Source organism: Gossypium raimondii, chromosome 1, assembly GCF_025698545.1.
Source record: "Gossypium raimondii isolate GPD5lz chromosome 1, ASM2569854v1, whole genome shotgun sequence".
NCBI classification, from domain to species: domain Eukaryota; kingdom Viridiplantae; phylum Streptophyta; class Magnoliopsida; order Malvales; family Malvaceae; genus Gossypium; species Gossypium raimondii.
The window spans coordinates 48408426-48472258 of NC_068565.1; the positions used below are offsets into that span (position 1 = coordinate 48408426).

Below are 63833 nucleotides of genomic sequence, written 5' to 3' on the forward strand. Positions count from 1 at the left end.
ATCAATTGTATAAGGTTGAAAGATAGCGGATTATCTCTCTAAATAAGGACCCAAAGACGTAGGGAAACTGAACTTTATAAGCAACTCACTTGTATTCTTCATTGTTTATCTCAATTACACTCACAATGCCCACTACTCTTATCAATGCCTACTTCTTCTTATTTTTGATATAAAGCCTAGAACTACCCATAACCCTTCTCCAACATTAAATAAGAGAATAAACACTGCTTACTTTGTTCTTACAATCATTGATTTATCTCTTCAAATGTATTAATATATTTTTATTTAAAATAAATACAATTTATAAATACATTAATTGTGTGTTAGTTAACAATAAACTAACTATTTTTCATAATAAATATTATTGGAAATATTAAAATTAATAAAACTTGTATTTTATTTGATGAGGTTGATTTTGATAATTATTATAGCATTCTTAATAAAATATTTATTGAACTAAACATATCAATTTAACTTGTTCAATATTTTAATTAGTACATTTTTATGTATGCCAAATATTATAATGTTATTGCTTATCATTCACGTCATTAAAATTATAAAAATATATATTTCATTAAAATTATAATTTGAAAAATTACTAATTAATATAGAGAGATGATAGATGATATATTGCATTAATTATTACATAAAAATTAGGTTTATGTGAGGGGACCAAATTATGATATTAATTAGCTACATTACTTAAATATATATAAGAAGAAAAATTGATATTGAATTATTAATTTCATTGAATTTTTACTACTTTAAAATTTATTTATTTCTTATTAGTTATACTTTCATGTCATACATGGTCCCTTATATGGTTATATACTTATATTTAATTATTTAGATAATTTGATAATCTTTGGTATAATAACTCTCAATACTCTCTTTGTTGTGACAATTTTTTATTTGGTCTAGATTGTTGTGATAATCTTTTATATACACACTTTCTTGGCTAAGCGAATTATAGTATATAAAAAATTACTAAAATTAATATCCAATAAATTTAAATTTGAATACTAGTATATGTATTTTTTTCTTAATCTTAGACCAGGTTTATCATTTTATACCAAAATATTAAAAGCAAGCACGAAATAAGTTGAAAACAACTGACAAGCCAACATGAAGTTAAATATGTGAAGTGTCATCTGTCGAGTAGTGGACTTGATCCCCAACAATCAAAGGTATTGTCCCAGTATCAAGATTTTGTCTCCCATGCTTTCCTAAGAGCCAACGTGCCGTGAGTGGCTATCTGGAGGGTTTGGTTCACAGGGTCGAGAGTGTCTCATTTAGTAGTTGCCGAGAGCCAGCATATCGTGAGCGGCTGCTCAAAGGGCTTAGTTCACAAAGCCGAGAGTGCCTTAGTTGGTTGTACCTGTAAGACTTAGGAGTGGTGTTAGTATTATGCATGAGAATAATTATGAAGTTACTTGAGAGCAGGACAACTTGAACCACCAACCTGAGGCTTATAGCCCACTTACCTACAACCATGGTATCACTTGGGCTACGTAACTTCATAGATGTTCTCATGCACAATGCTAACAACTCTCCCAACTCTTGCAAGTGCCACCAACCAAGGCACTCTCAACTCTGTGACCCAAGCTCTCTGGGTAGCTGCTCACGGCACGTGGTTCTCAGCAGAACACAAAAAATAAAATTCCAACATGGAAACAATACTTTTAATTATTGGGATTCAACCCATTACTTAATAAATAACAATTTAAAAACTTCTCTAAAAATTAAACCAAACTCATTCACCATGACACTTTGGAAGTATCTAATGATTGTAGTCAGTATATGCGATTGGCTACAAGCTTTTGGAGTTCCAAAATAATTGTGGAAAAAGTTATTTAAATCCTAAGGTCATTATACCATAGCTTTTTTCTTTAAAAAAAATCCTATGTTAGCATCATCTTTAAAAGTGGTCCATGAAGTCGAAACTGGTCCTCAATATCTATGTAATTTCATGATGATTCAAGATTTTTACCCTCTTAATATCCATCTAACATTATTTGATTTCTAGGATTCAAGTTTAAACAAACAATTTTTTAATAAATACCCAATCTAATATATAACTAGTAAAATTATCGCAATTGATGATGAGATTAACTATTTTCATCAATAAATTATTGGTTTAATTTGCGATTTAGCCTCAAAAGTCTCACGTTTGTATTTAAACTTTTGTTGTCTCAATTTGATACTTAAAGTATGTTTTTGTTATATTTTTAGCTAATTTTCTGCCAGACATTAAAAAAATTTACTGTCAATCACAAAGCGTCACTTACTATCTTTATGTAAAAAATAAATATTTTCTTTTAAATAAATGTATATACACATTAAAAATATAAAAATAGAAATAAATATATAAAATGTTCAAATATATATAAATAAAATCTAGAAAATATATATAATTTATTAAATAAAATTTGCAAAAAAAACACTATAATTGATAAGATATTAGCTGAAATTAAAATATTATTTCAGAAAATGTAAAAAATTGTTAAAATTTTAAAATAATTTAAAAATATTTTTTATAAAATTCTAAAATTGTATTTAGATTTCAATTTTTTGCAATTACTTGAAATTTAAATGCATTTTAATTTTTATATATTATTTTGACTTCTTAAAATTTATAATTATATATTTTATAATTTTATAATAAAAATATTTATTTTTAAACTTTTAAAAATTTATTTTATATATTATATATGATTTCTTTTATATTTTTAATCAATACAATATATAATACTAAAAATAAAAAGGTAATGCTCAGTCAACGACCGGTCAAAAGCTGGTCAAAGTCAAAAGTATTTTCTAATATTTAGGTATCAAATTGGGACAAAAAAATTTAAGTACCAAAGTGAAAAAATAGGTATACTTCAAAAGCTAAATCGTGAATTAGAGTTAAATTATAAAGTAAGAAGCAATTTAGTTTCTATCAAAATAAACAAGGCAATTGAAACTAAGTAAATAAAGGCAATTGATGTGACCATTACTAAATGTTAATGTGATTATATATTAAGGTTGTTTAAATAGAATCGGAGTGGCCCATCGAACTGATTGAACCAAAAATCGACTAGAGTATTTGTTTAAAGAAGGGTATTGAACTAGTTGACTTAGGAACTAGTATGGTCCGGTCAAAAAACCATTTGCATCAGGCAATTGAATTGGATTTTTAATTTTTTTTATAAATTTTTTAATGATTTATTTAATTGAGTTGATCTGGTTTTGAAAATTTTAATATATATATATATATATATATATATATATATATATAAAAGTAACTACTTGTAGAAGAACAAATGGTTGAATTATTTTAAAAAATAGCTAAAGTAAAGAAACCTTATAAAATATTCTACAAATTCAAAAATTCATAAAACAATTTTGAAATTTCAAAGTTTTGGAAAATGAAAATCTAAAGAAGTTCTTTAAATCATTATAAAAAGGGACAAATTTAAAACTATAAATTTAAAAATTATGTGTGAACTTTAATTTAATGTACAATATATAACACTAACTGATGGTTTGACTAATTTGACCATTGATTTGGTTTTGAAAATTTTGATATATATATATATATATATATATATATATATATATATATATATAGCTACTTGTAAAATAACAAATTGTTGAATTATTTAAAAATAACTGAAGTAAAGAAACCTTATAAAATGTTCTACAAATTCAAAAATTCATAAAACAAATTTGAAATTTCAAAGGTTTATAAAGAAGTTTCAAAGTTTTGGAAAAAAATCTAAAGTTCTTTAAATCATTATAAAAGGGATAAATTTAAAATTATCGTGAACTTTAGTTTAATTTGTAATGTGATACATGAATTTGATTTATGCAATTTTAGTTTGATTCAATTCTCTTATATTATCTGGCGCAATTATTTTCATGTTTAATACTCACGAAAGCAAAAACATGTTATTTTAGGTCATGGATTTAAAAGTTACTATTTAAGTTAAGACTAAAATTTTAAAATCCAAAAAGTATAGGGGCAATAAATGATCAAATTGGGGAACATGGACTAAAGTCACAACTTGTGGATTATACGAGACAAATAGCATAATTTGACCTAACATATTTAATTACTACCATTTTAATCATGTTTGAAATTTCAAAATTCAAAACGCGTAAGAAATAAAATTGACCAAATTAGAGCACACGAACTAAATCTACAACTTATTTATATAAACTAATAGAAGAATTTCACCAATTTCAAATTGATATTTGGGTATTTGTTATACCAACCTATTTGGGTTTGAATAGTGTTAATATCTAAATTTATTTTAAAAAATATGAAAATGATAATTGAGAGTCTAAGAGAGTTCTCACTCCCTAGCTCATCAATGAAGATCATATCACTTGAGGAAATACATTTGGAAGATTGGACCAAATCACTTGAATTTTGAATTGAATTGGAACGTTATATTCTTAGATGTCAAGAGTCCATATTTACCTTGTACATTATTATCATATGGCTTAAATATAAGTTTGGCGTATGAACTTGTGCACTTCTCTCAGATTGACGCTGACAATTTTTATGTCTTAGGTTGGTATCTAATCTTCAACTAATTTGATACTTTTTTTAACAATATTAAATTTGGGACAAATGGCAATATTAGACAAATACACGTGTCATTAGTACCATCAAAATGATGTTTGAATATAAAAATTAAATAAAAATTATTGAAAAATTTAAAAGTATATATATAAATAATAATGAATACATAAATAAAAAAACATTACAAAATAAAAACATATAAAAAGTTGCTTCATCTCATCTTGGTTTGTTCATCTTCATCTCTTAATATTCTTCATTTTCAAAACTTCATTTCTTTCTTCAAAAACCCATAACTTAATCTTCAATTTTGCTTCGTCACCATTATCACTCCAAACAACTCAGAACCAAAATAAAAAGACATTTCAGATTCGGACTCAGAACTCAAAACTTTGCAAATTGGAACCCAAACCCAAAAAAGTCAAAATAATCTAGAACCCCAATATCAACTTTTTTTGGTAAAATACTCGGTCAAATCTACAAAATCCACACATAAATGTTTATACAAAATTCCACGGAACCATCAAGACAATCGCAAAAATCAAATTTGAGAATTAAAATTCGACTTTGATATACCTCAGTATATGGGATGCCCAGAAAATTGTAAGCACAAGACCAAGAGAGTATATTGTTTCTGTGATATGCATCCTTTGGCCCTTCAGCCCACTCCCAGTCCCACAAGCAGATTCCCTAGCCTGTGGCGGAGATCGAAGTTTTGAAAACCCAAGGATCAATCTTTGATTTTTTCGGCTTTGAAGAGATTTCCTTGGAAATACAAGGCAGGATTTGAGACGAGGTTGAAGAGAGAAATATTTTGGTGGTAGGATCGGCCGGAGAAGGCCATGGATGGCAGTGGTTAAGGTATGAAGAAAGAAGAGAAGGGAGAAGATGAAAGAGGAAAAGAAAAAAATAATAAGGAAAAAAAAAGTTAATGAAGTGAGAAAAAAAAAAGGTTTTTTTGTTATTTTGATTTAATTTTTGGTAACTTTGTTAGTTTATAACTTTTTTTTAAATTTTATTTAGTTTTTAATATTTATTGATTTTTTATAATTTTTATAATTTCTAATCTATTTTAGATTTTTTAAAACATTTTAAAATATTTTTAAAATGATTATATCATTCATTGGCATGTGGCATAATTTCATAAGGCCACATGTCTCAAACTTAACACCATTAAAAAAAGTATAGTGGACAAAATGAAAATTTGAGTACCAACTTAAAACAAAAGAAAACTTAAGTACCAATTTAGAAAAATTGGACAAATTTATGTACCAAATTTATATTTAAGCCTTTATTATATTTCATTCAGCATTTATAATGGTTGTTTTATAGGATTGATATAGATCTTCTTATGTTATCAAGTCTCGAAATATCCTATATAATTAAGAGAATGATATATGTTATTGTATTTAGAGATTGAGCACTTAATCTATTCTAGTAAGGAACTTTGCTTTGTCACTGTATTTTGATTGTAAAACCTTTTGTGGTGTGGTTTTACTTGCTTAATTTATAGGGGTGAATTTAGTTATGAGAGTATCATTCTTCAAGGTGCAAATGTGAACAAATTCTCACAGGTATGTGATAGATTTAGGATCATTTATTGTAAGTATTGAAGATTGTGAATATTTTTCACTAAGTTAGGCTCTACAAATATAAAGAAACCGAATTGCATAAACAAACTTTGTGTCCCCTATTTATTTTCTGGTTTACGGAAGTGCTCACTTTTTTAGCCACTCTTTCACTCAGCAATTGTTTTAAAGCTTAAGGATGATTTGATTATTCAAATTTAACATCTATTTATATCTTTATTTTTTATTAAAAATTTATTCAATAAATATGAGTATGTTATAAAATAAAAAGACAAAAAGTAAAGAACAAAGAAAATAGGAGAGCAAAAGAGAGAGCGTATTTTATTGATCAATAGGAATATTTCTATTGTAACATCCCAAAAAACGGGTTAGAAGAAATTGAGTAGTGAAACCAAGGGTGATTATGTCTTGAATTTGAGTTAAGGTTGCAAAATTATAATAAGTAAATTGATCTGGTTTAGTGATTAAGTGTTTTGGTTTTGTATGTGAGGTTCTAGGTTCGAATCTTGTTTCTTGAAAATTTTGTTATTTTTGCCTAAACCCTTTGAACAATTGGGTTATAAAATATTTTTGAATGAGCATGTTGGTTCAATGGTTAAGTATCTGTAAACTCTTTGGTTTTGTGTTTGAATATCTGTGCAAGCATTAAGATTTTTTTTTTTTTTGTTTCCTTTGAGAGTTAGTTTTATTTTTTTTAAACTAACTAAAATTCTTGATTTTAAAATATGTTATTTTCACGTTTAGTTCACCCCAACATTCTATTAATGTTTCTTTGTTTTGCTTCTTCGTTCTTTTTTTTCTTTTCGTTCTTCCGTTAGTCTGGTGTGGGATTGTCGAAGAATTGGATTGTTCTTGTTCGATTGAAAGGCTATAGCATAAGTTTCGTCGTTGTTTTCTTCTGTTACTGATTGATTTTGTCTATACCTTATCGAGGTTTAAGTTACTATTGTTTCATTCGGAACCCCCATTAAGTATTCGATTGATTTTGCTTTTAGGCAAAGAGGTTGTTAATCAAGATCCTCTAGCGTTTTAAGTTTTGTGTTGTTGATTTCATGCGAGGGTAAGTGTTAGTTTTTATTTCGAGATTTTGCGTCGAAGTCCTTCGACGTAGTTTCGATTTTGAGTGCTAGTTAGCGATTTGATTTGATGAGTTCTTTAATTGATCATTTGAACATCGCTTCTAGGTTCTGGTATCGTCATTGTTGATTCTACATCGAGATTGTATCAGGAGGGTAAACCGAAACCCAAATTTTTGTAATTTGCGAATGTCGAGAAACATGGCCTTCGATGCCATACGGGCGTGTGTCGGGTCGTATGGTAGATCGTGTAGGCACTATTTTGACCAACACGGCTAGGGACACGGATGTGTGTCTAGGTCGTGCTCGAGACTGTTTTGCATTAAGGACACATGGGCCAGGGACACGGGCATGTGTCCAGGCCGTGTGAGAGGATTTGGGGATTTAGTCACACGAACGTGTACTAGGCCGTGTGAGAGACCGTGTAACTCACTACTTTGGGTTACACGACCGTGTGTCAGGCTGTGTGTGATCATAAATAGGCCACACAGGCGTGTGCAAGGCCGAATGGACTACATGGGATAGCTAACCAGGGCGTGTGGGTCAAGATTCTAAAATTTTCCTTAGGACCATAATCATCGTTCAGACCAAACGTAAGCTTTCCACAAAGTCTATATGATTTGTATTAAGCTATAAACCTCAGTATTTGTTGATCCATTAGTGTATAATATGTTATCCGTATGTATGTCTATTCTGATATAAGTTAAGTAATGATGACTTGCTAATGTATAATGTGCCTCTGTTTAGATGCGTTAAAGTATGTGTCTTACCCAGGTACGTTTCATAATCTGTTAAGTTTGTTGGTGCACCTCTGCGTCACTCTGTTGATTAAGAATATGTGATATATGAATGTGTTAAATTGATTGATATTGATTCTGGTTCTGATTTATAACCATGCATGCGACTTCATGGAAAATATGATATGATTTGTTAAGGTTTAATAAGTATGTTTTACAAAACATGGAATCACATGTCTACTGATTCTATTATTGAATGATAGTATGACTTACATGCTCATCACTCTGATTTTGTATATGCATGCCATGACACATTGCATGGGATTTGGGTTGATGTGAAAGGAGGAAGTTTCTGACAGTTTAATGATCTGCATTATCTAGTGGTTCGGTTGCAATATAGTGATTTGACCACATATATCTAGTCTAGCAATTGTGGTTTGACCATAATCTCAAATATTTAAACCATATATCAAGTTGATTTAATATTTAAAGATGTAGTTTTTTTTTCTACGTTGAGTCTTGAAGATTTTATCAAGAAGTAAGTAAATTAAAATCCAGTAATAGACTTTGAATCCAATCAAAATCTATTAATAGCAAACTTTGAGAGTGAATCTTATTTTCCAAGTGTACAGGTACATAACCAATGACTTTTCATACATAAGTTTTCTCTCTTGCAAGTTCTCATCAATAATATTTTTCTACATAATCTTAATTGAAAACTTATTCTGAATACTATAGAGTTTTACTCACAGTTTAAAAAAAACTTGCAACTTTAGGTGCATCCAACCGTAACGAGTTTTATATAGAATTACAATATTTTATTGCTCATAAGTATATCTTTCACAGTCAAATATTTTGCTTTGAACCCCTTAATGGGGATGATGACAAAAAAAGATCACAAAGATAGTCACAATCAGTTCAATATAATAACAAGAGTAATCAATAACTTAATCGTCCCTCCTTTTTTTTCATTCTGTTAAAATAGATATTTATAACAATAATGATTCATATGAAATATAATCTTTTCTTCATTCACAATCTCAATATAAGATCCATTACAGTGAATATCTTTTAAAACTAATGGATTAACCATCACAAATTTTGTGTTTTTTAAATATTGATATATTAGCTCTTCTAGAGCTTTCAACTAATTTTGTTCTAACAAATATTGGAATAATATTTGTTAGTTTCAGACAAATAAGATAAATATTTTCTATCCGTAATGATAGAATTCATTAATGCGTTCTCATATCTTTCCTCAAAGAATATTAATAGAAACAAAATATTTGAGTATACGCCACATATGTGGCCAATAATCTTTCATATCACATTGATAACATAAGTTATCTTACTCTTAAATAGTTATCTTGAGAACTCTCATTGTTCTCTTATTTATTACTATGTTCCCACTTTTAGTGGTCCACGTTTATATCTTTTATTTTCTTTATATTTGCATTCACTTCGGGGAATGCAACAAATTTAGTAGGACAGACTTCTAAACACCTCCATTGATTCTTTTATTTTATAATTACCATAGCAAACATACGTGGATTTCAATTCAAAATCTATTTATTCATGTTGTCATGATTAGTGTCCAATTCTAATAAACATGATATAATAAATAAATCATAGTAAAATATACTTGAAGATTTTTAACATCATCGTCATCACGCACATAAGGATTATATAAATTTGTTAGGATAATGATTACCCATAATGTGCAATCCTCAATTGAAAACTGAAATTGCAATAGCTCTAGAAAGCAATCGACAACAACTTTATAGTAGTAGGTTTGGAGTGGTCGTATTATAAAATAAAATAGAATCGTGTTGATAACATATTATAAAATAAAAAGACAGAAAGTAAAGAACAAAAGAAAATAGGATAGCAAAAGAGAGAGCGTATTTTATTTATCAATGGGAATACTTCTACAATACTTCTCCAAAGTTTATATTTATAGACATAATAAGTATAAATGAAATAGAACTCTATTTCTAATGACTATTAGAATTTAAAGTGTATCAAAATTTATCTAGATTTTAATGGAAATTCACTTAATAATAAAATATTTATAACAAAATATAATTTTTTTCAAATAATATAATATTTCAATAGTAAACAAATAGTAGAGAAATAAAGATAATTCCAATAAATTAAACAAATTATTGATTGGAAAACGAAGTTTCTATATAATTGAGTGTATTTTGTCCTCAAGTATTTCCAAGTTTTTGAGATTTTTGTTCTACTTTTTAAAACAAAATTTCTAAAATTATTGCATGGTCCCTGCTGGTAATATACCAATCAGATGGTCCCCTAACCTTACTTAGTCTCCATCCCTTGTTTGTCCTATGCAGGGGGGAAATTTTGGGATAAAAGATTCTCTTCTTTCTTTAAGCATTGAAAACTTGGTTAAATATTCTTAAATAATATTGGTGGTAATTTATGTAGTTTATTCAGAGTTGATGGTTCTTTTAACACGTTTGATGTTGTTTTTAGAAAGGTTTTATCTTTCGATTTTGTGAAAATCTCAAATATTTAAAAAGGTAGATTGAAGAGGTTGTAAGTTTAATAGATTGAGAGTGTCTCATTGAATTCCTAATAAAGTGACCTGTACGAGTATACCATGGGTTTAAATTCTACCAAGTACAAATATTGAGATTTCATTGGGGTGACAATATGGGCCGTGTGGTTCATCTATCACACCTTATAAGACACTTCCACTCTATTGAACTCATTAATTCTTTAAGTTGTTTCTTCAAGCACTTAGTCTCTTCGTAGAATTGGGATACAAATCTTCACTAAAAATAATACTGGACATGCGAGCGGACGAAACTTTGCAGGCTTCTGAAATGAAAATCTCTTAACAAAAATTTAAATAAACAATAAAGTATAAAATTGTACTATGTTACACGTCATAAGAATAATAATTGTACTATGTTGCATGCTATAACAATAAAAAAAAATTTTAAATCCAGCATAAATGCATATGATATATTTGATGTATTAAAAATATACATATAAATTTATATATTTTCAATAAATTAGATAACATATGTATTATGACATAGAATATAAATTTAGTTGTTGAGTTTAGGGGCATAGTTAAGGCTCGCATGGCCTCTACTCTTTAAAATAGAAAATTTTTCATTTATGCTAGTAAAGATAAAATTTCACTTTGAAAAGTGATAAAATTTAATTTAATCATTTAAAAATTATAAAGATATAAGGTATTAAAATGGAAAAATTACATTTTATTATCGTAAAACTACAATTTACTTTTGACCCCTAAAAATTTTCTGGCTTCGCTCCTAGCTAAGGTTTATATAGTTAATGTCCTCAATAATTGTGTAAGTTATTTTTAAAAATAGTTGATAATGTGTCATTGTTTAATTTAGTTAGGTGGTATAAAATTATAACTTGTAAGTGTACTTGATCCAAAATTTATCAATCAAATAATAAGAATGTATATTCTTATTAAATGGAAACATATGGCCAAAAAACAAAAAAATGAGAGAAATTAAATTGCTCTATAAAAGGCATGTTAAAAGCCAAGCATTGACAAGCCACTCTCCAATTCACCATGGCATTGATTTCCATAGATGTTCAATATTACTTTCAATGTTTCATTTGGTTCATCACTGTTGTCCTACTCCACTCTTTCATGAAAAACATTTTGAAGCATCAAGACCCCGAGCCACCGAGCCCGTTTTCTCTCCCTTTCATTGGCCACCTCCACATGGTCACCTCTGTCCTTCCAAAATCTTTCCAAGCCCTAGCTAAACGCTATGGCCCTCTCATGAAAATCCGCCTCGGTGCATCATCTTGCGTTGTTGTATCCAACGCCATTGTTGCCAAAGAAATCTTTAAAACCCAAGAACTCAATTTTTGTTCTAGACCCGAATTTGGTTCCTCAGAATACTTCATTTATAGAGGCTCAAGGTTTGTTTTAGCTCAATACGGTGATTACTGGCGTTTCATGAAGAAACTTTGCATGACAAGGCTCTTAGCCGTCCCTCAGCTAGACAAGTTCGCTGATATCCGAGACCAAGAGAAGGTGAAGCTGGTGGAGTACGTGATGAAGCGTTGTAAAGAAGGAAAGCCCTGTGATTTGAGCAGCGAGTTGACTACCTTGACAAACAATACTATCTGTAGAATGGCAATGAGTACTCGTTGTTCAGGGAATGATAATGATGCTTCTGAGATTGAAGAGCTGATTAGGACATGTTTGAAGCTTTCAGGGAAGATTAGTATTGGAGATGTGTTGGGTCCTTTGAAGGTATTGGATTTCTCGGGGAATGGGAAGAAGCTTAAAGCGGCTTTGTTGAAGTATGATCGTTTGGTGGAAAGGATCATTCAAGAACATCAAGAGAAAGCAATTAAGGGTTATTATGATGAGAATCAAGAGCAAGATTTGTTGGATATTTTGTTGGAGGTTTATAGAGATCCTACTGCTGAAGTCAAGATTTCCATGAAGGATATCAAGTCTTTCTTGCTGGTAAGTTATTATTGCTTTTAAGGTAAACTATATACCAAGGTTACTAAACTATTAGTATTTTTATGGTTTGGTCATTTTTCTTCAATAAGTTGCAAAATGTCACTAAATTATTTAAAAAATTTTATTTAAGTTACTGGATTGTTAAAATTGTTACTGCATAGCCTTCTTTATTCACATTATCACTTGCACCAATCGTAAACCTCCTTTTCTTTCTTTTCTACAATTCAGTTTTCTTTTATGAAATAACTTTGAACGTAACGAATTTACGAATTAAAATTCAAACAGTTTTCTTCTACTTGTCGATAGATACTAATCCGCCATACCAATCCTCTCGCAAGCCGGACTTTTTTTCTTAAAAAACTAAATAGCCCAATGACTTAAATAAAAACTTTTGAATAGTTCAATGACCATTTGGTAACTTTTAAAAATTAAGTAACTAAAATATAGACTTACTAATAGTTTATTCAACTTGGTGGTGTACCCTAGCTTTTATTAGGTGCTTAATTAATTAAGCCGTGAAAGTGCTGCCTCTAACTTGATAATTAATGTGCAAAAAAAGGATATTTTCATGGCAGGTACTGATACATCATCGTCAGCCATGCAATGGGCAATGGGGGAGCTCATTAATAACCCAAAAGCCTTTCACAAGCTTAGAGATGAAATCAATACAATAGTAGGACCTAACAGGCTAATCAAAGAATCTGATATCCCAAATCTTCCATATCTTAGAGCTGTCATAAGAGAAACTCTAAGGCTTCATCCTTCAGCTCCCTTGATCATCAGGGAATGTGGTGAAGATTGTACTGTGAATGGGTTCATGGTGAAAGCTAAGACCCGAGTACTGGTCAACTGCTATGCTGTCATGAGAGACCCTGATTCATGGAAAAACCCTGATGAATTCGATCCTGAAAGGTTCTTAGACAGCTCTGATGAGAAAATCGGAGAGCATCAAATGGAATTCAAGGGTCAAAACTTTAGGTTCCTTCCATTCGGGAGTGGTCGAAGAGGATGCCCGGGAGCTTCACTTGCCATGTTGGTGATGCATGCAGCAGTAGGGTCGTTGGTTCAGTGCTTTGATTGGGAAGTGAAGGGTGGTGAGAAAGTTGATTTAAACCCAGGGCCAGGGTTCGCTTCAGAAATGGCTCAACCACTTGTGTGCTACCCTATACTACGTTTTAATCCCTTCTAAGCAACACCATATTTGTGCTTGAAATCTGTAGCTGCTGAGCAAATAAAATAAATGTAAAGCCTGTAGCTTACATCTTACCAATTCCAATCACACCAGCAGCACATCAATACTATTCTCAAACAAAAGTAAATTAATAAAATTATCACTTTTGTTTGCCTTAAGTTACATTTTAGTCACTTAAGTTATTGTTTTATTATAAAATGATCACTCTATTATTAAGAAATATTACCTCTCAAACTGCAATCTGATAACTAGGGCTTTAATTTTCTTTCTTTAATTAAAATATATAATTTCTAAAATATATAATTTCTAAAAATAAAAAAAAGTATAAAAAATATTTTAAAAGCTAGAAAATGATTTGACTGGCTTTGATCGTGATGACCAACATCGATTATCAATGCTGACCGACGATTAGAATTCGTTTTCAGTCAATGTCAGCCAGTATTAGTCAAAGATGGTCAAATTATTTTTTGAATTTTTATACTTTTTAGAGATTATGTATTTTTTTATACAATTTTAACCAAGATATATATTTTCTTCAACTTATAGTACTTTTAGAATATATATTTGAATTTTTATAATTTTAAACTACTTGCATTTTTATAATTTTCCTAATATTTTGTAACTTATTTTAAACTTTCTATTTTTTTTGTAATTTTCTACAATTTTAACCAAGATATTCTTTTTTAAAATTGTAATTTCTTCAAGTACTTTTTGATATTTGAATTTTTATAAAATTTAATTTTCTTGAATTTTATAATTTTTAATAAAAAATAATTTTTTTAAACTTTCCCTTTTCTTTTGAATTTTCTAAAATACGTGCAGGCTGTGGGGTTCGAACCCACGCGTACTTATGTACAGAAGATCTTAAGTCTTCCCCCTTAACCTCTCGGGCAAACCTGCTGTTGAGCTTAAAGGATCTGTAATCTTTATTTGTCTTTGCTTTAAAAAATAATGAGCCAATTATATCTGATGTGTCTTTTATCTAGTCGAAAGCAACAAGATGCCAAATAAAAAAGAAAATCATAATTTTGTAAGGTGTACCACCAAATGCTTGAATTTACTTTTTCTGAAATAATAACGGTAAATTCAGTTTTCAATTAAAAAATCATGTTAAATAGAATAAGTATAATTCTGAAAATATCATTTAAAATAAATTCTTTTTAAACAAAATATTTAAATTATTTTCGAAAATCATTTAAAATAATATTAATAAAATTAAAATTATCAAATTATCAAATCCAATATATCTTATATATACTATTTAAAGCGGAAGCTTTTACAAGAAATAGAAATAGGATAACAAAAGGCAAGACTTGAAATAAAAAACCTTGTTATTTCCTATACATTTCTCGTTTTATTCCATATTATTTCCTCGAAGTGGGAAGCTCTCTAAGCTTAGGATTCGAGTCTCGTGATGAAAATGCAACCAAACGTTTTACATTCCAAAAAAACCCGACAACAACAACTCTTTCGTATCAAAATTCTGCCTATTTTGACTTAATACGGAACAGTGATTAAAGTTCTTGTCAAACATTTATTTGATACGGATTCAAATCCTATCATCTCATCCTCCATCTTTAATATTATATCAGAAAAAAATTCTGCCCCACTTCTCTCCATCCTTGTCGATGATGGATCTTTCCCACAAAAGAAAAGGAAATCATAAAATTTGATTAGGGACTGTCTTCTGAGTATTTAAGCACTTGCAGTTTGCACGACTGTCACTTAGAGTCTGCAACAAAACCATCATCATTGCAATTGTAAGACAATGATTATAAAAGTTTTTGCAAAAGAGTAAAAAGGGTGTCCTTCACTACGTACCTTGAACTGTTTTTGAAGGTCCTTGATGTACTCCACAGCCAAATCCAACATGTCTGCTGTGTTTGTTTGCTGCCCAAAATTTCATTTCAGTTTCTAATTACAGACACTATATATTCTGTCCAAAACTGTGACCAAAAACCTCTTACCTTGTCCATGTTTGGAACAAGCTCTTGAAGTTTTCTCATCCGTTCACTGATACGAGTTCTTCTCACCTGCAAAAAGTAATTTTTTTAACCCTTTACAATCCACATTAACAAATCTCCAAATAAGGTTGAATTACCCTTTCTGCAATGCTTCGAGGATGAGTAGCACAACCACGCTTAGCTCTAATCTTACAAGGGACTGAATCTTGGAACTGTAGATACTTCTCCATGACAGCCATCTCGTTCGAAGTTTTTGGCAGACTCAAATGGCGCGGTAATACATGAACACCACTTCCAATATCTCCATTCTATTTGATAAAAACAGTCACTACATGATACAATAATAAAACTATGTTGACAAATATACCTGGTTATTGGTAAACAACTTGTGCTTCTCAGTCAATTGTGCAGATTCATTCCAAGAACCACATTGGTATTCAGGTTTGCCACCATCAAAGCTATTAGCCCCAAGGTTTTCATTTTCGATTTCAGAAATCTGAGACAAAATGCCTAATGATGAAGGTTGTCTTGATGAGAAACTAATCTGATTCTTTAATCTATTTGATGATGGACTTAATTCTCCACTTGTACCATTCACCCCACAGTAGTTTCCCAAACCTTTCATGCCGGAAAACCCTGCAAGTTATTCAATCTATTTGGCTTAACATCACTAGATATACAGCATCTATCCATTCAGGTTCTATAACGATCAAAGTAACATGGAGACCCTTGTACTAGGTATCATATTGCATTATCCCCTTTACTCAAAAATGGGTAAATTAGTCTATATATTGGATCAAAGAGCAAACTGATTCTTTTGTTAAAGATTTTATCCATTTATACAGTTAAAAATTAACTCATGTATGAGGTACAGGTATTTTGTCAACCACACTAGTTTTTAACGACAAAAATGGATGAAATTATTAACAAAAAAGACCAATTTGCACTTTAATCTGACGACTAATTTTACTATTTTTTATTAAAGGAGTAAAATATAATTTGACTCGTAATTTAAGGATCTCCATAGTACTTTTACCGTTCCATAGTTTATAGATCAAGATGTCAATTTTTGCCAATTAAGTCTTAGCTCGATTAAAATTGATATTGTTGTCATGTGAGTGTAAACATGCAAAAACATATTTATTATTCTATTTAAGAGTTAAAAAGAAGACTAATCAACAGTTATAAACATTATAAAAAATATCAACTTTAAATCTGTGCCAAATTATAAAAAGGGAGTACAAAAGTCAAAAGCATAAAGTTTTCTATATATGCTAACTAAATCAAAGTGAAAACATACTTAAACATGACTTTAACCTTAAGATTAAATCGATAAAACATAAAATTTAGTGAGTCCGAAAGAAGGAATGCACTTAAACATGGTTTGAATCCTCGTAACAGTGCCAAGTGAGGTAATGTTAAATCCCGAAAGAAAGTGAACGCATCAAATGGTAAAACACGAAAAAGCTAAGCATTTTTAAACAAGAAAGAATACCATTTTGAACAGATAAGTTGGTAAAAAGCCCTGGAGGGGAGCTGCTTTGTCTCATTAAGCTAGAAGTAACGGGTTTCCCTTGACTGTGATGATTCAATCCCAATAACTCATATGAGTTATCCATTGCAGAACTCTGCCTCGGATACTGAGGCGGCAATCCTGAATAAGTCGGCGCCGAATTGGCATAGTTAACAGCCGCCTCTAACCCAGATTTATCCTCGGTTTCGTTATCGCCGCCACTGCTTGAATTTATGAATCTAGACTCGAAACCACCTTTGTTGACGCCGCAATCAACGGTAGCGAGGAGAGAACTTGGAGCTGAACGAAAACGTAATAACCCAGAATTGGATTGGTTGTTTTGATTTTGATAGCTTTGATGGGTACTTGAATCCATTGACAACCTCTGTTTAAATTTTTTTTTTTCTGCTATGTTTATGCTAGGAGCTAGAAAACCATTCTCCTTATCCCAAGTCTACGTTCTTTAAAACGAGGATGAAGAAGATTCTGAAGGAATTTCACCATGAAAAAAAAAACACTTTCAGCTTAGTTTATAAGCAGAGTTAGATAAGATCTTGAAGAAGAAGCAACCAAAAAGGAATAGCTCTGTTTTAAGAACTGCAAAACCCAAGCTCCAAAACAATACTAAGTTGACAAGAGAAGAAAGAAAAATGCCCCAAACTAGAGAAAATGAAAGCTTAAATAAATGGGAAGTTGAAGGTTTTAGAAGATTGGAATCAGATAAAAGAAAAAGACGGATTTGTGAAAGAACAGAGGAAAAGAGAGAGACAGATAGATGGAGAAGAGGCTGAGATTTGGGTTTCAGAGCAGCAAAAGCAAGGAAGATCTAGTTAAGACCCAAAAAAAGGAGCGGTGTGGATACAAATAGAAAAAAGTTAAATGAAGAAAGGTGGGTTTATATGTCTAAATTTAGATACATATATAATATATATAATTTATTTCTCATAGTGGAGTTTTTCTTTTAACTTATACTTCCTTAATGCTTTGTTTTTAAGATTTGAATCTAAGTCTTTTTTTTAAATCGAATTTTTATAAAAATATTAGTCTGGCCAGTTTAACTATAAATCCAATTCTCATAACTTTACTTACTATTACACCAAATATTTATTGGTAACATTTGGTAATGGTGGAGGTCTTTTAGCTACACTGTGATATTAACAAACTGTTTTATGTCATTAATTAGAATTATGGGGCATCTTGGATGGTCTATCATTGATGTTGGAAAACTAATGAAATGAAGTGATGATACAAATAGACAATTTCGAGACTATTGAAGCTATCCAAATTTCGGATTCAACACCCTCGAAATCAACGATAATCAAGCACATTCACCTTCTCCTGAAGACTATTGATAAATGGGCACTCGAATACATGTGTTCATAGCCTTATTGATTGTATATCTTTTCTTTTCTTTCAAAAAAAAAAGTGGTGTGATGACTTTTTAATCTCGCTTATACAATTAAAAAAAGTCTACCGTCAATTTATTAAATCAAACTATAAAAATTTAATATTTTGTCAAGTAAACATTTGTGGAGGGAAAAATTGCGATATAAACCCGTCCACCTTTTTAATATAATTTTATTGGTGTTCGTAAGTTATATTTTTATAATAAATCCTTCTAATTTATTTAGATTCAATAATTCAACTTACATTTTACATATTAACAACATGTTATAAATAATATAGTTATATAATTTAATACAACAGATTATATTTATATTAATTATATATTATCTATTAACTATTATGTTCAATTGACTTTTAAAAATAAAAAATTGAGTGAATAATTTAATTTACAATATATTAATATTTTTTATAGTTTTTACAAATTCTTTAAGGATGATTAGGTAAGAAATGTGAATTATCAAAATAATTAATATATTTTAATTATGTTATTAGTTATTATTTTGATTTTTAGATTTTTTAGATTTTATTTATCGGATTTCACTTCTATAATGGAGGTTGTTAACATTAATAAGTTAAAAGTATCTAAAAAAAGATTGGAGTATTAAAGTGGAAGTATTAAATCACATTCAAATTAGGATCGCAGAGAAATAGAAAGTTATTTTAATCGATGATGGGTTAATATTATTATGTTCATTTTCTAATTTATTTTTAAAATTTTTAAAATTTTGTTTTCATTCAAATTATTATCTTAGAGAAGTGGCCAATTTCAGTTTTGGTCCTCTATTATGATTAAATTAGAGATTTAATTTCTATAATTTAATTTATAACTTATTTTAGTTTTTATATTTTTTTAAAATGAATTTACTTTAAATAGTGAATATTGATAACTATTTCAATAAATTGTTAACCATTTTTAAATTACTATTCTAACCAAAAATATTCGATAATGAGTTAGAATAAGTGTGTTAAAAAATCCACATCACTCTTTAAAAATCATTAAGAGTGCTAACTATATGGATAGGCTAATGACGCAAGTATTTATCTTCTCTTTTTATGATCATTATAAGATAACGGTAAATTTATAGTTTTGATCCTCTATTGCTGTTACATTTGAGATTTAGCCTTTATATTTTAATTTGATGCTCCATCTGCTGACGAGTTTATTATTACTTTTTCCTGAATTGTATAGTTTCATTCATTAAATGAATTAATGAATTTAACTTTCAAAAAATAGTTAACATCTTCAATTATTTCGATTAAAATGATAGCATAAAATTCTCATAAAAGACCTTCCTAACACACACACCAAAAAAAATATTTCCAAATGATACGTTGAATGTTTATTTTAACAAAATATTTGTCCTCAGCATTTAAATTAGAATAATTAAATGTGTCAACTATTTCGATTGGCTAATGGTATTATACATAAGAATCAAACTATTTCAATATAAAATATAAATATTAAATTCTAAATTTAAATAGGGACCATTAATTTTTTTTAAAATTAAATTAAATTAATCTAATCTAATTAGTGCAAGTGATTATTGTTAAAGTAAAAAGCTTAGAGAGTGATATCGGTTCGATTCAATCAAATTTCTTAGATTTTTTGAATCGTCCATCATAATTCGGTTCGGCTCCTTCAGTTTTCTGTTTTTTCATATTAATTTTTTGTTTTGATTTTTAGACTTATTTTGATAAAAATGAACTTTATTTTATGACTTTTGAATATTATTTAACAAAATTTCAAGTCTTTTTCATAAATATTTCTAAAAAACAATAATTTTTATTAATTTCACCTTTTTTAAATATAAAATATTTACTTTTAAGGTAAACTAAAAAAAAGTCACTTTTGTTTGCCTCAGATTACATTTTAGTCAATTATGTTTGAAATGCTACGTTTTAGTTACTTACGTTATCGTTTTGTTACGAAGTAGTCACTCTACCGTTAAGTTGCGTTACCTCCCTAATGACAGTCCTACGTGGCAGTCCAAATGGGTTTTAAATGTCAACTTGGATGTCCAATTGATGGGATGAAAAAAGGTTTTTAATTAAATAAATTTAATTAAAATTGCCACATAAGACATCTAAGTTGGCATTTAAAACCATTTGGGCTGTCACATAAGACCGCTATTAGGGAGGTAACGGAACTTAATGGTAGAGTGACTACTTCGTAACAAAACGATAACGTAAGTGACTAAAACGTAACATTTCAAACATAAGTAACTAAAACGATACGTGGCAATCCAAATGGGTTTTAAATGACAACTTGTATATCTAGTTGTTGGGATGAAAATAGGTTTTTAATTAAATAAATTTAATTAAAACTACCACGTAGGACATCCAAGTTGACATTTAAAACCATTTGGGCTGCCACGTAAGACTATTTCGTAACAAAACGATAATGTAAGTGACTAAAAGGTAACATTTCAAATATAAGTGACTAAAATATAATCTAAGGTAAACAAAAATGACTATTTTTATGGTTTACCCTCACTTTTATAATATAAAAAATTAAAATTAATTATATATTAAATAATTTGATGTTATAATTTTGATGAGTTATTTGTGAGCCCTAATAAAAAGGGTAAGTGTTTGTGTGAAAGGAAACAAAGACACGTGAAAACGCACACACACTCCGCCTTCAAGGGGTTTTGTTTTAAGTGTAATTATTTATTGGGTTGATCTTTGTTTTACTGATTTTAATTAAAATTTACCACATCTTAACCTCTTATTTATTTTTACTGTAATAAAATGGGTAAATATTATCTTTTTTAATTTTAAAATAATTGTTGAGTCATTTTCTCAATTTGGGTTTTTATTATATGTCCAAAAAGGGATGGGTTTAATATAAAGAAAGTGCTTCTAATTGAAGCAAACATCTTTTTGGCTTTTGTTTCACCTTTCACTTTCCTTTCCTACTTTTGAGAAATAAAGAGAGAGAGAGATGTAAAGTCACTGGGCCCTTACTTTCCTTTCAAACTTTTTTTCTTTGGGATAAAAAAAAGTAGTTATTTTTACCTAACTTAATTATTATTCAAATATTTGTATAAGTTGTCGACTTACTCTTAGCTCAATTGGTATTGGTATTATTGTTAGTGTAGAAGGACGTGAATTTAAGTGTGTTGAAGTGTATTATCCTCTTGTTTAAGAGTTGGGGAGGGGTTATGAGTAATTCTAAGTATTGTATTAATTATCCTTAGACGCTCACTTTCAAAATTTACAATGATTAAGTTTTTTTAATCTTTTTAAATGGACCAATTTACACACTTTGAGAAAGATAGGAGAGGCTTTTTTTTAATATATTTGGGTAACGAAAATAAAAAATTTCTAACCATGATTCAATCAGTTCTAATCTATGTACAAATCTATGTAAAAATTACCCATAAATCCCCAAATCCCAATTAATTAAACTAGAAGATATTACATGCTTAACTGCAATCGAACTCACAATTACAACAACAATAATGCCAACCAAATTAGTATTTTGTTGGCACTTTTAATTGTTGGTAAAAAGAGTTCAAAAAATGGAAGTTACAATTTAGTATGATGAATATGTGTTAAAGGATAAAATTGATGGAATTTGCAAATATAGAGGGTTAAATTTATTGAAGTATTTAGAATTAAGACCAAATTGATAGAATGTGCAAGTGTTTAGGGTTAAGTAGTTATTATATCAATTTAAAAAGGTCATCTCATCATTCCAGTTAAGGATTTAACAAAGGGTGACAAAAAAAGAACTGATCAAAAATGTTAGTGACAAAATTAAAAGTTTCTGTAATACCCTGATACCTAACCCGATCGTCGGGTCCGAGCTACAGGATGTTACATTCGTTTCGGAGCAACTAAAAACAATTACATTCAATTTAGAATCATTAAACATCCAAATATGAGTAGTACCCGTGTATAATATGATATGTAATCATTTTCGGGTCTTATATGAGCTTACGAAAACTCTTTTGCAAACCTGAGGTCAAATTAGGGCTAAATTGTAAAGATTTCAAAGTATCGGGTTGACATCATGACTTTTAGGGTTTCTCGTTGCGACACAACTCACTGATTAGGCTTCGTCGCAATGTGACTCACTATTTCCACAAGGTCCAATTTGGTACCTATTCACTGATTAGGCTCGTTTTCAGTGAAATTGGAACAGTAGTTTCGGGATCACAAATCTGAATCCGAAAAGAAAATTATTTTAATATTTTTTCATGGTCTGAATTATAATATGAAAATCGTATGAAAAATTTTTTAAGAAACTTTTACCGATTACATGTCTAATTGATAAAATGACCAAATTGCATGAAATGCAAAAGTTGGGTTCTAGTAGCTATAAGTATCAAATAGCTATGGAATTCAAAGTTTGAGGTCCTTATATGACAAATATACCATTAAGAGAAGTTAGTAGATAAGGATAATGATTCATCCATGAAAATTTAATTAAAGAAAAAGATGAAATTGGAAACAAAAGATATTAAAATATGATAAATGATTAAATAAAGAAAATATCATCATTATCATCATCTTTCCCAAATTTTTTATGGAAACTCCAGCTAAGAGAAAAGAGCTCAACCAAGCTTTCTTGGCATAATTAGGTATGAATTCTTGTCCCGTTTTTAGTAATTTTTATGTTTCTGAAATTGTAATAGCATAATTAAGCTATTTTGGGGATTAATTTACAAAGCTATCAAAGTTCTAGGATTTTCCCATGGATGAATATAGTTGAATGATGAGTTTTATGGTAGAAAATGAAAGGTTGTTGATAGATAAACAACTTTTGTTAGAGGAATTTTGAAGAAAATGTGATTTAGGAACTAAATTGTAAAAATGTAAAATCCGTGGAAATTTTTTTATTTTTGTGAAAAACATGGGCTGTTATTGATACATGTAAAATTCGGCTAGGCTTGGAATAAAGATTAAATTGCATGAATTTCACTTTCCGAGCCTAAGGACAAAATTATAATTAATTAAAAGTATAGGGGCAAAACGATAATTTTGCCTAAGATGTGGATTGAATTGAATGTAAAGTGTATCAAACTAATGTTAAATTTAATCGTATAGATCAGGATAGATCAAAAACGGAGTTAGATCATGGAAAATAAAAAGTATCGAATTAGTAGTTTACAAGTCACAAACAATTGTCAAGATAAGTTCGTGTAACTTAATTGTGTAATTGCATGTTCGATTTGATTTGAATGATTTGTATGTGAATTGTGTATTAGCCATGTATATGAAATTTGATCACATATCTGGAAAATACCCGATAAATGTTAAATCTCGTTTGAATGAATGAAATTTGATTGGATACAGGGTTCTATTTCCCGAAATGGTAGTGTTCCTGCATATGTTACGGACGTGCCGTAGCTCAAAAGAGCATCCCGTTATAAGCCCTCTCAAGCTCCCCGTTATATAGTGTTCTTGTGAGCTTCCCGTTAAATACTTTTCTGAGCATCCCGATCAGTTGTGACCCTACATGTGTTGTGGGCACACCACAGCTCTTATGAGCGTTTCGTTATATGGCTCTTCGTGAGCTTCTCGATTAAAGGCTCTTTGTGAGCTTCCCGTCAGTGCTTGTTTGAATTTCTTGTTATATGACTATCCAGTGCTTCCCGTTAAGTGCTTTTCGGAGCTACCCGTTAATTGCTCTTCGGCGCTACCCATTATAAGGTCTTTGTGAGCTTTTCGTTATATTGTCCGGATAAGCTTCCTGTACAAGGCTTAATGAGCTTCCCATTATAGTGCTTGAGATAGAGCTTTCTGTTTAAGTGCTCATAAAAGTACTCTCGGATATAAATTGACGGATTTATAGTATTGTACACTTTAGGTGTACTACCCAAGTATCCATCGGGATTTCAAATGATTCAACAGTTGAAATTCTGACATGAGAACATGTGAAATCAAAATGAAACTATTATCTGTGAAATCAAAATGAAACTATTATCTGACATGAGAACATGTGAAATCAAAATGACTCGATACCTGATGAGCTCATCCTTGTTCTTATTATTCACATGAAATACATGACAAACATGTTTGTTGAGATTATATGTGTTAGGCTAATTGTCAAATTGCTTTGGAGTATTATGCATGTTTATTGTATGAGTAAATGAATGGTAAGATAATTTCCTGTTATACGAACTTACTAAGCATTAAGTTCTTACTCAGTTGTATTTCCTCTGTTTTATAGTACTCGGAAGCTCGTTGGTTTGGAAGCTTGGCGGAGATCACTCACACTATCCACCAGCCCATTTCGGTACAATTATGAAACTAATTTTCGTTATAATGGCATGTATAGGTTAACTTAGTCATTGTTGGCATTTTAAATATTTTGGTTGTAACTAGCCATTGGTATGGCTTGTGTTTGGTATATTTTGAAATATATATATACGGCCTTAACATGTTTGATGTGTTAAATTGAAATGGTTTAATGATGGTAAGCATATGGATGAACGGATGGAGTATAGGAATTTGATCAATTAGGTAAGATTGAGTATAGGAATACATGTGATGAAAATATCATGCATATTGTAATGGCCCAAATTCAAAGTTATCGGAATAGTGGTTTCGTAACCACAAATCCGATTTAAAGAAAAATTTATTTTAATATTTTTGCATGAATATTGGTGTGATAGGAAAATCGTATGAAAATATTGATAGAAAAATTTTACCGATTTAGTGGTTAGTTAGAAAAGGAAATTATTGAAGAAATTGGGTAAAAATAAGGTATCGAGACTTTGATCTCGTAAAACCGAGTCAAAAATAATTTTATAAATAATTATGAAATATTATTAATATGGTATAAAAATTTCGTTAGAAAATTTTAATGTTTGGATAGTCAATTACGTAAAAAGGACTAAATTGAAAAAGGTGTAAAAGTTACTACAAGGATTAAATAGCTCCATTGTTAAATGAAGAGGGACATAAATTGAAAATAACCCCAAAAGGAGATATTTTGGGCGGCATACGCTGAGAAAAATCAGGAGAATTGAAGAATTAAGGGTAAAATTGGAATATTGCAAAATTTGCTTTAAAAGTTAGGACTAAAGTGGAATTATCTAGATTCCTCTTTATTTTTCTGCATTCCCATCAGCCAAAAACGTCCTAAGGGTTTCTTCAAGCTGGTTTTTCATAATTTTTGCCCCAAGTGAGTTAATTATTTCCTTTTTCTTATAATTTTTGTGTTTCTAAGACTTTTACAACTAGGTCCTATTACTAAATTCATTATTTTTTGATTTTATGAATGAATTTGAAAGTTTCTATGAATATGTGCTGGAATTTTATGATGAAATAGGATGAAATTGAAGCTTTAATTTGTTTATGAGATGATTTTATTAGGTAATTTCAATAGAAATTGATTTATAGGACCTAATTGTGAAAAAGTTTGGAATTAAAGACTAGTATTAAAATTCTGAATTCCAAAGCTTATAAAGTAGTTTAAAATGATGGGATAAAGTGTTAATTGAGAAGAATCAGCTCAATTGAGAGGTTAATTGAGCAGGGATGAAATTATCATTTATTGAAAGTTTGGGGAAAAATGGTAATTAACATCATACACTAAAACAGTTTTGGACAGCAGCAGTAGTCCAACTTTGAAAAATCAAAAAAAATTGTATAGATTTAATTAGAGGATGAATAAAATATGAAATTAAATCTTATTGAGTCTAGTTTCTCATAGAAGAAACGGTTTAATCAATGAAATTGTAAATCATGAGATATGATAGATTTTGTGAGACAAGGTCAGAATGAATTCGGGTTCCCCTGTTCTGACTTTGGAAAATCATTAAAAATTGTAAAAAAATTATTATGAGTTATACTTTATATGGTTAGAATCCTTAATGAGTCTATTTTCAGATGAAACAAACGGAAACATCATCCAAATTTTGTACAATGAGATAATTAATTTTTAGTGAAGAGGGGTCGGAACTGTCAAACAGTGAAACAGGGGAAAATTTAAAGAATAAACTGTACATTGGCTACACCAAAAATTCTTAAAATTTTATGGTAATAAGATATGTGAGTCTAGTTTCAGGGAAAATTAATGGATGTTGATTTGGAGTTCCGTAGCTCAAGATATAAATAATTTAGTGACTGTGACTCAGTAAGACAGCTTTGAATGCACTATAAATAATAATGGAATTTTAGAGAATGTTACATATGAACATGAAATGTATTAGATTAATGATTAAATTTATTTATTTAGATCCGAAAAATTCAAATACGAAGCTAGATCGAGGAAAAGAAAAAGTTCGGGATTAGTAGATTTTTGTTTACGAACAAGTGTCGAGGTAAGTTCGTGTAACTTGAATTATATTCTTAAATGAGTTGTATGTTTATTGTATGATAATTGATGAAGTATTGATATATTTGATAAAAAGAGGAAATAAATCCCGGTTGAATGAAAGGAAAATTCGATGAATCTCTGAAAAGGAATTGACGATAAAAAGGATCTAGCCCGGACGGGTGATCCTATCCTGATATAGCCCTCCCGAAGAATATGTGGAAAATGGATTTAGCCCGGACGGGTAATCCGAATTAGGGTCTGAATTTAGCTTTGGTGGTAATTCAGATCCAAGCTCATTAGAGTAATTGTCGTTGCGAGGATTTAGCCTGGTGGTAATCCCGACAATACTCTATGAGTTTATATTCTGAGGATTTAGCTCGATGGTAATCCATTGTAAGGATGAGGTCCATGGAGTGTGCTCTCTGAAATGGAAATGTGCGCACATGAATATGAATTAACGGACCCGGATTTGTACACTAAAGTGTACCTCTGAAAATCCATCGAAATTCCAAGTAGTTCAACGGGATAAATATGGAAAAATAACAAGGAAATGGAAATCATGAAATTGATGAGCTCATCAATCATGGTATAAATTATTGATACATGGAAATTATTGGACTAATTTGAATGTTGAGCTTGTGCATGATAGGGGAATAATGCATGGAATGGGTGTATGAATGTTTATTACATTGTATGGAAAATATTAGGTAAGTATAATTCTTGTTACATGAGCTTACTAAGCACAAAGTGCTTATCCTGTTTCTTTTTCCCCTGTTTTGTAGTGTTAAGAGCTCGGAGGTCGGATTTTTTCGGAGAAGCATCACACTATCAATGTCAAGATCTCGGTACATAAAGAAACTTATTTTGGAAATCAATGGCATGTATAAGCTAGTAAAGTAGATGTTAATGTGGAATGAATGTATGGCTAGCCATTGGTATGGCTAACAAATTTTGATTTTGGCATGTGATGAGATTATCTTATGAATACAATAAATCTATCTTGAAAATATGTTGAAATGGATTGGTTGTGTTGGCTTGGTCTCGGTTTAAAATTTGCAGGGAAGATTAGATATTTATAAAGGGGTTATAATTTTTTTTTAAAAATCAGTAAAATCTGGTAATACCTCGTATCCTATTTCGGCGATGGATACGGGTAGGGGGTGTTACACATATGACTTGGTTTTGGCTTGGTTTAAATGTCTTGAATTAGATTGGGGATGTGTTTAAGTGTTAATGTAAGTGGAAGACAATATTGGGTAGTAAAAGAGCAGCCTTGAGTAGTAAAATGCCCGTTTTTTAGGGACGAAGAGGAGAGGCTAAAGAAGCCTTCTTTCAAATAATGAATGAATTGTTTATTGAATTTGTAAGAATAAATCCGGCTATACAACAACCTTCACCCCTCCTGTTTCTCAACCGGTTCCCAACATGCCACAAGGTGCATAACTTGTTAGAACTGGTAAACCTTTTGGTAATAAAATCCGTACATATGGGGTAAAAGAATTTAGAGAAACAACCAAAGATGACCCTAAAAAGGCTAAATTTTGGCTAAAAAATACTATCAGGTTTTTGGATGAATTATCATGTACACCGACCGAATGTTTGACATGTGTTGTATCTCTATTAAAAGATTCGGCTTATCGGTGGTGTAATACATTGATTTATGTTGTGCCAAAAGAACAGATTACATGAGAATTTTTCCAAACTGAATTCTGAAATAAATATATCAGCTAGAGGTTTCTTGATCAGAAACAGAAAGAATTTCTGGAGCTTAAACAGGGGAATATGATGGTATCCGAATATGAAAGAGAATTTGTCTGACTGAGTAAGTATGTCAGAGAATGTATTTCGACTAAAACCGCCATGTGTAAGTTGTTTGAAGAGGGTTTAAATGAAGACATCAAGTTGTTAGTTGGGATTTTGGAATTAAAAAAATTTCTTGTACTAGTTGACCAGGCACGTAAAGTCGAAGAATTAAGCAAAGAAAAGAGACAAGCAGAGATTGAAGCCCGAACTTCAAGTAAAAGACTTACAAGAAAGTCATATCCGTCGGCCTCAAACAAATCAAAGAAAAACTTTGATCATTTTACTACCTCTACCGTGTATTCTGGGAAAGATAGAAGTATTCAACATTCCAATTCAAGATCTCAAGCTACATCTGTAGCAAGTATTGGTAGTGTTGGAAATCCCAAACCCCGGTGCAAACATTGTAATAAATTTCACTTTGGAGAGTGTCGCATGAAAAGTGGAGCATGTTTTAGATGTAGTTCTTTTGACCACTATCTCAAAGTGTAACAGCCCGATTCTGGGCCTAGTCGGAATAGTAGTTTCGGGACCACAAATCCAACGAGGGAAAATATGGTTATTATTATATTTTTATGGTCTACAATTTCACGGAAAATTTTCGTAAAAATTTCGTTCGAAAATTTCGATGTTTGGGCACTCAATTTAGTCAAAAGGACTAAATTGTAAATAGTGCAAAAGTTGAGTTCTACATCTTAGAGGTGTCTAATTGTTATGAAATTTTAAATTGGAGGTCTTTATGTGGTAATTAGACCATTAGTTAGTTGATGGACAAAAATAGACATAAGAAATGGGTGAAATAGATTTTTTTTAAATGGGGCATTTTAGTCATTTGGTTATTAAATAGAATTAAATGGGAAAAAGATGGCAAAATATGCTCATCTTCTTCATGGTGAACGAAATCAGCAAGGGGGAAGCCATATTTAGGGTTTTTAAGCTTTCAAGCTCCATAGTAAGTGATTCTAAGCCCCGTTTTTAATGTTCTTCGTATTTTTGGAGTCCCGGTAACTTGGTTTAGCTTATTCTACCATTAATTCGTGTTAGGGTTCATATTTGGAAAAATATCCATAGGTGAAATGTGTTTATTTTGCTGTTTTATGGTGGAATATGAAGCTAGAGATTTTGTTAAACAACTTTTGCTAAGCAATTTTAAGCGAAAACGGGTAAATAGACATAATCGGTAAAAATAATTAATATTCAAAAGTATGTGTTGGAGTGGGAATTTGATGTTGCCATAGAAGGGAAAAATGTTCAGCATGTTATAAAACTTAAGAATAAGTGATGAAGTTTAATTTGCGAGCTTGGGGACAAAAGTGTAATTATGCAAAAGTTTGGGGGCAAAATTGTAATTTTCAAAAAGTTGGGTGGTGGATTATTTTAATAAATGTGAATATTAAACGAGTTAAATTTGCTATTATAGATCAAGAAAGACGTGAAGAGTATATCAAACGGGGAAAAGGAAAGATAGTGGAGTAAAGTGCAAAATTACGATATTTTGCACCGAGGTAAGTAAACACGTGACTTAATGTATTATTTTGATATTATTTGATATATGTTGAGATTTATTTGGAATTAAAATAAATGTTTGGCAATATCCTAAAAATGTTGTTAAATCGGGAAAGGTGATAAAGGGTTGCAATATATGGGTTATGGGTTGAACACTCGGAATAAGCCGTAGTATGTTGTATATAAAAGGGGTTGCTGTGTGCTGATTCCCCGATTTCATTGGTGGTGCTAAGTGCGATATCCACCATATCTTTGAAATGAAAAGGGGGGTTGCTATGTGCTGATTCCCCCGAGGGGTTGCTAAGTGCTGATTCCCCGATTCATTGGTGGTGCTAAGTGCGATATCCACCATATCTTTGAAATAAAAAGGGGGTTGCTATGTGCTGATTCCCCCGAGGGGTTGCTAAGTGCTGATTCCCCGATTCAGTGGTGGTGCTAAGTGCGGGATCCACCAATAACGGCTAACATTCCGAGTGTTCAACGAAAAAGTGTGGAAGATGAATATTGCCATATGGTGGAAAATTTTATGGGGTAAATATTGAGTTGAATACTAAATCGACCCATGTATGAGATGGGAGAAAATATCAAAAACGCAAAAGGAACGATTTAATTATAAACTGTGTTGAACAACAGCAATTGGGTAACTTTGAAAAAATCACCATAAATGGTGGAAAATGAATGGGAAGCTGAATAATATATGAAATTGAAGTTGAATGTATCTATTCTCATATGAAAGAAATAGAATAAGCAAAGGAGTTGTATTTTTGGAGATATCTGAATTTTACTGAAACAGGGCTGGATTGATTTCGAGATCCCCTGTTCTAACTTTGGAAAATTACCAAAAATTTTAAAAAAATAATTATGGCATGAAATTTATATCCCTGGAATCCTTATTGAGTTTTATTTTATTAGAAACAAGCGAAACCATTTTTCAAATTTTGTACAGAGAGTTAAGTAAATTTTAGTGAGGAAGGGTCAGAACCGTTGGGCAGTGAAACAGGGAAGGTTTAATGAATAAACTGTACTAATTGGCTGGGTTAAAATTCTGAAATTTTATGGTGAAATGGTATATGAGTCTAGTTTCAGGAAAATTTACGGAACTCAATTTGGAGCCCTGTAGCTCCAGATAAAAATAAATTAGCGACTATGACGCAGAAAAACAGCTTGCTGGAAATTGCCTAAACAATAAAGTTATTCATGAATAAGTTTATATTTTGGTGTAGTTATGGGAGTAATTACTTATTTATCATGTGTTTGTTTACTTACTAAGCTATATGCTTACTCGATTTTATTTTTCTCTTGGTTATAGTGACTTCCAACAACTCGGAAATTGGAACGAAGTCAGACAATCATCTACACTATCCTTCACATTTGGGGTATTTTACTACTAGTGTTCCGAAATTTTATGGCATGTATAGACACTTTATGTAATGTGGGATCATCATGTAAATATATGTTATGGTTCCCTTTTAAATGTAGTGTTTATTAATAGTTAAACTATATGTGTGTTTATACAAATGAAATTGGTTGGTATATTGGAATGTGTTCTAAATTTGCAGGAGGTTTAAGCAAAAATAAGTAGGAATGCTGTCGAAAATTTTTAAAAAATTTAGTAATACCTCATACTCTGTTCCGGTAAGGAATACGGGTAAGGGGTGTTACACAAAGACTGCCCGGAAAAGTCTGAGAACGATATTGTACAGACTTCAAGGCTGAGCAACCCCGCCTCGAGAGGTAGACTACCTCGTAACCCTGGTAATGTGAGTAGTAGCGAGGTACAGCAAAAGATTCAACTATCAAATCTGAAGCACGAGCACCGGCAATAACATATGTTATTTGTGCACGTGAGAATGCCTTTACACCTGATGTGATTACTGGTACTTTTTCTCGTCTTGATACTTATATAATTACTTTAATTGATCCTAGTTCAACTCATTCATATATCTGTACGAATTTAGTGGATAATAAAATTTACGGCCTGACCACACGGGCGTGTGACCCCTGCACTTGAGAAAATTTTTAAAGTTTCACGAAAAAAATTCTCTAGGTTGCCGATTTTGTCCCAACTTGTTTCTAATGTATGTTTTGGGCCTCGAGGGCTCATATAAGGGACAATATAATTCATAATTAATTTCTGGTATGAATGTTAAGTAATATAAAATATCTAATTTTGATCTGAAAACTCCGGTAATGCTCTTAAACCCTGTTCCGGTGACGGATACGGGATAGGGGTGTTACACTTTCCTTTATTCAAACAAGCAAAATACTATAATCCAATGCTTATTTATAAGCATTAACACAACTTACACATACACGTTATATCAAAACATCATTCCAATTGATTTACCAAACACATTTTCTTCATGCCAACTACTGGTTTTAAGGTACCAACTCATTTCATTCACATCAAAACTATATATGCATATCAACTTCTTTTCATTATCAACAATTTCAAAACATGATTTGAACAATACTAGTATTCCATATTTAGCTAACCATTACTAGCTCAATTTCAACATGATTATAATACGTACACAAAATCGACTTGAGACTTAGGTACATACCACTTATCAAAACAAAAGGGATTATACAAACATTGTCAAGTTGCAGATAGCTTCCTCGAGGATGGAATCACTTCTTGGGACCTCAAGATGAACCTATACCTAAAGGTAAACAAAACTCGATTCAATTCGAAAAAAAATTAAATTTTGAGTTATTCAAATTGAGTTATACGAGTAAATTAAAATAAGTATTTTGAGTTTTGAGTTCGAGTCGAGTCGAGTCGAGTTTAATTTTACAACTCGAATAATTTAAATAACAGATTGGTGTAAATACCTCTTTAGTCCCTGTCAATTTGAAAATGAGCAAATTGGTCTCTTTCTCTCAACAAAATTACAAAAAAATTAAAAATATTTTCAAAAATTCAAATTATTTTTTAAAATACAAAATATTTATAAAATTCAAAAGAATATATAAAGAATGTTAAAATTTTAAAATTTTCTAAAATAATAATTTTGGGACCTAAATAAGTTAATTAATTATTCAAGTTTATCAAACTAAAGTATCTTATTTTTATTTCTTATTTTACTTTGAAAAATTTTTCAAATATATATAGTTTCAAATTTATGTATTTTAATATGGAATTAATTATATCATAACAAGATTTTAATTCGGCATATTTAATTTTTTAATTTAACTCAAAAATTTTCCTCAATTCAACTCGACTGGATTCGAAAAAAATTCAAATCAAGTTTGGATGATAAAATAGGACTCATCAACTCGGTTAACTCGAAATTTTTTCACTTGATTCGATCGAATGCTCACCCCTACCTATACCTACGCATGGAGAAAACAAATCGTACACTGAGCGATAAAGCTCAATGGTATTTCCATGATTCAAGTCAAAGCATTACAAGTTTATATAAATTGCATACATCCAATTCAAATATCAACAACCATTTTACGTTGGAAAATCAAGTTTAAAAAACGAAAAATAGGTCTAAGGGAAAACCAGAGTTTTAATTTTTTTCCAAAAATAAGAACTTGGTTGTTTTATCTAAAGTAATAAACACTTAATCAAAATTATACATTTATTATTCGTTTAGGATGAATGCTTTGACCGAATAGTCTTCTCTGCTATCCTCAAGCTCCTGTTTGTCGAATGTGGGCTCACTTCAAATAAAAAATTCACAAAATTACCTGTAGGGCAATTTTGTAATTTCTCTAAACTTCTAGGGTCAAGATGTAAATGACAAGAATACATCCAATTTTGTAATTACAAGTTTATATAAATTGCATACATCCAATTCAAATATCATTAACAACCATTTTATGTTGGAAAATCAAGTTTAAAAAACGTAACGAAAAATAGGTCTAAGGGAAAACCAGAGTTTTAAATTTTTTTTCCAAAAATAAGAACTTGGTTGTTTTATCTAAAGTAATAAACACTTAATCAAAATTATACATTTATTATTCGTTTAGGATGAATGTTTTGACCGAGTAGCCTTCTCTGCTATCCTCAAGCTCCTGTTTGCCGAATGTGGGCTCACTTCAAATAAAAAATTCACAAAATTACCTGTAGGGCAATTTTGTAATTTCTCTAAACTTCTAGGGTCAAGATGTAAATGACAAGAATATCTCTAAGAATTTTCTGAAATAATTTCTTTAGTTAATTTTCTCTTTCTACAACTTTTCTTGAATTCAAGTGTTTGAGAATAATGACCAATGCTCTTTTTATGTAGAGAGAGTTCAACTAAGATTAAAATTAATCACATTAATATTAAATTAATAAAATATTATCTAGATAAATATTTAATTTAATTTAATGTCTCATATTAATATTAAATTAATAAAATATTATCTAGATAAATAGTAAATTAAATTTAATATTAAATTTATTAAAACAATATTATCTTTGGAAAAGTTAATTTAAAATCAAGTTATCCGGTAGAGTCTCACTAGGAGTCTAATTTTTCCACTGCTCAGCCACCGAAGAACCACTTTCGTTGACCATCCGTCGATCATTAGATCACTACCATCGTGCCCAACAATGTCATCGCCAACACGACTCCCATAACACCACGAATAGTCTTTGTTTTGCCCGAATAGGCCTGGCTGGTTCGGCTGCTACCGGTTCGATCCGAGCAAATGACTACTCGATTAGTCTGGTCAAGTCACCGGTTGGACCGCCAACCCAGTTTCACACACAGGGCCCGGTTCAGACAATTTTTAGGTTTCAATCTCGTGTTTTCGCGACTGTGAGGCAAGTTGGAAACCTGCTGAGGCCTTGTGACAATTCCAAGGTAAGATAAACCAGTTTCATGCAAAGGATGTAACGTGGGCATCGCTAGAACAGGTAGGGGAGAATATCATGGGTTGAGTGTGGGAGCCCGCAACCATGACACACTTGTGTGATCCATCAAGTTCAAGGGAGGTCATTTGGCCCAATCGGACTAATCCGTTGCTTAGAGAGATTGAAAGTCCATATACAAAGCTGGCAAATATGGAACATAATCTTCATATATATGCAATCTTAGATATGATATGTAAATCTTAGAAGATATGATTCTGTAATCTTAGAGATTTAATTTGTAGACAGCTTTTAATATCAGTCGTTGATGTATTTTGATCTGTACCATTGAATTTGGGGAGGCTCAACTATAAATAGAGGCCTCTCCCCTTCATTGTAAATCATTTCATTCTTGAGTAATAAGAATTCTTGATAGCATTCACTCAAAACTTCTCTTTTGTTCTTAGTTTTTCTATGTCTTTGTTCTTTGTTCATCTTTATTCATCTTTGAATTGCTTCCGCTTTGTGTTGGTTCCTTGGAGGAATTCTGTTGAATCCTTAATTGTTTGGAGTTAGGCTAACTTAGGCGTTTTTGTGCAAAAGAATTACCTAAATCCAAGTTTGTGACACTAGTGGGTCCTTAAATTTTTTTAACCTAATTGATACCTAAACTTGTATTCTATCAAACCAAGTTGGTACCACTGCACTAACATCATTAGTTCGAGCTGACGTGGCATTGTTAACCAATATAATGGTGCACGTGGTAGCCTCTCAGTATACCACATAGCAAACATAAATTAAATTTTTTTTTAAACTTTAAAAATATAAAATAATAAAAAGTATACATTTTTCACATCAAGAATAAACATGGACAAATTGTTTTCTCGATATATTTGTATATGGACAATCATTTGTCCAAATTCATTCTAGTTGTGTTTTTAATATTTTATATTATTTATATTATTTTAAATTAAAAATAAAATATATATACATTAACAAAAAGTATAAAATTTTATTAAGAATGAACTGAGATTTGGTTGTCTAGATTCATTCTAGACATGCTTTATAAAAATAAATTTATAAATTATATACTTTTCAAAATATTATACGCTTTTTATATATTTTTATATTTTCTATTTTTTTCAAAATAATAACATAAATAACTTGATATTTATAAGAAAAAATTAAAAATATATAAAATCACTAAAAATGCATCAAGAATCAATTTGGACAAATGATTGCCGAGATACAAATTAATTTATATATTTTATAAATATTTTTATATTTTCACATTTATGTTTGCTATGTTGTATACTAAGAGACTACCATGTCGCACCACCAGATTGTCTAGCGGTGCCACGTGAGTACAAACTAACGGTGTTAGTGCGAAGGTACCAAACTGGTTAATAAAATACAAGTTTAGGTACCAATTAGGATAAAATACAACTAGACAAGTTCAAAGCACAAAATATATATTAACCTTATTGTTTTTAAACCTTTAACTAAGTTGGTGTCATGAGTTAACTCCAAACTAATTCGGTCATGGAAATTACTTAAAAATTGGGTTTTAGTAGAATAATGAATATGAATATTAATATGATTATGTTTTCGTCTTTTACTATTTTTATATGAAATGCTTAAATAAAACAACTAAAATAGAATATCTATAGATTGAACCCGAGCTTAAAGAAGACTTATTCATTTTGACACATGTCACATTTATTTATTTTTATCTTTGTTAAATACAATTTAAGAATATATAACAAAATTTCAATTCACTTATAGAGTTTAAACTTTTCACCACCAATATATCAAATAATTATCCTTCCATAACCAAGTGAGATAGAATATTATGATATGCACTTACTTTCAAAAGGAATTTATATTTAATAGAATAATTATTATCATTCAAGCGTATAGGATTTGTCGAAACCATTTTTTAATAAAAGGATCGACTTAGATTTTGAAAAACAAAAAACAAGAGTCATCACCGATATATTTTGGGTGTGATTAGATCACCTTGCGATTCAATCGTTTTAATAAAACGTTTTGATTTTATTAAAAAAATAATTTTGGTCTTCGGAATTCAAGAAAAACGGGTTCGGAAGTCGGTTACATGCGAGGAAAGATTAGCACCCTCATCATGCCCAAAATTGGTACCTAATCAATTAATTAATGTCTTAATGTCGAAAAATTAAAAATTCGAAAAGAAAATTAAAAATATGATCCTTTTTAAAATCACTTAATAAATTAAGGAAGGGTGTATTTCACATTAATCGAGAAAAATAATTATATCCAGTGAGTTAAGACACAATACTTTAATCCCGACACGAGAATAAACACCAAAAATTTATTTATTTTTTAGAAATTTTGATTATCTCGATTTTAGAAAAGATCATATCCCGTAAGTTAGAACACGATCCTTTATTGATCCGAGATTATTTTAAAATGTATTTTAAAAATGGTTAAATATATTGTCTTTGCTTTTAAAAATCTTCTTTTCGAATTTGAATGAAAATTAATGCAATGTTTAAAGTGATATGCGAATAAAATATCAAGTTATCGAATGATTACAATGAATGTATTAATAAGCAAATCGTTGTACATACAATAACGATAATAATATAGCATACATCATTTCAATACTAATATTAACAATCAACAAGTAAATAATAACGAATGAACAACAACCACAATAACCATAACAATAAGTCTAAAACTTGAAGGTTTAAAAAAAACCAAATAAACTAACAATGGAATAAAATAACACTAATAATGGCAAAACAGAATAAAATAAAATAAACAAGCCAATATAAAAAATAATGATAAAATAAAACTAATATAAGATGGATTTAAAATTGAGAGTAAGTAAATAAATAAATTAAATATTAAATAACACAGTAAAAAATGATGAAAATGATGGTGATAATAATGACAATAATAATATTGTAAAAACAAGATAATAAATACGTAAATAAAGCATACATGTGACTATATTTATGGATTATAAAAGAGAAAAAATATTAAGATTTAAATATACATAAAAAATAGATATAAAAATAATATTAACTAAAAAAACGAAAAAACAAAAGACAAATTAATAGGTAAATAACAAAGTAAAATTAAGCAAAGGACTACATTGAAATCAGAATAAAATTTGAAGTAAAATTCGTAGCAAATTTAAAGATAAAATCAATATAGGATTAAATTGTAACACGCGCGAAGAAACGAGGGCCAAATGAGCAATAAGTCCAATTCCAGGACACGCGTCACTTCCCAGAGGATTAGCGCGTCAGTGACTAAATTGTCAGTCGAAAAAAACTTGAAGCCCAATTTGAAAATAAAGGAAAGAGTGCGAAAATGGCTAAATTGAAACAGATCAAAAATGGGGAAGGACTTAAAACGCAAATAACCCATTAATAGAAAAAACGCGAATCCTTCCCCTGGTCAGGTCACCGCGCAGGTCAAAGGGCAATAAAGGTCAAAACAGCGTCGTTTTGGCCTCTGAACTTAAAACTCAAAACGGTGTCGTTTTGATATGGGTATTTAAGCCCAAATTTTTTTAAAAAACTTCATTTCAGCCTTTGTTTTTTAAAAAAGTTCAAAAACCTCTCAACTCTCTCTCAACTCCCCAGAATCCGACTAGCTTTGGTCGTCGGACCACCATGGCAGCCTCCGGCAGTCGGCGACGACGCCGCCGTTCGCAATGGCCAGAAAATCGAAAACGTCCATTTTTTTGGGCTTTTCGACTCCCCGACTCAAAAAACACCGATTTTTATCAGAATCGACACCTCCTCCGCAAAAAGGTACGATTTTTATCCTTTTTATTTTCAGTTTTTTTTTAAAAAAAGGAAAAAAAAAAAGTAAATAAATAAGAAATCAGAAGGTAAAAGATCTACCTTCGAAAATGGCTTGTATTTGAACTGACTTTTTTCTGTTTTCTTTTGATTCATTCGTAAGTCAAATACATAAAATCGGGGCTCCTTTTATAGCCTGAAAATACCACTTATTTCTCTATTTTTTCTATTTTTTACACTATTTTTTTTGCTTTTGGACTCTCCTATTCCGTTTTGCAGGTACAGACATGGCAGCACACGTGGAGGAGGCAGCGCGAAGGGCGTCTACTGTTGCGACGTGCGGCGGCTGCTGGTGGTTGCTGATAGGGTTTTGTTTTTTTGTTTCTTGAAAACATTGTGGGCTAGCTAGGATTAGTTTTTAGGTTATTGGGCTTGTTTTGGGTTTGCTAATTTGGGCCTTTTTGTTGTACATGGACTGGACATTAATTTATTGAACTTTTATTTTTCATTTGATTTATTATTATTTTTGTTTGTTGCTTCTAAATGGGTTTGGACAGAATTTGGGCTTTACAGAATTTGGGTTTGATTTATTATTATTTTTGTTTGTTGCTTCGATTGTCATGAGTATTGTTGTCAATGCAAGAAAACATTGGTTCAAGTGCATTGAAGCACATTATCCTTTTATTTATGAGTTGGAGAGAAGTAGAACCAAACTATTTAATATCATATTTGAGATTCAAGGCTACCTCTATTAAAAATGTCTTTAGAATTAAGTTATTTGAACTTAAGGCTGCTCCTCTTTAACAATACAATTTTACTTATTTCCTTTCTGCTCTTTAACAATACAATTCTACTTATTTCCTTATTGAATGCATTGTGCTTCACCATTGCACCCATCCTTTTGAGTTAGTTGATGTTTCTCTTGACAATTTGCCTTGCTTTAAAAATCTAAATCCTCTAGGAAATGAGATGATCGGCATTCAAATACAGGCTGATCGAAAAACATTCAAAGGAAAACGACACTTTATTACAACAATTAATCTAACAAGTCCTACATCCAAAGTGATCCAGCTCCCACAGATTCCACTCACCAAAACAGCTCTCCCAGCAAAAAAGATGGAAACTTCACACAAATTACAAGTCCTGCACATACTTTTTTTTACTGCAATTTGATACGATCGAGACTTTCCGACACCGTTCTCATCCTAGGTCGCAACTCCGGATCAAGTTCAGTGCAATTGAGTGCAATGTGAAATGCTGCAACCACTTGCTTTTTTGCATAAACTTCTGTTAGAAGTGTCGAGTCTATGATTTCAGACAAGGGACGCTCTTCTCGAAATGCTTTCCTCACAAGACCTTCCAATCCCTCCTCGTCGTTTTCTGGTCCAGCATCAGGAAGTTGGCCGGTTAAAACCTCCAATAGCACAATCCCGAATGAGTACACATCGCATTTCTGAGTAAACTTGCTACCGTATACTCGAGCCTCGGGTGCCAGGTAAGAATTAGGAGTTGAAATTCTTGAACCCACTGCAACAGTTTGGGTTGAGATCAACTTTTTGGTTATCAAACTGGCATATTTCGAAGTCCCAGAGACAAGGCGAGTGAGTCCAAACCCGGAGATGTAAGGCTGGAGTTCATTGTCAAGAAGGATTTTCGTCGATTTTAAATTGCCATGAGCGTACTTTCGAGGGCTGGACTCATGGATGTACATTAAACCCCTTGCAGTTCCTTGAATAACTCTCAACCTTGCAGCCCAAGAAAGTGGTGGCAAATTATCGGTTGGTCCTCCTGCATTAAATTAAGAACCACATTAGAATGGCTAATAAATATAAATTGCATTCAAGATAATAACAATGCAAATATTGTGTAAGTGGTCCAGCTTTTATTAAATGTCATCAACAAAAAACATGATGTATAAACAAAAAATGCAGCTGACAGTCAACTTGATAGGGTCCATTCAATTTGTATGAGCATAAAAGCAGCAAGGACCACACTATTATATATCATATATGTTCTAAACTTGATAAAGTGAAAATGATTCCAATAAAAGGCATGCAAGACAACTCTTTTAAAAGAGAGACAAAATATATCACAGGTGACCCAGGGCTGAGTTAATACATGACCGATGAGGACCAACAAACTCTCTAAATATATAGACTACGTGTGTGTGTGTGTGTGTGTGTGGGTCAGGAATTGAAGCAACATTTGAGTAAATGCATTAAAGCAAGAATGCTTCTATATTAACCAATACACCAGTAGAAGTATCATGGAAGCCCTTTTACTAGGTGTGAAATTGCATTTTGACCCCTCTACTCAAAAAATAAGCAAATTAGTCCCCATACATTAGATCAAAGAGCCAACCTGTCCTTTTTGTTAAAGAACCAAATAGTGGCATGTGGTCTCATGCTGAGATACAAGGACCAGTTTGTAAGGATAAAATTTTTTACAGAAGAACCAATTTACTATTTGATCTAACGTACAAAGACTAATTTGCCCATTTTTTTAGTAAATGAGGCAAAATGCAATCCAGCTCCAAGTACAAGGCCTCCATGGTAATTTTACCTTGATACACCTAATATATTAGATGATAAACTATATAATATTAAGGAAGATCATGTACTAGAAAATGAGTACAGGTAAATTCTAGACTTTTGGTCAAAAATACATTATAAAAGTGCCTCAAAAGCGTTATCATGCACAAAAACTCCGATCAACACTTTGAACCGATCATAACCTATGAGCAGAAAGTTGAAATTGAAGCACTAAAAGTTGTTTTTCTTCTGTTATAAACTACAATAACCAACAATTCTATCCACAATTAAGAGCCAAACCGGGATTTATCGACACAATGCCATCATGTACACAAAATAACTACTGCGCATAATGCAGATTCAGGGGTACATTCATAGCAAAACCATAAACCAACATTGAACTACAAAACATGTTCCACAAACATTGACATATGTTGTAGTACAAAATGAGAAGTCAAAGAGGGGAATGTTACCATGTAGTGCAGCATACAAGCTTCCATTACGGATGAAATCAGTGACCAGCAATTTCTCATCATCAGCATAATAGTAAGCTCTCAACCTTACAATATTGGGGTGATTAACTCTCCCAATAGCCTCTACTTCGGCCTCGAATTCTTTAAACTTCAATGGGGCATCGCCCTCGCTCAACCTCCTCACGGCAACAACCGTACTCCCCAGCGTGCCGGATCCCCTCCCCGCCACCACTTTATACACTATACCACTCCTACTTTTCCCCACTACATATGCGGATGCCCTTAACAAATCCTCTAATTCTAAGGCAAACCCTTCATCAACCACCATGAATTTACCGTTTTGTCCTTCTTCTTCAACCTCCTCCCTCTTTTTCTCTTTCCCCATTTTGTCCTCCCCGGTTTTCCATTTCCTCCGAACCAACCAAACAAGTACTGAAACCGCTCCGATCACCGCCGAAACGCCGGAGATCAAAGGAGCTGCCACCGACCCAATTTTCTCCTTGTGTTTATCTCCATTCCCATCATAAAAAACAGGGGTTAAACCTTGGGGATTTTCTGGGTTTTCTTCAGGGTTTAAGATAGCTCTAGGGTTTTGAGCTTCAGGGCAAAGGTTCCCTAATGGAAACCCACAAAGATTAGGGTTTCCTGTAAATGCGGTGGGACCTTGGTTCACCAAAGAACCAACTTGAGGCACTTTCCCTGTTAAATTATTGTGCCTCAGATCCAAGCTTATCATAACCGGAAACTCTCCATAAGAAGCTGGAATTTCACCTGAAAACTTGTTGAAAGACAAATTCAAGGTCCCTCTCAAGCTTTTAAGCTCAACGAGTGACTCAGGGAGTGACCCATTGAGTGAGTTGGAGGAAAGGTCAAGGTGGGCTAAGTTTTTAAGTGATTTTATCTGTGGAGGAACTGATCCAGAAAGCGAGTTATGAGACAGGTCAATATAGACAAGGTTTGTGGCATTGAAGAGATGATACGGAATCAGTTTTGAGAAATTGTTTTGAGCAAGACTAAGACGAGTCAACGAGTCGAGAAGACCGAGTTCCGATGGGATATAACCAGTTAACCCTTTGTTCGGAAGAAAGATCGAAGTGACTCGTTTCCGAGTACAACCGATTCCTAACCAGTGACATGGGGTTGCATCAGACTCGGACCAACTTTCAAGACATCGAGTTGGATCAGATTCCACAGCTGCCTTGAGAGCAAGAAGAGAAAGACCATCAGAATTAAGAGACGAAACCAATGAAGTAAACAAAAACAAAAAAGAAACAACTTTAAGAACTAAACGTAACATCCTTTTGCCACTCTTTCTAACACTTCATTCGATCATTTAATCCCAAAAAAAAACCCAACTCAACTCAACGCAACGAGAAGTTGCAGAAGAAGAACAAGCGACAGGACAGTGTCTGATGTGGGGTTGTGTTTTGTATAAAAAATAAAAGTTTGAATTTCTTGGTGAACAGTGATTTTTCAAAAAATATTATTAGTTTATTGAACATCAGTCACATTCTTGTTATCATGAAAATGAAAAAGAACACTGACAAATACCATCATTAAGTGGATGAGACATTGGAATATTAATGGTTTGATTTACCTCGAAAGTTGTTCTTTCTTTTCTTGATTCTCTAAATATTATAATAATAAGTAAGTTTTTGAAAACATTTTGAATTTTGTCTTGATCCAGTTTTTTCATTAAAGGAATTTTCTTAAAAGAATTAAATGTTTTAACTTAATATCAATTTGGGTAAATTGTAATTAGCATGTTTACCTTTTGGTGATTTAATTTTAATTTTTTTTTATTTTAAGTTGCTGAGTGTGGAAATACATGCCGCTTAGCCAAAGAAAGATGATGGATAGTTGGCTGAAATGGGTACTAAATATTTTGCGAGAAGTTTCCTCTAAATCACTGGTATGGCTATCGAAATCGTGAGCATCGTTCCAGATCCAAGATTGTTATTGAGAAATGGCTCGGCCTAGCCCATTCCTCGAAAGAAGTTTTTACGGGATCCCTATCTACCAAAATTTTTACTTCTGGTTCCGGCAAATGAATAATCATTGAGTCCTCCTCTTTCCGGAAACACATACAAAGAGACCCACCAACAGTCAGTAATTAGTGAACCTATGAAAGACGCTTATAATTAGTTTCCTTCTCTTCTATTTCTCATCTATCTATCTATTTCTATTTTAGTTATTCACTAGAGCAATTATGATCTGGAAGTCAATTTGGGGCAAGTGTTCGAATCTATTATGACATATCCATGAGGCGCTCAACGGACCTTTTTAATATTATAAAACCTTTTATGGGCTTTACTTACATTGGTGCAAAACCCATTTATTCGTGCAACTGGTGTAGTGTATTCATATCTCAATTAAAAGTTCCAATGTGGAGTTTTTTTCTTTTACATGGATGGAACAAATAATATTACTCTATCCCAAATCACGTGCGCATTCATTACTACGGGATACTTGAGTATCGATATTTAGTCATTTAAGGGGTTTTTATTAGCTTTAGTTTTAATAGAACTAGAAGCAGAATTATATATTTTATTTTGCTATATCCGTGTATTACTTATCCTTACGAAATATCAAACGAAATAGAACGATTTGAGAAAGGATATAATGAAATTATTTGATTGGTTTTTCCCAAATAGAGAAATGCTCAGTTTTATTTGACCCATAGGTCCAACAAAACCAAACCATTACACAATTAACAATTCCAATTAAATTAATAGTTTTTACTATTTAGATATTCAATTTGACTAGAAAATCGAATTTAATAATTTAATCGGTACCGTAATTTATTTAATTAAATTAAATATTAAATAAATAAATTAAATAGAAATTAAATAGAATAAGAATATAATATTAATATTAATATTATTTTCTAATTTTTAATTCAAATTTCTAATCCTAAAACTAAAATAATAATAATTAAATAGAGAGCTCTTGTTCTTATTCGAAACGCCGCGTGATCTTTAACTAATTTTGCGCTTCAGTATAATTACCAGGAGTAAGTGCTATAGCCTGTTTCCAATGCTTAGCGGCTTGATCGAACCAAGCCTCCGCTATTTTAGAATCCCCCTATTGAATGGCCTATTCTCCCTGGTCGAAATAGGCGGTTCAATTCTCCGTTAAAATTATTGGTGTATGATCTTCTTTGTTCATGCTGCTTATACCAATCAAAAGCTTTCTTTTCCTTTTGTTCTACAGTTCAACTTTTTTTTTATTTGCAAACCAAAATCTTAACCATTTTTTTCTCTTATCTTCTATCATACCAATCGTCGAATCGTTACTTGAAACTCGCTAACCAAACTTAAAAAAAAAAAAAACTTAATAGCTCAGTAACCTAAATAAAAACTTTAGAATAGTTTACTGACTTAAATAAAAAAATTTAAATAGTTCAATAACTATTCTGTAATTTTTTTAAATTAAATGATTAAGACCTGAGCTTATTAATAATTTAATGATCATAAGTGTAACTTATTCTAATTAATAATTTATACTAACTTAAAACTAATATAATTAAAATATATATAATATAAAAGCTCCTTAGTCAAAATGAAGTTTTCTTACGTCAATAATGTAAAATAAATACCATAATAGGATAAGGAATTAATATACACGAAATTAGGCAAAATCTATAGTGAATACCTTTCGTGTATATTAATCCCTTATCTTATTTTGATATTTATTTATTTTATATTTTATATAAAAAACCCTCAAAATTACCTTTCTTTGTTAACATATGGTATATAGTTGTTGCTCTTTTACACATTTAAAAAATAGTTAAATTTTATAATAATAAAAAGTTAAATTTTAATTTTAATTTTTATTGTGCTTAAATTAATATTTAATATTTATATTTTACAATATTATTAATTAGTTTAAATAATTAATTTTATTAAATATTCAAATTAAAATAAATATATATAAAAGGAAGGTGTTGACATGTGAGTATCCAAATTTTGCTCTCTCTCTCTCTATTATAGGAAAGCTAAATTTTAATTTTACTTCATCTATTATGCTTAAATTCAATACTTTAATTTTTAATACAGATTAGTCTTATATTTTATTAAAATATTACCGATTATATATAATTTAAATGCCTTAAAGGTACACGTGATTTTTCATTTATTTTGAGTTTATCTTATTTCTTTTCTTGACATTACAAGACATTCGATTAAAAAAAACATTACAAGACAGTAGTCAAGTTTTAATTTGGCCCCTATACTATGCTTAAATTTGAGATTTAATCTATATGCTTTAATTTTTATATAATCTGATTCATCTACTTTTATAATAACATTAGTTAGTCTAAATGGTTAATGGTGTTAACTATTTCAATTAAAATGTTTACATCGACTTTTCTTAAGAACACTACTCCAATAAAATATATATTTTATCATGACGAGTTCGAACGGTGCTTTAAGAAACAAAATATATATACTATCAGTATTTTGAACATTATTCTTGTTATTACGTTACTACTAAGTGAATATATATATTAATTTTAAAATGCTATATCGATAAATTTAATAGAAGAATATTAACGGCAATACCGATTGGTCTGAATAATCAAATTCAAAAATGAAAATACTAATAAGGTACTAAATTCTGAATATAAAAATGTATAGCGACCTGAAACATATTTGAACTTTCAAAATTTGATCCGATCAAATATGCGAATAGATAGAATTGATTTTCAAGATTTTGAAAATTTTATAGAGATTAGTTTTGTTAAATCAATCTACTTTTTATATATTGAAAATTTTATATTTATTATTTTATCTCAATCTCTTATTATGTGGTTTAAAGAAATCATTTGTCCTTTTTAGATGTAATGAAGGTATAAATTTATACCAAAGAGAAATAAATCAAAGGTATGGATCTGTGTTTGGACGGTGAGAAAATAACAGCATGAAAGTATAGAAAATATACAAAGGATAATCTTTCCCAAGAAACCTGCACTGATTTCAAAGGAGAAAACAACAGATGCAATTGTTATATCGATATATATATTATTTTGTCACTACCTGTATGTTGAAACTTATCTTTCCAAACCATTTTTGAAATATAATAAATTAATTATCTATAATTACTCGTTTTTTATTTCTTAAGGTATCTACAGGAGCGAGTTTGATAACTTTTTATGTTAAATTTTAAATGTTATATTTGTGCTTTATTAAATTTATTTAATATTGTGCATAACTTATTATCATTATTCAATTTAACAAAGTGTGAGTTTGTGTCGAAAAGGACTTGATATAGAGTCTAATTGTCGTCTGTCCGGAGCATATTTGAAAAATGCTGATCATATATTCCGTAGGTGCCCTTTTGTAGTTGGTATTTGGGAATGTGTAGGTAGGTGATTTGGGGTTCAGTTTGACGACAAACATGAGTTGGTGGATTGGTTGTTCACCAACATCAATAAAAAGATTCGGGTAACTCATGGCTGTAATTAGAATTCTTTATTTCCTTTATTGTTATGGAGTATTTGGAACGCTAGGAATGATTTAGTTTTCAATGCTAAAACCCCAAGTGCGGATGCTATTCTTACTTATGCTACTAAACTTGCCTGTGAAGCGGGGCTAGTGTTTTCTTCTTCCGTGAGTTTAGGTGGTGCTTCAGGTCAAATTGTGAAGTGGAAACATCCTCCAGAAGGTATCCTTTTGTTAAATACCGATGACTCTAGACGACATGATAATGGTCATGCCTCGGTTGGGGGGTTAATCCAAAATGCTGCAGGGATTTCGATGTCAGGGTTTGTGATCAACATTGGAGTGACGAACAGCCTTGAAGCGGAGCTATGGGGCATACGGCAAGGGTTATTACTAGCAAAGGAGAGAGGATTGTTGCCTTTAATAGTAGAGCTCGATGTATCGGTGGTTGTTCATTTTCTTAAGTCCACGATGATTGATTCTCATCCTTGTTACACAGTGGTTAAAGATTGTTTGGAACTCATCAAGGGAGATTGGATTCTGGAAATTAGACATATTTTCCACGGAGGCAATAGGTGTGCGGATCAATTAGTGAACATGACTCATGATACCCCACATGGTATTACTATATTTGATGCTCCCCCTCAACAAGTCTGAGTTTTGATGGAGGAAGATTTGCTTGGCTTTTGCACACTAAGATCATAGTTAACGCCTACTTATTCTTTTTATTTTCTTATTCTTATGTAGCAAAAAAAAAAAAAGTAGTAATGAGTTAATAGTAAAAAGCTATTAATTTTTATTTGCCAATTACAACAAGACAATAAGTAAAATTAATTACAATTTTCTATCAAGTACAACATTTAATTAAGTATAAAAAAGAAGCAATTTTAATCACGGAAGTTAAGGGAGATGGCGAAAATTTCTCCTACCTTAATCAGTGGTCGAGGGTTTGATCCTCGCTGTGGGTATGGAGCCACTTTAAAACTATTTGTCAGCATCTATACTCTTAATAAGCCTACAGAATGTAGATGATTAGTTATTGGGCTCACTCCGATAAATACTTTGAGAAATTAAAAAAAGAAGAAGAAGCAATTCTAACTATAACATAATGGAGCAATAGTTAAGGTCTCCGACATTTCATTTATCAACGGTGGTGAAGCTAAAAGGGTTGACAGGGGTATCGATCTCCCTAAAATAGAAAAATTATCATTTAAGTCTCTTTATAATTTATAAAATTTTAAATTAGCAATGATAAAATTACACTTTGGCTCCTAAAAAATTATAAAAATTTGATTTAATCCTTTAAAAATTATAAAAAATATAAACTATTAAAATAGAAAATTTTATTTTTACTATCGTAAAAATATATATTTTAATTCCAATCCCGTAAAAAAATTATAACTTCACCCCTGATTATCAGTGTAAAAATTCCATTGATGTAATCTTTCCCCAAATTATAATATGATTTTATACTAATATTTTTAAAAAAATCCAATACGACATAATCCAAAAATGATAGAATGTTACTTCTTTTAAAACTTAATTCCAACCTTTAGATGCATTTGAATCTGAGTGGATCCACTTGAAAAAATCCCACCTTATGCCTCACCATTTATATATATGACAGAAAAGCCCTCTAAATTAACGGTTAAATTTTTTGAATTTTATTGTCTGATTCAGTGACTGCACGGTGACGGCCCCATTGAAATCTCACTTTTTGGAAAAAGTAGAAACGGTCTTTTCCGGAATTTACACCACATTTTATTTGAGATCCAAAAAAATCTCTCTACCACCCTTCCCATCAAAAGTAGAAATTTGTATGCTCCAAACTCGCCTCTTATCTTTCTATATTTTTTAATCCAAAACTATTGGATTCAATGATCAAAGTTGATACGACATAATGAATCAATATTTATTGATGAGTAGAAGAATATATTTTGGATCAAAGTTGATACGACGATCAGTATCGGAGATCAAAGAAGAAAGTTGTTTGGATTTTGATTTATAGATTTGTGATGTTCAAAATTGTTTCATGAAAAAAAATTGAACTATAGAAGAGAAATGGAAAGAGAGCTTTTGATTGGCGCATGTGGTGCAAATAAAGAATGTCGTATAATAACGAATTTAACAGCATAGTGACTTCAATAAAAAATTTTCAAATAATTCATTGACTATTTTGTTACTTTTTTAAGTTGAGTGACCTTAAGTATAGTTTATTTTTTTCCAACCTTTTCAAATTCAAATCCTCATTCCATCCTACCTAAAGGAGACCAACGATTTAGGGTGGGTTTGGATGGGCAGTGGGGTGTAGTGCGGTATGTTTAGTTTATTTTTTGTCTCATGATACAGTATCTAATCTCACTGTCCCGCTGTTTTTACACTAATTGCAGGTAAATGCACCGCCCATCTAAATCCATCCTTAATCACTTACATATTCATTTTAGAGTAAATTCTATGGATAGGGATTTAATTATGAAAATATTTTTATTCTGGTCACTTAAGTCTTTTTTTGTTTAGTCACTAATGTTTTCAAATTTTGATTTTTAGTCTCTTTGCCATTAAGTCGGTAACATAAGTTTGATGTAACCTACTTTTTATTGACATAATGACAAATTTAACCCTATAATATTTAAATATTTTATTAAATTGATCCTAAATCTAAAAATTAAATAAATTTAATTTTCAATATTTATAAAAATATCAATTTAGTCCTAATTTTAAAAATAAAATAAAATAATAGATGAAAACTTAAAAAATGTAGCAATGAAGTACACTTGTGTTGTTAGAAACCAGCAAGATAACAAATCTATGATCCGACACCTGTAATAAATGTTTCATCCTTTTTAAGATCTAGCAATGAAATACACTCACGGACGGATATAAAGAAATAAAATAAAAAATAAAAAAAAAACCTTAAGTCTCATTAAATTGAACTCACCCAATTTCTTTGGACAACTTTTGATTTCTTTACGGTAGTCTTCTCTAATCACAAGAGTGTTGCTTAGAAACATCTATTCAGTCACCAAGATTTGTTCGAAAAATAAAAAGACTTACATAAAAATACAAGGTTCGAAAAATAAATTTAAATAAAATTTAAGATCCGTTTTTTATATGAGTCTGGGTTTTAGGAAAATTTTTTTGGGTCCGAAATTAGCTTGGTCTGAATACATTATGTTATAAAATATTATATTAATTATATAAATCACTAACCCAATAATAATTAAACCCAACTAAATAACTCTACCCAAAATATAAAATTTTAAAATTTATATTTAATACAATACAATATTTATTGTATTTATTTGTGTTTTTAATATAAATATTCTTTAATGTATTTTTAATGTCTTAGAAAACTTTTATTTTAGCATTTTTAGTGCAATTAGTGTATTATATATTTTAAAACTTTTTAAAATAAAAACTAATCTAAAAAATAAATATGGGTGGGTCGAGTCGAATCCGAGTTTATATTTCTTAAATTGTATTGAGCTTGGGCAAAAAATAAAACTCATTTTTCAGGTCGGGTCAGGCTCAGGCTTGAATTTTTGATCTAGATATCTTGCATGGGCACCTCTATTTAGAGGTGTTCATGGGCGGGCCGCCCGAGAAAAATTATGGCCGGGTCCTAGCCGGGCCCGGCCCGAAATATGGGCCTAGAATTTTGTCCAGGCCCCGCCCGGGAAAAAATTCATAAGCCGGCCCGCCCGCCCGCTTTTTAAATAAATACCAAAAATTTATTTTAAAAATTAAAATAAAAATTAAAAAAGTATTTTAAAAAATTTTAAAATTAAAAATTAAAAAATTTTTAAAAAATTTAAAATTAAAAAATTAAAAAAGTATTTTAAAAGTATTTTAAAGTTAAAAATAAAAATAAAATATTTATTATTGGGCCGGGCGGGCTTGGCCAAAAAGTGGTGCCGAGGTCTGCCCGCTTTTTAATCGGGCCTCGTTTTTTGCCCAAGCCCATATTTCGGCCTATATTTTACCCAAACCCTCCCATATTTGGGCGGGCCGTCGGGTAGGCCAGCCGCCCGACCATGAACACCTCTACCTCTATTTATGCTCTTTTCTTTTAGTGTTATAACTATTTCCTTTTTATAACTAAATGTGTTCTCTTTTATTTTATGGTCTGAACCTAATTTTATTCGGGTCAGATGGTATTCAAGTAAAGGTTCTCCCAACAATATTGTTTTCAAGATTCAAATTTAGTCTAAATATTTGGAGAATAAGTCCACTTTTGTTTCTTCCAACCACTTGTAGGTAAGTGTTGTGTTGTAGCTATTTTGACAATGTTATTACCTTTCTTGTTGTAATACAATTTACTTGAAAGTAAATTACACCCAAAGTCACTTTACTATTATTAAGTTTATGTTTCGATCATTCAACTTCAAAAAATTACAATATGATTACTGAGCTATATGAAAGTTTCCATTTAAATCACTGAGATGTTAGCTTCTATTTAAAAAAAAAAAATTCGGCTAGTGAGTTTTAAGTGACGATTCTACGATAAATACAGTGGATCAATACCTATTGACAAGTAGAACATAACTTAGATCAAAGTTAATCTGACGATCAGTATCGAAGAATAGAGAAGAAAGCTATTTAGATTTTAGTTTGCACGTTTGTGACATTTAAAGCTATTTTATGGAAAAAAAAACTAAACTGTAAAAGGGAAAGAGAATGAGATCTTTCAACTAATGCAGACAGTACGAACAAAGAAGACCATATAACAATGATTTTAACAACTCACTAACTTAAATGAAAACTTTCGAATAATTCAATGACCATTTTGTAACTTTTTGAAGTTGAGTGATCAAAACGTAAACTTACAAATAGCTTAGTGACCTTAAATGTAGTTTACCCTTTATCTAAACTTTGGCAAAAAAAAAAAAAAAGGATGAGCAAGGAACAACATATCAACCAATGGATTTGGTTTTAGCCATCAATGGGATGTCTATGCCTTTTTGTTCCTCTAAACGGTTTTTATCCAGCTGACCTAAGCCGGATACAAAGCATTCATTAAAAGAAGAAAGAAAAAGCAATTCGCTTCTGTAGGAACCTTAGCCTTTTGAACCGGGTCCAATGCATTCATAAATGTTGGACTTGAATTGCTGTTTTGGACTGGGTTTCAAATTAACCATTCGGGCTTTTCTTTATGGGTCATTGAAGAAAAACCGACTACCAAAACGAGACCGGACCGGAAAGGTTAATTTAGGTGGCCGAAGATGTTGTTATTGGGAAATAATTATAGTAATTATTATTAACAACCAATAAATTAATAAGTGTTAGATGCACTGGTGAAATACATTGCATTTTAAAGAGACAATGCAAGTTTAAACTTTGGAGACGATATTTTTAGATAGGACAATTACGAACTTCGAAATGAACCGTAAAATGCAAATAAAAATGTATAACAAATAATCAAAAGTATTAAAAAAATAATCATGGTATTTTCTAACTAAATAGGCCCATTCATACATGATCTTGTTTACTTCAAAAAGCGACTTACACACATTAAGTCAAACATCAAAGAATCAAGTAAAGCAAGGATCGGATTGAATATCTTTAATATAATCTAAATTTTCTTATATGGAAGATCGAATATTAAATAGAATTTGATACTAAGAAGAACTCTACCATCATGTAGATAATTGAAGACTTTTTTATATAATTATTTTAATGGATTAAGTGATTGTGATTGATTATAATTTAACAAGCCATATTAACTTTTATGTATGCATGACATGTTTATAGATATGTGAATTAGTGAGCATTATGCTTGCTAATATATAAATTATTTTATTGAGTCCGGATTGGAAGTAAATTGATTTGAGTTAAATAAATTACATCTAAGCTTTAAGGGGGAAATTCTCAAAGGAAAAGTGATTTAATTTGAGTATAAGTGTGAAGTTGCTACTTAGTGAATAGGTGAGATTTAAATCACAGACTCATTTAGTATAGTGGATTAACTCTCTCACAAGGCCTTGTATACGTAACAAACTTTTAAACTGTGTGAACAAACTTTTAGTGTTTACATCTACTTTTACTACAATAGTCACTATGTCCAATTATAACTTAATGTATATCTTACAAGCCAAAATCAACGATCTTTCATTTGGTATCAAACCTAAACACTTGTCGCACTAAGTGGTAGTACTATTGTTGATTTTTGTCTAGGATGGAAGGTTATTCAATGGCTAGACGCCCTATGTTGGATGGCTTCAATTATGCTTACTAAAAATTTAGGATGAAGACTTTCATTAGGTCCATGGGCGGGAAGTCTTGACGTTCAATTTTGACAGGTTGAGAACCTCCCTCTACTGATGTCTTGAGAGTAAAGACCCCCCAATCTAAGGTTACTTGGACAAGTGAGGAGGAAGAGCTTGCTAATTGTAATAACTAGTTTTTCAGTGGTGTTGGAAACAATAGTTTCAGGGCCACAAATCCGACAAGTGGATTCGTAATATAGTATAATAAATTTTGATTTGATAATTTATGTTATTTAAACGAATAATTAAGTTCAGGTGGTAAATCCTTAAAGTCAAGTGGTTTTAGAAAAAGAGGTATCGGGACATCGTTTTTATAAACTGAGCTCGTAAATATTTATTGAGTGTTATTAGGGTCATATTAAAATTTGGTTAAGAAATTTTAATTTTTAGATAGTTAATTAAAGAAAAAGGACTAAATTGTGAAAGTTACAAAAGTTAATCGCTATAGACTTAATTGTATTAAATAGGTGAAAAAGCATGAAGTAAGGGCCTTAAGTAGTAATTTTACCAAATTTAACTATAGTAGATGATCATGGCTTGGCATTTGATGAAATTTACTTTAATTTTAAAGGTTAATTGGGTAATTAGGTAAATTAAAAATAAAATAAAAGATGATAAGTAAAATATCATCATCTTCAACCTATTTGTTTTTGTTTGCAAAACCGAATGAAGCCATAGCTAGGGTAAGCTTTCGACCAAGTTTGATTTCCATTGTATGGCATGTAATTTTACCCCGTTTCTTGTAATTTTTATATTTTTAAATTTGTATTAGTTTAATCTAGCTAGCCCGATGATTAATTTGTAAAATTATTAAAGATTTAGGGACTGCCATGAATGATTCTGAATGTGTTTTGAAATTAATTGGTAGAATATTAAGCTTGGTTGTTAAATAAACATATTTTGTTAAAGGATTTTTAGTGATTTTGAAAGTTAGGGATTAAATTGTTTAAAGAGTAAAATTCATGGGATTTAATGTGGAATATTGATAAAAATGGGAAGGTTAGAAAGCCTAAGAAATTCGGCTAGCATGTTTGGTAACTAAAATTGGTAAATTTACAAGTTATGAGTTTAGGGACTAAATGCATAAAAGGAAAAATATTGGGGCAATTTTGTAAATTAACATTAAAATGGGTTATAGGCTTGAATTAATTTTTTAAAAATTATTTGAATTATTTAATTAAATGAAATTATATTATTTAGTTCAAGAGATGCTATTATTAGATTTAAATCGAGGAAAAAACTAAAGTTTTGAACTAGTTGTCAACTCAATTTTTAGTAACCGTTTCAGTCGAGGTAAGTTCGTAGTCCTTGAACTCGAACTCTATTTATTTATGTAGCTTAATTAATTTAACTGTTACATGGCTATTTAATTATATTCTTATACGTAATTTGGTTATTCTGGATTGAATGAAGAATTATTAAATTGTGTATGTATATATGATCATGGAATGGATCAAAGAATGTCTTCTAGTTATTTGTTGCAAATGATTGAATTATAAAATCAGGAAATTTGGATTTTGTAATTACGTATGTGATCGTCGGTTTATTCGACTAGTGCTGGGTGCAAATCTTTGTTGATTTATTCTACTAGTGTTGGGCACACAATTAATATAGTGAGTTAATCTGACAAACGCTAGGCGCAAATCTTTGTTGATTTATTCAACTAGTGTTGGGCACACAATTAATATTATCAGTTAATCTAACTAGTATTGGGTGTAAATCTTTGTCGATTTATTCGACTAGTGCAGGGCACATCTAATGTTGATTTATCCGACTAGCGTTAGGCGCAAAACTTTGTTACAATTTACCCGTCAGGCACTGGGTGCCAATAACAGGTTGGTCAATATTAATAATGTTTAACCGATCACTTGAAGTTAGTTAGTAAATGAGAGATAGCTTGAATTGTATATGAAATGTTCATGAGGAACCCATGATACACGATGTGGTAATAACCATTTCAAGTTATATTTTTGAATTAATGGATTATTAAACAAAAATGTAGTTCTTTGGATTATGAAATTATTTAGTATTTGATCATTCTTTTGTGTGCAGGTTAGGTACCTATATTTTGACTATCGACTCAACATCTAACGACAATCCCCAACTCAACGTTGGTGACGTATTTCTTTTTGTGTCTTAGCATGTACCTAGGATGATAATGTTTGAGTCAAGGTCTTTTGGTCTATAGTTGAATTGAGTGAAGGTTACTTATATTGAATGTCATGTAGACTTTTGAATTATGCTTTGCCTTGGAACAAAAGCTTGTATATAGTTTGTGAATGAAATAAGTATGTTTCATGAGCTTGACTCTTTTGGGTGTATATAATTGTTTATGTGAATAGGTAATATTATGTTCAATGACAACTTGGTGAGAATGGTTATATTTCGCTATTTTGGTCGATGTTTGAGTAGGAAAATGTGGTTAAGTTCATATGTTCTTTTAACTTGTTTATTTGAATGATTAATCTTTGTTTGAGGTGCCTTTGAATGGCATATTGGTTAAGTATAGGATGAATGAAATTTTGGCATTTTAACATGATTTTGAACCTAGGAAATTATCTAGATATAGTATGTCTTTTTGCACAATAAATTGTGTATGTAATGGCTTGATTTAGGGGTTAAATACGCTGCACATGGCCGTGTGTCTTATTGTCTTTAGGTGCAGGTTTTACATGGTCTGGCACACGACCCACGACATGGTCGTGTGTCTTAAAATAGTTTATTACACGATATGAGACACGGCCTGCGACACGACCGTGTGACCTTAACTCGAATATCCACACGGGCTGGGACACAGCCGTGTGTCTTATTGTCTTTAGGTGCAGGTTTTACATGGCTTGGCACACGGCCCACGACATGGCCGTGTGTCTTAAAATAGTTTATTACACGATATGAGACACGGCCTGCGACACGACTGTGTGACCTTAATTCGAATATCCACACGGTCTAGGACATGGCCGTGTGTTTGCACTTCGAATGTCCACACAATCTGGGATGTGACACACGGCCCTGCCACATGGCCGTGTGTCCCATGTTTTCAAAATTTTCAACTTTTTCCTAATTTTTTTGTTTTGTTTCAAATTGAACCTAGAATGTTCCCAAACTATTTTTAGGGTCTCGTAGGCTCGGATTAAGGCTCCTAAGTGTATATTTATTATAAATTGAATGTGATTTGATTATTAGTAATTATAGTTGAATATTTGTGAGTTAGAAATGTTAAAGGTTAAAATGTTAACGTAATACTCTGAAACCCCAATTTGACGACAAATACGAGTTAGGGGTGTTACACTAGTAGCAACTCCAAGGCCCTAAATCTTATTTTCAATGGTGTTGATGCATGGAAGTTCTAGAGAAATCTAGTTAATTCTTGAGATTATACTTGAAAGAACCTATAATGTGAAGTAGTCTAAGCTTCAAATGCCAACTACTAAGTTTGATGCCCTAAGAATGTAAGAAAACAAGTCTAACGGAATATTATACTAAACTCTATGATATCTTAAATCAGACATTAGCACTAGGAGAGGAATATTCGAACTCAAAGCTTATGAGGAAATTGCTTCAATCTTTGCCTAAGAAACTTGCAATCAATGTGACTGCTATGAAAAAACTAAGGATATTGATGGCATGAGGAATGATGAACTTATTGGTTCCCTGAAAACCTTTGAGATGAACCTTGGTGAGTCAAGTAAGAGTAAAAACAAAAGTAAGAAGAGCATTACCTTGCAAGTTGCAACCCTAGTTGCTTTTGAAAGAGATGTTGCCATCGAAGAGCTGCAAGAACAAATGGCTCCACTTACTTAGAATTTCAATATGACTTTTAAAAAGATATTCAGGAGAAATAAAAAACTTGATGCTAATAAAAACTCAAGTAAAGCCAAAAGGAAAGATATTGTCGACATATTTTATATTCTTCTTAACAACTTTCAAGCGAGACTCATTTGGTGATGTTTGATATCTTACATATATTCTAACATTGTGGCAAGGATCATATCTACTAGTTGTAAGATACAATAGGCTCCCAATTATGCTTCTCAACAAGGTCACATAAGATGCCACACCATGTTCATCCTTGGTGATTTTGTTGTTTAGTCTTGTCAACTCTTTTCACGAAGCCCTTGTCCCATAATTTCACAATGAGCCTTTCATACCAAGATTTGTAAGCTTGTTTTTCAGTCCATAAAGTGCCTTAGGTGACCTGTAGACATAATTGAGGTTATCATGATCAATACAATCTTTAAGTTAAGCAATATATACCTATGCATTAATGATGGCATTTAGGAAGGCACTCTTGACATTTATTTGGGAGAGTTTAATGTCCAAACGACATGCTATAACTAACAATAACCTTATTGATTGAACTATTTTAACATGAACAAAAGTCTCATCAAAATATACTCTTCCAACTTGTGTGTACCCTTGTGCAGCAAGTCTAGCTTTGTTTCTAACTATGTACCATATTCATCAATTTAGGTCTTGAAATTCCATTTGGTTCCAATGATATTGCAGTCTTTATGCTTTGAAATCAGTTCCCACGCTCTGTTTCTTTTAAATCAAAGCACTTCGCTTGCATGGCTTGGATCCAAAATTCATCCTACAAGGCTTTCTCGACTTTCTTAAGCTTAAGCAATCGAGGTTTTATCAATCGGATCCTTTTTTTACTAAAACCGTTAATTTATTCTTTAAATAATTCATCGGATTTTATGTGATATGATTTAAAATATTTTTTTTTCAAAAAATAAAACATTAAAAATGAACAAAAAAGGGTAAAATGAAACTTAAATTTTGTTGCATAAATTTTAAAAGTGAAAAACCAATTTGTTTTTAAATTAAAATTTTCATTTTAGTGTTTTTACTTTTCGTAAATCTTCATTTTAAATTATGCCACATAAGATTTGACGTGTTATTTAACAATTTTAGTGATGAAGGACCTAATTGATATAAGCTTGATAGTTTAGAGATATAAATAGAACATTTTGAAATTTACAAACCGATTTAAAATGAATGTCATAATTTGAGAACATCTAATGCAATTAACTTTTAACTTATGTATATTTGACATGATCTTGTTCATATATGCATGTTATGTTTATGATAGTTTTTATTGTACTAAATTTATTTTAGAGATTCCGTTTAAAATATAATTTGTATATTCATTTTATGTTTGTAAAATTTTATAAAGTTGTACATGTTAAAAATTCATTTTATGTAGATTTTAATTTCATAAATTTGTCGATTAAATCTTAGCTCGATTGGCATAGGCATTGTTGCTAATGCAGAAGGATGCGGGTTCAAGTGCGTTGAACCTCTTATTTATGGGTTAGAGAAGGATTATGGGTAGTTCTAGACATTATATCAAATAAAACAGATATTATTAGAACCTACAATTCATTCAATATTTACATAAATTTCTATAATAATTTACTTTAACTTGAAAATTAAATAATTGTTTCTACTCAAAATTAATATAAATATAATATTCAAAATTATAATTCAATATTTTCGAAACAAAAGTGAGGCACATATTTCGATAACAATTAAAAGGTTAAAATATGCCATAAGTTTCTATACAATTAGTAAATTTGGAATTTAATTCATGTTATTTTATTTCTAAGAATTTAGTTATTTTACTTCTCATATTTTAAAATTTGGGTTCAACTATTAACGCCATTAAAATTATTTTATTGAATTTAGATTTATTACAATGTCATTTTTTAGTTACATTATTATCGAGAAAGAATTGTATGAAACAGGGGTACAATGTCATCATATATCTCTTTCCAATTATTTAATAACATTTCAACCATTTTTTTCATACTTTGTACATAATTTTGGTAAATTTTTAATCTAAACCGGGAACTCGAACCTTTAACCCTAAACTTTAAACTTGACCTTTTGATTCAAGGTTTTAGGTTCGGATTCCATGTTCAGGGTTTTGGGTTTGGGTTTAGGATTCAAGGTAAAAATATTATCAAAACTATGTATCAATGACATGAAAAAATTACTGAAATGTTATTAAATAATTGGAAAGGGATACAGGATAACGTGACGCCCCTGGTTCATACAATTCTTTCTCCATTATTGCCAAGTAAATTTTTTATTTTAAATACTACAAAAATAAGTTTAACAAAAGAATTAATAATATTAAAACAATTGATCTTAGATTTTAATATTTACGACATAAAAAGTTTAAATTTTTGAAAAAAAAAAGGCTAAATTCCTAATTATTTTAAAATAATTGAAAAGGAGTCAAAGCAACCTAAATTTGGAGGTCAAAGGCTCTGCAATTCATGGAATCAAAATCCATTTCAACATTCACAAAAGCAATAAATTTGTAAAAAATAGTATAAGTATAATAAAAAATAATATATTTAATTATATACAGTGATTATAAATGAATTCAAGAAAACGACGACTCTTCTTCTGCGAAAAAAAAAATTAAAGTGGTCAATCCCCGTCCTGAGGGACCACTTTAATAATAAGAAATTAAAATATTCAAAATAATTAGTTTTGGTATAAAATAGAAAGCACTATAAATGTAATAATAAGTAAAATATATAAGCAATATTATTAAGTCTGTTGGGTTAAATTAATTAACTCCATGATTATATTAATGTCACTTAAATCGATTTAATTGAAAAACCGATCGAAATAACTGATTGTAAAATTTAACTATAAAATTTTAAATATATTAACTTTGTTAAACAAGAAATGTTAACTCTATTCTAATTTGGCTTTATTTCTTCTTTAATAGTATAGGGACTACATTGATCTAGTTAATAACAAAGAGGCTAATTTGATCAGATCCTTATAATAGAGTAACCTCTAAAGTTACTTATAATCTATACTTATAAAAACAATAAAAAAAAACAAAATAACAACTATAAAGGGTAAAAGTATCATGGAGGCCCCTATACTAGGAGTTGGGTTACATTTTGCTCCCTCTATTAAAAATAGATAAATAAGTCATTGTACGTTAGATCAAAGAGCAAACAAGTACTTTATTAAAAATTCCATTCATTTATGTTGTTAAAAACAGATCTCTAACACTTCAGCATGAGGTGCACATGGCATGTCACGTATCGCTATCTAATTATTCCATTAGTTACGTTAGTTTTTAACAATACAAATAAATAAAAGGGTAAACTACACCCATGGTCACTTTTGTTTACCTTAGGTTACGTTTTAGTCACTTATGTTTGAAATGTTACGTTTTAGTCATTTACGTTATCATGTTGTAACATTTTAGTCTTGAGCCATTAATAGTCGTTAATGGTGTGTGATGGTGACATGCACGTTAAATCATCATTTCAAACAAAATTTTAGGTTAAATTATACAATTGATCCCCATATTTTTTCATTTTAAGTAATTTAATTTTTTCTTTTATGTTCTTTAAACTTTCCTCTTTTTCCATTCTCTTTTGTTTCTCCCTCTGCTTTCATACATTTCCCATTTCTTTTAACATATTAGGAAGTCGAATTGGCAATGAAAAAAGAAGTAGGAAGTCGACTATCATTATTTGCCTATAACCAAAACCCATAAACCCATACCATGCTTCTTTTTTCACTACCAATTCGACTTCCTGGTATGTTAAAAAAAATAAAGAAGGTAGAAAAACAGAGGGAGAAGTAGAAGAGAAAGGAAAAAAAGAAAGAAAGTTAAAAGAACATAAAAGGATTAAATTGCTCAAAACAAAAAATTATGGGGACCAATTGTATAATTTAACCTAAAGTTTTTGTTTGAAATGATGATTTAACGTGCCACATCAGCTTACCATTACACCATTAACGACAATTAACGGCTCAGTGACTAAAATGTTACAACACGATAATATAAGTGACTAAAATGTAACATTTCAAACATAAGTGACTGAAATGTAACCTAAAGTAAACAAAAGTGACCATGGGTGTAGTTTACCCTAAATAAAATTTTTAACAGAAATGATCAACTTACTTTTTGATCTAATATATATAAATTAATTTATTATTTGTTAGTAAAAAATAAAATTAATTCGATTTGAGAATTTCGTAATACTTTTACCAATCATTTATGAGGTTTTAGCAAATGGAGTACGGTAAAAGGTGAAGATTTGCTGGAGGCTGAAGCCCAAATCAAATAAAGCGGAAAGGTGCACCTTGAAAGTATCAAATCAGAATTATTATATACTTATTAAAGCAACAAGCAAAAAGGAAATCACTAAAAAGTCAAAGGAAATCACTTAATTGCATTAACATCTCCCAATCATAATTTTAATTTTAATTTGGCCCTCGAACTTCAAATTATTTTAAAAGTTAATATATATAGAGGTAACTAAATTTGATAAATTGTACTTATTTGGTATTTAAACTTCAAAACTATAAGGTAATTTATACTTTTTTAAAAATAAAATGTTTAAAATTTATAAAAAAATATTTTTTGTCATATGCCAAAACGTGAGGTTGTTACGTGTCACCATGTTGTTGATCTTAAGTGCCACGTTAAGGCCATGTCAATATATTTTAATAGTATTAGTTAGATATCTGAAAAAAATACCAAGCTGGCTTACTATTTTCAAGTTCAGGTAGCAGTTAGGTCAAAAAAAAAAAAGTTTATGTACCAAGTAAGTTTAATTGTCAAGTTCAGTTATCTATATATGTATTAACCTGCATTCTAGTTACATCTCTAAACTATCGATGATATATCAATCAAATCCTTCGATTATTAGAATCGTTAATTTAACTATTAAATGACATGTTAAATCTTACATGACATAAATTATAATGAAAATTTTAAAGAATAATAAACGTTATTGCATATCTTTTAAAAGTAAAAATGATAAAAGAGAGAGTTAAATTAATGATTTGACATCTTTAACTGTTAAATTAATGATTTTAGTAATAACTCTAAAAGCTTTTTCTATTTTCTCCAAGTTGTTTGTTTCTTATCTTTTGTTTTACTCAGCGGCAGTGCCAACCAATGGATGGACAATTTTTTTCCTTCCACCAACCCTTTTTTTTTCTCCTCATTCACCAATGCAATTTCTTTCTTCTTCTTTTTTTTTTCAATTTGTAAATCTATTTTGTAGATATCTTTGCCGTTTTCACAAGTTGTGATAAACAAATAACGGTGCCTGTCATCGCTAAAATTCCACCTGGCATTAGCAGTTTCTCTTTGAAAGTGGATGGCTCTTCGTCGGCTTTTTAATTTGTTTTTGTTTTGAGAGTGTTTCAGAATAACAAATGATTTCACGAGTCGGTTTAAACTTGTTTTGTTAAGTTTTATATGTTTTTTTGTTTGTTTGTTTTCCATTGTTTAATAAATATTTACTTTTAGAAGTTTTTGCCTACTCTTGTAGCACATTTTTTAGTCTTGCTTTTGCAAGTGATTTTAGGATGTTTTTGTTGTCGTCCTCTCTAATCTGGTGGATGCTCGATCATTTTGTCGATTTTTTGTCCGCCGCTTTGGATCATTCAGGGTTGATTGCCTTATCGTATTAAGTGCTTGCAATCACTCGAAACATGTCATGCTTGAGTTGTAACAAAGTCAATTATCAACGTGTCATAATATTCATTTAATGCCAAGGCTGAAGGTTTTTTTATGTTGATGAAGTTTGTCCTTTACCGTTTATGACAAGTGTTTATTGTTTTGTCCCAAATTGTATGGTCTCATACATAAAATGAATCAATGAATTTTCCTTTCAAAAGAATTTAATGATTTTAGTAATGAAAGGATCTTATTGATATAACCTTGATAGTTTAGGATGTAATTAGAATATTTTAAATTTTAGAGACCAATTTAAAATGGAGCTATAGTTTAGGAAGTATTGCGAAATTAATTATTTGTTTTTCTTAGTATTTTATAAGAAAATAAATAATAAAAATTTATGAAAAATAAATAAATAAATAAAACTGATGGGATCATCCCCGTACCGCAACAAACTCTTCTCTTAAATTCAATAAATTGTACTGTTGGAACAGTAGAATTTTAATTTACCTTTGAATAAAAAATCAAAAATCAAAAATCAAATTCAACTCAATTTAATTATAAAAAATTAAAAATATGTTTAATCATAATTTGATTAAAATCATTAAATTTAAAATGACTCTAACTTAAAGTAAAATAAAATATAATTTTTTGAAAGAGTTTATATAATAAAATAATATATATACTTATACGAAGTTATAAAACAGTCACTAAAATATTCGAAAATTTTCATTTAAGGCATTAAACTATTCAAAAGTTTTTATTAATTCACTAAGCTGTGAATTTTTTTTAAACTGTAAGAGACGATTTGACAATTTGTATGGCGAATCAGTACCCATTAACAAGTAGAACATAGCTCAGATATAAGTGGTCTGAAGGTCGGTGTTGGAGACTAGAGAAGAAAGTTGTTTGGATTTTAGTTTACAAATTGATAACGTTCAAATTTGTTTCT

At 30.5% G+C, this 63833-nt stretch overlaps 3 protein-coding genes, 2 long non-coding RNA genes and 1 other non-coding gene across 6 annotated transcripts; 3 read left to right on the plus strand and 3 right to left on the minus strand.

Annotated features, from left to right (window-relative positions):
* The first annotated feature begins 11519 nt into the window (after positions 1-11519).
* Positions 11520-13817, plus strand: LOC105786225 (3,9-dihydroxypterocarpan 6A-monooxygenase). The gene is made up of 2 exons (XM_012612567.2): positions 11520-12467; positions 13027-13817. The coding sequence occupies exons 1-2, from the start codon at positions 11553-11555 to the stop codon at positions 13654-13656; spliced, it is 1545 nt and encodes a 514-aa protein (XP_012468021.1). The 5' UTR covers positions 11520-11552; the 3' UTR covers positions 13657-13817.
* Positions 13818-14476: 659 nt separating this feature from the next.
* On the minus strand, positions 14477-14559 carry TRNAL-UAA (transfer RNA leucine (anticodon UAA)). The gene has a single exon. It is a non-coding gene; the product is annotated as a tRNA-Leu (tRNA).
* A 413-nt stretch (positions 14560-14972) lies between these two features.
* LOC105786226 (transcription factor bHLH130) lies at positions 14973-18017 on the minus strand. Its single transcript, XM_012612568.2, has 6 exons — positions 17119-18017; positions 15991-16259; positions 15761-15931; positions 15627-15692; positions 15481-15549; positions 14973-15391 (listed from the first exon to the last, which is right to left on the minus strand). Exons 1-6 carry the CDS (start codon positions 17510-17512, stop codon positions 15320-15322), a joined length of 1041 nt encoding a protein of 346 aa, XP_012468022.1. The 5' UTR covers positions 17513-18017; the 3' UTR covers positions 14973-15319.
* An 11451-nt stretch (positions 18018-29468) lies between these two features.
* LOC128039769 (uncharacterized) lies at positions 29469-31640 on the plus strand. Its single transcript, XR_008194348.1, has 3 exons — positions 29469-29570; positions 30039-30123; positions 31434-31640. It is a non-coding gene; the product is annotated as an uncharacterized LOC128039769 (long non-coding RNA).
* A 6872-nt stretch (positions 31641-38512) lies between these two features.
* On the plus strand, positions 38513-39368 carry LOC128043085 (uncharacterized). Its single transcript, XR_008198703.1, has 2 exons — positions 38513-38719; positions 38990-39368. It is a non-coding gene; the product is annotated as an uncharacterized LOC128043085 (long non-coding RNA).
* Positions 39369-39645: 277 nt separating this feature from the next.
* On the minus strand, positions 39646-43181 carry LOC105786227 (receptor protein kinase-like protein ZAR1). The gene is made up of 2 exons (XM_012612569.2): positions 41715-43181; positions 39646-40498 (listed from the first exon to the last, which is right to left on the minus strand). Exons 1-2 carry the CDS (start codon positions 43009-43011, stop codon positions 39870-39872), a joined length of 1926 nt encoding a protein of 641 aa, XP_012468023.1. The 5' UTR covers positions 43012-43181; the 3' UTR covers positions 39646-39869.
* Positions 43182-63833: the final 20652 nt, after the last annotated feature.

Coding starts and splice junctions, on each gene's coding strand:
- LOC105786225 (XM_012612567.2), top strand. CDS start 11,553: ATGGCATTGATTTCCATAGATGTTCAATATTACTTTCAATGTTTCATT. Junction 12,468..13,026: donor ATATCAAGTCTTTCTTGCTG/GTAAGTTATTAT, acceptor GTGCAAAAAAAG/GATATTTTCATGGCAGGTAC.
- LOC105786226 (XM_012612568.2), bottom strand. CDS start 17,512: ATGGATTCAAGTACCCATCAAAGCTATCAAAATCAAAACAACCAATCC. Junction 16,260..17,118: donor CAACTTATCTGTTCAAAATG/GTATTCTTTCTT, acceptor AATAACTTGCAG/GGTTTTCCGGCATGAAAGGT. Junction 15,932..15,990: donor AGTTGTTTACCAATAACCAG/GTATATTTGTCA, acceptor TTTATCAAATAG/AATGGAGATATTGGAAGTGG.
- LOC105786227 (XM_012612569.2), bottom strand. CDS start 43,011: ATGTTACGTTTAGTTCTTAAAGTTGTTTCTTTTTTGTTTTTGTTTACT. Junction 40,499..41,714: donor CTTGTATGCTGCACTACATG/GTAACATTCCCC, acceptor AATTTAATGCAG/GAGGACCAACCGATAATTTG.